The sequence below is a fragment of the Oncorhynchus masou genome, chromosome 25, assembly GCF_036934945.1.
Source record: "Oncorhynchus masou masou isolate Uvic2021 chromosome 25, UVic_Omas_1.1, whole genome shotgun sequence".
In the NCBI taxonomy this organism is placed as follows: domain Eukaryota; kingdom Metazoa; phylum Chordata; class Actinopteri; order Salmoniformes; family Salmonidae; genus Oncorhynchus; species Oncorhynchus masou.
This window is the reverse complement of record NC_088236.1, coordinates 43,571,666-43,643,754: the sequence shown is the minus strand read 5'-3', so window position 1 is coordinate 43,643,754 and position 72,089 is coordinate 43,571,666. Positions and strand designations below refer to the sequence as shown.

The following is a 72,089-nucleotide window of genomic DNA, read 5'->3' as shown; positions in this document are numbered from 1 at the left end:
AACTGCACATTTTACATTTACATTTACATTTAAGTCATTTAGCAGACGCTCTTATCCAGAGCGACTTACAAATTGGTGAATTCACCTTCTGACATCCAGTGGAACAGCCACTTTACAATAGTGCATCTAAATCATTAAGGGGGGTGGTGAGAAGGATTACTTATCCTATCCTAGGTATTCCTTGAAGAGGTGGGGTTTCAGGTGTCTCCGGAAGGTGGTGATTGACTCCGCTGTCCTGGCGTCGTGAGGGAGTTTGTTCCACCATTGGGGGGCCAGAGCAGCGAACAGTTTTGACTGGGCTGAGCGGGAACTGTACTTCCTCAGTGGTAGGGAGGCGAGCAGGCCAGAGGTGGATGAACGCAGTGCCCTTGTTTGGGTGTAGGGCCTGATCAGAGCCTGGAGGTACTGCGGTGCCGTTCCCCTCACAGCTCCGTAGGCAAGCACCATGGTCTTGTAGCGGATGCGAGCTTCAACTGGAAGCCAGTGGAGAGAGCGGAGGAGCGGGGTGACGTGAGAGAACTTGGGAAGGTTGAACACCAGACGGGCTGCGGCGTTCTGGATGAGTTGTAGGGGTTTAATGGCACAGGCAGGGAGCCCAGCCAACAGCGAGTTGCAGTAATCCAGACGGGAGATGACAAGTGCCTGGATTAGGACCTGCGCCGCTTCCTGTGTGAGGCAGGGTCGTACTCTGCGGATGTTGTAGAGCATGAACCTACAGGAACGGGCCACCGCCATGATGTTGGTTGAGAACGACAGGGTGTTGTCCAGGATCACGCCAAGGTTCTTAGCGCTCTGGGAGGAGGACACAATGGAGTTGTCAACCGTGATGGCGAGATCATGGAACGGGCAGTCCTTCCCCGGGAGGAAGAGCAGCTCCGTCTTGCCGAGGTTCAGCTTGAGGTGGTGATCCGTCATCCACACTGATATGTCTGCCAGACATGCAGAGATGCGATTCGCCACCTGGTCATCAGAAGGGGGAAAGGAGAAGATTAATTGTGTGTCGTCTGCATAGCAATGATAGGAGAGACCATGTGAGGTTATGACAGAGCCAAGTGACTTGGTGTATAGCGAGAATAGGAGAGGGCCTAGAACAGAGCCCTGGGGGACACCAGTGGTGAGAGCGCGTGGCGAGGAGACAGATTCTCGCCACGCCACCTGGTAGGAGCGACCTGTCAGGTAGGACGCAATCCAAGCGTGGGCCGCGCCGGAGATGCCCAACTCGGAGAGGGTGGAGAGGAGGATCTGATGGTTCACAGTATCGAAGGCAGCCGATAGGTCTAGAAGGATGAGAGCAGAGGAGAGAGAGTTAGCTTTAGCAGTGCGGAGCGCCTCCGTGATGCAGAGAAGAGCAGTCTCAGTTGAATGACTAGTCTTGAAACCTGACTGATTTGGATCAAGAAGGTCATTCTGAGAGAGATAGCGGGAGAGCTGGCCAAGGACGGCGCGTTCAAGAGTTTTGGAGAGAAAAGAAAGAAGGGATACTGGTCTGTAGTTGTTGACATCGGAGGGATCGAGTGTAGGTTTCTTCAGAAGGGGTGCAACTCTCGCTCTCTTGAAGACGGAAGGGACGTAGCCAGCGGTCAGGGATGAGTTGATGAGCGAGGTGAGGTAAGGGAGAAGGTCCCCGGAAATGGTCTGGAGGAGAGAGGAGGGGATAGGGTCGAGCGGGCAGGTTGTTGGGCGGCCGGCCGTCACAAGAAGCGAGATTTCATCTGGAGAGAGAGGGGAGAAAGAGGTCAGAGCACAGGGTAGGGCAGTGTGAGCAGAACCAGCGGTGTCGTTTGACTTAGCAAACGAGGATCGGATGTCGTCGACCTTCTTTTCAAAATGGTTGACGAAGTCATCTGCAGAGAGGGAGGAGGGGGGAGGGGGAGGAGGATTCAGGAGGGAGGAGAAGGTGGCAAAGAGCTTCCTAGGGTTAGAGGCAGATGCTTGGAATTTAGAGTGGTAGAAAGTGGCTTTAGCAGCAGAGACAGAGGAGGAAAATGTAGAGAGGAGGGAGTGAAAGGATGCCAGGTCCGCAGGGAGGCGAGTTTTCCTCCATTTCCGCTCGGCTGCCCGGAGCTCTGTTCTGTGAGCTCGCAATGAGTCATCGAGCCACGGAGCGGGAGGGGAGGACCGAGCCGGCCTGGAGGATAGGGGACATAGAGAGTCAAAGGATGCAGAAAGGGAAGAGAGGAGGGTTGAGGAGGCAGAGTCAGGAGAAAGGTTGGAGAAGGTATGAGCAGAGGGAAGAGATGAAAGGATGGAAGAGGAAAGAGTAGCGGGGGAGAGAGAGCGAAGGTTGGGACGGCGCGATACCATCCGAGTAGGGGCAGTGTGGGAAGTGTTGGATGAGAGCGAGAGGGAAAAGGATACAAGGTAGTGGTCGGAGACTTGGAGGGGAGTTGCAGTGAGGTTAGTGGAAGAACAGCATCTAGTAAAGATGAGGTCGAGCGTATTGCCTGCCTTGTGAGTAGGGGGGAAGGTGAGAGGGTGAGGTCAAAAGAGGAGAGGAGTGGAAAGAAGGAGGCAGAGAGGAATGAGTCAAAGGTAGACGTGGGGAGGTTAAAGTCGCCCAGGACTGTGAGAGGTGAGCCGTCCTCAGGAAAGGAGCTTATCAAGGCATCAAGCTCATTGATGAACTCTCCGAGGGAACCTGGAGGGCGATAAATGATAAGAATGTTAAGCTTGAAAGGGCTGGTAACTGTGACAGCATGGAATTCAAAGGAGGCGATAGATAGATGGGTAAGGGGAGAGAGAGAGAATGACCACTTGGGAGAGATGAGGATCCCGGTGCCACCACCCCGCTGACCAGAGGCTCTCGGGGTGTGCGAGAACACGTGGGCAGACGAAGAGAGAGCAGTAGGAGTAGCAGTGTTATCTGTGGTGATCCATGTTTCCGTCAGTGCCAGGAAGTCGAGGGACTGGAGGGAGGCATAGGCTGAGATGAACTCTGCCTTGTTGGCCGCAGATCGGCAGTTCCAGAGGCTACCGGAGACCAGGAACTCCACGTGGGTCGTGCGCGCTGGGACCACCAGATTAGGGTGGCCGCGGCCACGCGGTGTGGAGCGTTTGTATGGTCTGTGCAGAGAGGAGAGAACAGGGATAGATAGACACATAGTTAACAGGGTACAGAAGAGGCTACGCTAATGCAAAGGAGATTGGAATGACAAGTGGACTACACGTCTCGAATGTTCAGAAAGTTAAGCTTACGTAGCAAGAATCTTATTGACTAAAATGATTGAAATGAAACAGTACTGCTGGAGTAGGCTAGCTGGTAGTGGCTGCGATGTTGACACTACACTAATCAAGTCGTTCCGTCGAGTGTAATAGTTTCTACAGTGCTGCTATTCGGGGCTAGCTGGCTAGCTAGCAAGGTTGATTGCGTTCCGTTACTTTAAAAGAACGACAATAGCTGGCTGGCTAACCTAGAAAATCGCTCTAGGCTACACAATTGTCTTAGATACAAAGACGGCTATGTAGCTAGCTAGCTACGATCAAACAAAACAAACCGTTGTACTGTAATAGTTACTACAGTGCTGCTATTCGGGGGCTAGCTGGCTAGCTACGTTAGAAGAACGACAATAGCTGGCCAGCTAACCTAGAAAATCGCTCTAGACTACACAATTGTCTTAGATACAAAGACGGCTATGTAGCTGGCTAGCTACGATCAAACAAATCAAACCGTTGTACTGTAATGAAGTGAAATGAAAATGTGATACTACCTGTGGAACGACGCGGAATGTTGACCGGGTAGTTGGAGTTCAATTCGGTAGAGGTTGGCTAGCTGTTGGCTAGCTAGCTAGCAGCATTTCCTACGTTAAGGACGACAAATAGCTGGCTAGCTAACCTCGGTAAATTAAGATAATCACTCTAAGTCTACACACTCTAAACTGCACAATTATCTTGGATACGAAGACAACTATGTAGCTAGCTGACACTACGCTAATCAAGTCGTTCAGTTGAGTGTAATAGTTTCTACAGTGCTAGTGGACAGTGGATGTTAGCTAGCTGCTTAGCTAGCTGCTGGGCAGATACGTTAGGACGACGAAATACGATAATTATGCAATTGTCGTTGATACAAAGACGGCTATGTAGCTGGCTAAGAAGAAATCGCTAAGATTAGACAAATCAAACCGTTGTACTATAACGAAATGTGATGAAAAGTTATAAAAAGTTATACTACCTGCGGACCGAAGTGTAGATGCGGCCGCTCGCTCCAACCGGGGGTTAACACGCTTAAATGTCTTACGTCGGCCACGGAGGAGAGACCACAGTCCTTGATAGTGGGCCGCGTCAGTGGCTCTGTGTTATCCTCAAAGTGGGCGAAGAAGAGTGGTATTTTATTGTACCCAGCACAAGGTGCACCTGTTTAATGATCTTGCTGTTTAATCAGCTTCTTGATATGCCACACCTGTCAGGTGGATGGATTATTTTGGCAAATGAGAAATACTCACTAACAGCGATGTAAACTAAAATGAGAGAAATAAGCTTTTGAAATGAAACGATTCTGGGATCTTTTATTTCAGATCGTGAAATATGGAACCAACACTTTACATGATTCGTTTATATTTTTTTTGAGTATGTATGAGGGAACCACTGGAGGAGCCAGACTCTAGATGGATGCCTACATACTCTTGTCATCAGAAGCATGGATGGCAGAGGGCAGCTCAGGGCTAACCTGTCACATTGACTTACAGCACTGTGTGCAGTTAAAATGTATACACAGACATCTTAATACCAGCCTTTGTCTGTCAGTGGTGGGTTGGCAGGTGTGTTACAAAAACAGTTTCCTTGGCACCAATGAACAGTATGGTATGAATGAGAGGCTTGTGTCCAGCACAGAATGGGGAAAGGATAGGAGGGTGATGCCGGAGGAGGAGGTGAGGGATGGAGATGAATGTGCTGGGAGCTGTTTGGTTATCTGCTGACTGGACCCTTCCAGAATGTTCTTGGGGCACCCCAGATGTTAGGATGAAAGGAGCAGGCGTCATTTGGCTTGGTCCCGGTTCAGCCATGTTCTGAATGGTTCCTTTCAAAGCCCTTTGGACCAGAGGATTCCCAGGACCTCATTCGGCACCACACTTTACTAACAACACAATGTACACATCAAGGGACGATCGGAGCCCCTCTTTGTTGGTTGAATTAATGTCTAATTTATACCGTTATAATTTTTACTTGAGTTGGTGTGTAAATGTGGATTTCTTTGTAGTAGCAGTAATGCTGCAGACAGGCAGGCAGCAACATGGAGTATCCCACTGCGAACCTCTCTCTCAGGGCATCCTCAAGAGCTAGTCCCTCTAGTGAGGCTTCATTTAAGAACAAAGTTTGGGGAAGAGCAGAACTTTCTGAAGTACACTAATGATCCTCAAAATGGGTAGATTTGAGTTATTAGCATTTTCCAACAAGATGGGGGATGACTTTTCAGTTCAAAAAAGTTTATCTTCATCCCTTTAAGTTTTGTATTCCCACTGTGGTTAATCGAGGGGGAATTGCTCAGCTCTCCTTTCCCATCTGCGTAATAAAAAAATTATTAGACACCGCATTGTAGAGTAGGAAAAGGTCTCCCCATAATGGAATCATGCACCCCTGGGGTTGATCAGAACTTGCTGCTCTGAAGTCAGCTGTAGTCCATACAGCTGTGGTCTTCCATCCCCTTTCTGGTATGAAGCAGATGAAGCGGTAATATTGGACTCGCTCCCAGCTAGGCCCAATCACCGTAATGCCATGGCGAGGTGGCCATGGAGAGATTAAAGGAGCAGAAGCGAGGAGGATTGGGGAGAGCAGTGAGCAGGAAATGTGATGAGGGCTGAAGGAAAGACTATGGCTCCCTGACGACTCCGCTTGCACAATCAATCAGTAATGGAAAGGTTTTATAGCATATTGTATGTTATTCAGACCACATGAATGTCAGTGGAAAGTACTGTAATTCAGCAAAGACAAAGAAATAACGTTTGAAGCAACATTGTGTAAATCTTGATCCATTTATGTCTTAAATTGATTCTCTGACCCAAATCCCTTCATATGATCTATTCTGTCAGTTTGTATTATTTCTTTATTCTACAGTATGTTCCAGAGAACAGTCGCTGTTGTTCTCTTCCATGGAAGAACAGCACCATCTGCATGACCGCACAGAGCCGTAGGCCTTCAAGAGAATATCTCTCGACATGCCAAATGGCACCCCACACTTTTGCCTCAGACAGCCATTCGGGAGCCCATTCAAATGCTTCTCTATCCCCCAAAGTGAATCGCTAATGCGTGGGATTGATGGATGTGACAGCAATACACTCTGTCATTTAATCGGCACAAGAGTGGGGCCCTTCACTGATCAAAAACAAACAGTGGAGGTGTCATGGTGTCGTTGGAAGTAGACCAAAGTGCAGCGTGGTGAGCGTACATTTTATTTTATTTAAAATGTTGCCAACAAAACAACAAACGAAAGAAACAACCGTGAAGCTTACAGGGCTAAGTGCCACAAACAAAGTTAACTATCCACACTGAAAGGAGGGAAAAAGGGCTACCAAAGTATGATTCCCAATCAGAGACAACGATAGACAGCGGTCCCTGATTGAGAACCATACCTGGCCAAAACATAGAAATAAAGAAACCTAGAAAACAAAAAATAGAATGCCGACCCCACATCACACCCTGACCTAACCAAATAGAGAAATAAAACGGCTCTCTAAGGTCAGGGCGTGACAGGAGGACGCAGGAGCACACCAACCGTTCCCAAATTCCAAGAAGGACAGACTGGCATCAACAAGGACTCGCTGCCCGAGAGATATTCATGTCTAGCGTCTTTCTTCTTCTCTTGCATTCGGATAGCTCCCTCACATTGCTAACGCTTTGATTTGTAAATCCAAGCTGACTTTATTCACTTTCATAAAGTGGAGGCTTGGAATAGAACATGTGGCCCATCACTCCTAAGGGCCTGGAAATGCCCGGAACCTTCTGGAACAGAACATTTAGAAAACGTTCAAATTCTTCAAAACAGAAGGATCTGTGTTACGGCAGAATGCTAGATAAAAACCGACATGTTTATGGATTACAGTCCATAAAGATGTTCACATAATAGCCTATTTTAAGGAGACAAAAGAGAATGATGACCAGAGAGACTTGTTAACTATCTAGGCAATTGATACAAGCCTGTTATCATGCATAGAATACAGCACATTTTACTGTTGTCCAGTTGGATCAAATGGCTCTTCTCCTTTATGGTCATCAATACTGGGGTTTTCTAATCTTTATCAAATATTAAATTATCTTATCAGCCATGATGATGAAACAGCCATTTAAACATATTATAGGAATGTGCCAAAGCTCAGTCTGAACGAAACCTTTTCATTAAAATCTAAAAGCCCAATAGTGATATCAATTACTATGCTGTAATTGTTACCAAAATAAATGAGATAAAAATACACATAATTCAATGTTCTTGAGTTCTGTAAAATCTTTAAACTGAATTTAAATTATCTTCTAAGTCCAATATACTTTTAAACATAAAGTTCTGTTCTTTAATCTTCCTCCACCATTTAATGGGATTTTCTCATGAGCTTCTTTGTTTGAAAATATGAAACTACATTCTAAGAAGTGAATTACTTTTCAGAGAATGTCTGCAATATGAAATAGGCATTCACGATTAACCATCTAATGTCTCCGACTTTACCTCAACTGTTCCCCATTCACTTGATCTAAATGAAATTGAATACTTTCATGAAGAGAAAGTTGAATGCTTGTCTGTGAAGTCTAGCTGGTTTTTATATAGCAGCTCTTTGAGTATTCCATCACAGTTCCCTTTGCCGATTTCACTTCACCCTTTTGTGTTTTTCACTTTCTCTTGTATATTGAGGTTTTGGTTCCATTGAAGTTCACATCAGAGGTCTACTTGGAGCCACTTTTTGGTATTTTTTTAATTACTGTCATCTGGCCCCTTATAGTTGGGGAAATATCTAAGAGTACAAAAAAATAGGCAATTAGAGAAAGGTCTCACTGTGTTCTCCTTCACTACACTGTGTTTAACCTTTGACCCACTCTAAAGGCATTACTTATACGGAACTGCTTCCAATTCCAGTCTGGTTAATAAAACATTCACATCAGAAGAATCTTGCTTCTTTACAACCGTATCTCTATTTTAGAAACAGAAAAGCTCTCAGTATAGTGATAGAGGTCTTTAGATGTTGTACACATGAAATTGTGTCATTCTGAACTTGATCTGCAACTTTATATACACTACATGGCCAATAGTTCCATTCTAATGAGTTGATTTGGTCATTTCAGCCATGCTCATTGCTGACAGGTGTATAAAATCGACCACACAGCCATGCAATCTCCATAGACATACATTGGCAGTAGAATGGCCTATACTGAAGAGCTCAGTGACTTTCAATGTGTCACCATCATATGATACCACCTTTCCAACAAGTCAGTTTGTAAAATTTCTGCCCTGCTAGAACTGCCCCGGTCAACTGTAAGTGCTGTTATTGTGAAGTGGTAATGTCTACTAGCAACAACGGCTCAGCTGCGAAGTGGTAGGCCACACAAGTGTACAGAACGGGCCCGCCGAGTGATGAAGTGCTTTGCCATAAAAATTGTCTGTCCTCGGTTTCAACACTCACTACCGAGTTCCAAACTGTCTCTGAAAGCAACGTCAGCACAATAATTGTTTGTGGGAAGCTGAATGAAATGGGTTTCCATGGACGAGTAGCCGCACACACTCCTAACATCACCATGTGCAATGCCAAGCGTCGGATGGAGTGGTGTATTTGGGGAACACCCTTTCCTGTTTCTGCATGACAATACCCCATGCACAAAGCAAGGTCCATACAGAAATGGTTTGTCAAGATCGGTGTGGAAGAACTTGAATGGCCAGCACAGAGCCCTGACCTCAACCCCATCGAACACGCCCTGACCTCAACCCCATCCAACATCAGTGCCCAAACTCACTAATGCTCTTGTGGCTGAATGGAAGCAAGTCCCCGTAGGAATGTTCCAACATCTAAGATGGGGAGAAGTCTGTCCATAATAAAGCACTGCTCTGTCTTTTTAACAACACTATCATCAAGGCAGGTCCTACAGGCTCTAGTTTTGTGGCACATGGACTACTGTTCAGTCGTGTGGTCAGGTGTCAGAAAGAGGGAACCTCGGAAAATTACAAATGGCTCAGAACAGGGAAGCACGGCTAGCCCTTAAATGTACACAGAGTGCTAACATGAATAATATTCATGGAAATCTCTCATGGCTAAAAGTAATGGAGATATTGACTTCACCATTATATGTTATGGTAAGAAGTTTTGACATGCTGATTGCACAGGTGTCTGTTTAAAGTACTAGCACACAGCTCGGACACCCATGCATACTCCACAAGACATGCCATCAAAGGTCTCTTCAAAATCCCCAAGTCAAGAACAGACCATGGGAGGTGCACAGTACTACATTGAGCCATGGCTACATGCAATTCTATTCCAAAAACAGATCAAAAATAAACCTTGGAATAGTGGAGACTGTGAAGAGACACAAAGGCACAGACACACATAAACATGACAAGACGCACTCTACTCACATGTGCACATGGATGTTGTGTTGTGGTGATGGAGTGGTGGCCTTGGCAGCAGCTAATGGGGATCCATAATAAATACAAATACAAAACTAGTGGGAAGCTTTCCCAGAAGAGTGGAGGCTGTTATAGGAGCAAAGGCTGGCCCAACTCCATATTCAAATCTACAATGCATTGATTCTCCCCCACTTAACATACTGCTTGACTAGTTGGGCCCAAGTTTTTCTGTACAACAGGCTGTCAAAGTGAAAGCCCAATAGCCATCATCACTGTAACAATCTCAGAAGGCATGAGCTCCTGAGTTGGGAAAATCTTGTGCAATACACCAACACATGTCTTATATTCAAGATCAATGGCATGGCTCCCCCTCCACCCACGGCAGCAGATCCACAAGGTCAGCCAATGAGAGGCAACTTTAGTCAATCTGCTTTCTCTGTGAGAGCTTCCCATGTCTGGAACACACTGCTATCAGACACACACACACACACACACACACACACACACACACACACACACACACACACACACACACACACACACACACACACACACACCTTCACAAAAGAAAACATAAAGACATGGTTAAAGGCCAATCAGGTTTGTGAACATAATCCCTAGGTGTGTATTGCCACTTTCCATGTTATCTGTTGTCTGTAGCTTGTGAGTTGTGGAAAAACTTTGTTACTTTTTTTGCTCTTGCTCTGTTTGCATGCTACGTGTTGCTTGTCCTATGTTGCTCTGCATGTGCTCACTGCTCTTTTGTTTGTCTGTATTGTTATTGTAATTGTTTTTAATAACCTACCCAGGGACTGAGGTTGAAAATTTGCCGGCTGGCTAAAACCTGCACTTTTACTGTAACGTTGATTAATGTGCACTGTCACTGTAAAAATAAAAATAAACTCAAGCTCAATTAATGCCCATGATTTTGGAATGAGATGTTCGAAGAGCAGTTCTCCACATACTTTTGGTCATGTAGTGTACCATTTTGTGTGGCTCGGTCTGTTTCCCCTATGCAGCTATTCCATTCTCTGTGTAACCTACTGCTAGAATGGTTGGAGAGGCATCGCTCGAGTTACAACAAAATGGAATACAACATTGCAGATAAAGTTCAGAATGGCAAAATTGTATGTGTACAACATCTAAATACCTGCATTACTATACTGAGAGGGTTTCCGTTTCTAAAAGGACGTATTTGGGTGTTCTTGGAGCATTTGTTCACGCTTTTTCAGAGTCAACGTACTGCACAACGAGGATTAGTTACTTTTTTGTGATTTAACTTGTTTTTGCAAAACTTACCCCAACCAGCGGTAAGTTCCTCAAAAACAAGTGAAATTGCTAAAAATCTGTCTGGACCCATCTATAACATTTATATCAAAAATTGAAATTTGGGTGCAAAAAAGCTAACTTCTCCTTTCACACACATATACAGTATACAGTACATTTTTGAGCCCTGACCAGAGTGTTATTATCACGTTCAGATACTGAATGTGATTTAGCAACACTGGGGGGAAACTGAACGCTTCTGTACTTAAATCCAGGGGCACAACTTTGGTTTTAAAAGTGGGGGGACATGTATTTTTTTATACAGTTGGATAAACACTCCAAACAGCCTACCCTAACTCTCGGAGGTGTCTGCATTTTGCTAAAGCACACTGTTACCCAATGATAAAACTGGAAGGGGACAAAAATGCAATTTCAGAATGTAGAGGGGACATGTCCCCCAGTCACCAGTGAAAGTTGAGCCCCTGCTTACATCACATTAACACCTATCACATTTTCAGGCTCTATGCAATGTACGTATTTTACAGGCCCAGTGCTGTCAAAACTCTGACTTTTATCATAATGTACAAGAGCTGATGAAACTAACACAAGTATGATCACATTTGATCACTGTTGTTTCCTGATATTTGCTGGTTGAAAATACAATTTACACAGGACCTTCTAATCAGCAGGTTTTACATCGGTGGAATTTTGGCTAGCCTGGCGACATCACCAGGCGATATAAGTTAATAGACCAATGACAAAAGGGAGTTTCAAACCAGCTAGTTTTCAGGTTACATATCCCTTCCATTAGGCCCCTCACTCAGACCACTCCCAGATAGTTTTTGCAACATTCCTGCTTGAGAATGTGTTTTTTAGGCAAAACCCTTTTTGTTTCATTTTGACAATTTTAATGGAAAGATATTACGGGGGAGGGGGGACACAGACAGATTGACCTGAGCTTTTACGTAGCTGAGGGATATAGCTCAGCCTGCCATCATATTGGGTATTATTTAGGAGAGGGGGGGATAGGCTTTCTAAAATATGACTATGCCCTATTGTTCTTACATTATTACATATTACAATGTCACTTGAACAGGAAATTACCGCCGAACTACAGTTTCTAACTGCAGTCAATATCAAGTGGAGTTTCATTGTTCTCCCAATCTAGATAAATGTCTTCAATCCAATACAGAATCAATAACAATGGTTTGTCACTGGGGGCTGTGCCAGGGTTTCTCGTTAATGAGTTCCATTATTTTCTCCTTTCTTCAATCATAATACATCTAATGTGGGCAACAAATCAACAGGCCGGGATCCATACTTGATATAGAGGGATGGGGAGAGAGGAGGAGCTGCAGAATGAAAAGCAGAATGTGCCAGAAGAAGTGCTGACTGTCTACACCTATGCTTTAGACAAGACGTCCGGGACCAGACTGAGCACTGCAGCAGCTCATCTCAGCACAAATAAACAAATGATCAACAAGACATATTCATCTCAGTCAGCAACCACAAAATCACTGCTTTTCACTACATACTCAATATCTCATACATAGACGATAAATGTGAAGTAAATATTCAAAATGTACAGTATGAGAATCCTTCTGCCCCCTGAAGGGCATGACATGTTTCTATATTGTATAGGAGGGAAATGGTTAGGAAATGGATAAAATTAAGTTGTACTGCTTCAACAAAATGCTTGTAGAGAACAGCAAAAGGAAGTAGATTGATAGAGGGAGTTGCTCAGCCACTGTGTTAGACCCCAGTTGCCCCTTCCAAATAATAATTTAGGACACCAAAAATATAAAAATGTTCAACCAATGTTGCCACTGTGCACTATTTTGTTCAATTAACATCATAGGCTAAACTTCGTTACATTTTGGGGCCAGACCAGTACTGCAGGATGGAGCCTTCATGTGTTTTCTTAAGAGTGTTGTAGCAGGTTAGCATGACGGACTGGGCTCCTGTCCTGTCACTCTGGAGTGCAGTGCACTGTGATCAACACTGTTCGTGGTTTTAACTACAACCCTATGCCCTGAACAAGTATAGGCACCAGCGTGCCCATAAGTGGGATGTCAGGATGTATTGCTGGTACACTATAATTTCCTGTAGTGAATAATGCATTTATTGCATAAAACATTTTGGATTAAATAGTCATTTTTACCTGTGAAATTCAACGGCCAAGCCCTACCTAAGTTTCACATACGATTAAGACATGACGTTTTGAATTCTAACATGTTCCATGGCAAGTGAATTGACTTGATAACCTATTTCCAATACATTTGAAATGCATTTATGGACAAAAGAATCCACTCCAATCTAGCTGTTGAGGTGGTTGTGAATGCATTTGTAACGTGTTAAATTGCATAAGTGTACAATCCATCAAATAAGATTCCCAAATCTGAAAAGGAGTCAAGATTTGCTTGATGCATGGCTGCAGTCTGGTTGTGAATTCTGATCCAATTCCAGAATAACAGTGGCAGTTCACCTGTTGGAGAAGCTAATGCATCATCCTTAATCATGATTATACCTCTCCTATGCAACATGTGAGCAGAATCCAACCGTCTAAGTCTAATGGTCTACAGCTGATTGAACAGGAAGCCACCACATTCAAGCAGACACGGTACATGTCTGTGTGGCCAGTCATATCCGAGGGGAGCAGACACAGTGGTTTTAACTCCCAATCACACACAGACATTAATAACCGCCAACCCAGTATCAAAAATGACTTATGGGGTTGTGGGAAAAAAAACATAATTCCCTGAACAGTGTGTGTACAACATAATCCAATTCAGGAGCGTGACAAACCCAAGCAACTTCATTATACCATTAATAAATTAACATTAGACTGGTGGTAATGCACTCAATTTGTCTTTCTGAGTGCAGCAAACGGCACGAAACATGCCGCGTGAACCCAACAGAAAACGTCAGTTATTCCGGCACCTTCTATTCAAAACTGAAATACAATCAGTGTTGTAAACTTGAGCTGCGACAGTGCCTAGACTCAATGGTGCTGAAACAACAACCAGTTCAATATAATATCAATCAATCACAAGGGGCTGGTTCTCACTGAGTAAAACTACTGAGGGAGAGAGAGAGAGAGTCGGAGACAGAAAATCAGAGAAAAAAATAACTGAAGTCCTGCCTTTTTATTTCAGAGATAAAGTGCAGTGGTGAAATGCATAGGCTTGGTATGGGTTTGGGTTCCAGCAAATGTCAGATGTATCTGCTCGTTCCAGACTGTATGGCATAAAAGCAATCACTCTGCCTCCCATCTGAAAGTGCCATGATCATAATTTGTATTGCTGGGATACAGATGTATTCCAAATGCCCTTGCTAATATGGTCTAATATAGTAGTTTCACCACGCCTATTTATATCCGTTCAGAAGATCGCAGGGTCACGGGCAGTTGGCTGGTGGAGGCTGGCGAAGTGATGAGTAATCTGGGGTTTGAGTACCAGAACCCTAGCCCTGGCTGGAGCAGCGAGCGCTCAGCCCTGCACACTCAGACGAATCATTTCTCTAAGTCCCCAATGTTTCTCAGACACACAACTCAGGAGAACGTGAGAGAGAGGGGAAATAGCAATACAGAGTACATTTAAACACGGGAACAGACACGGGGAATGGGAGGGAGGTGAGCAGGAAACTATGAGAGAAGCAGACAGTGTAGATTGAAAGAGTGAGACAGAGAGAGGGAGAGAGAGAGAGACAGAGAGAGAGAGAGAGAGAGAGACCACCAGCACAACCATTCCCCAGTTCAGTGGCTCAGGAAATGTTTCCTCTGCCCAGGCATCGTAAATAGGATTTATGTCATTTAATTAAGCAGTTGTACAATCACCCTTATTTATGGCTGCTGGGCGGGCCACTCCATGCGGGGCTGTGGAGATCCGGGAAGGCCTGGCCCAGTCAACTGAAGGGGTCGTAATTTGTCCTTTTTTTCTCTCTCATTGTTCCCCAGATGTGAGAACATGGTGCCTGTGTACGTACACGCTGTGTTTGGAAGTGTTTGGTACATTAGTCCCGGCATTGATTCTCCAATGGGATTGTCTTGCTTTGTTTGATTACATAGGTAAAACACTTGACAGGCGAGCATTGGCATGATAATTAGAAAATATATCAAAGAAGAGGTTATATAATGTGTCAGCACAGATGGGATAGTTCATATTGTTTTGGGATGGATGAATGTTGTTTATAAACACCTTTTTGCAACTTTGTATCGCGATTGTGAGTTAAGAATGCTTGCCTTCTCAACAACAAGTTGTCGGTGGATCCTTTTGTACGAGCAGTAGAGGAAATGTGTCCCTGTTCAACTTGTATAACAGATATATATAATGAAGGGATGTGGGAGACATTGTGTATGGGTTTTTTCATAATGGTATGTGAACACAAACGGATGATATTTGCAGAGACAAGTGTTTCTGTTCCCTTTGTAATAGTGACCTCTGTTGGACAAACTATGTTCTGCAATATTATGAGGTGGAATAAAAGTAGAAATGAAGTACAGTACATTCGTAATTATATACCTTCTGGTATAACATAAACTTGATATATATATATATATATATTAGTTTAAATTAATGATAAGCCTCTTGTTGGACATTGTTACTAATATGCGTGTGTTGTGTGTCTGTGTTTGTGCGCACATGTGTGTGTGAATTTATGTGTTTGGTTTTAACAGTGGCTCTTTATTTAATAGCTATTCTATACTCTGAATGACCAACACAGCATATGTCAATATGTGTTTTTTACAGACCAGAAGCAGTGTGGCGCATACACTGTCACCATTATGACTCGTCACACTGGAGGACATGTCTCCCATCAATGTGGTCTTTGTGACAGTGGCACACTCAGAAACAACGATGTACTGTTGCCATTGGAGGCTTCGGGTCAGCATTTTATTACTCCCTGGTCACTGCAAATGGTGGGGTTCTATAGAAACTCTATACAAACACAAGGAATGACTGAAATAAATAATGAAACCTCAGCCCTTTTAATTTGTTTAAGCTAAACCCCTCAGATGGAGCAGAATACTTTGGTTCTTGTGACGTGACATATTTGTTCTTTAATATCATACAGTGAAGTCCAAATATCAGAGTGAAATGTTATTTTATAATACTATATATATATATATATATATATATATATATATATATATATATATATATATATATATATATATATATATATATATATATATATATATTTGTACTACCCCTTTCACAAGTCTCCATCCAGGAGAGGGTGCTTTAAACACACTTTTCTTCCATAGAGATGCCTTGGATAGTAGCCTACATATCATAGAAACTCAGCACATAACAGAGATTGTGCTGTTGTAAGAGACATAAGGAAAGACAATAAACTTCATATAATATACAGTATATCTTTCCATTTTCATTAGTATTTGCAGCTATAACATTAGTGTGAACAATGGCACCGGAGAGAATGGTAATAAGTTTTACTGTTTCCTAACCAATTGTGTTATTGTGTGTGTTTTTTTGCATTATTTGTACCTTATTTTGTACATAATGTTTCCTCCGATTTTTTCTTTAATGAGTCGAACGAGAGTGATTTACTCCAGACATCCGACAAAGCCCTCATCCCCGTCATTTGCAAGAGAAAGAGACGTAGATATCGTGGACGAAGGTCGGGGTGCCTTGTAAGGATCCGGCGGTGAGTGGGTAATTTGCCTTCACCATCGGTCCTATTAGCCAATGTACAATCATTGGATAATAAAATAAACAAATGACAAGCTTGTAATCCTACCAACAGGACATTTAAAATCTTTAATATCTTATGTTTCACTGAGTCATGGCTGAATGACGACATGAATAACATACAGCTGGTGGGTTATGCACTGAATCGGCAGGAGAGAACAGTAGTCTCTGGTAAGAGAAGAGATGCAGGACTATGTATATTTGTAAACAACATCTGGTGCACAATATCTAAGGAAGAATCAAGGTTTTGCTCGCCTGAAGTAGAGTATATCATGATAAGCTGTAGAACACACTTTTTCCCAAGTTATCTATATTCTTTGTAGCTGTCTATTTATCACCGTAAACCGATGCTGGCACTAAGAATGACTTTAATGCAGGGAAACTTATATCCGTTTTACCTCATTTACACCAGCATTTTCAATGTGCAACCAGAGGGGAAAAAAACTCCAGACCACCTTTACTCCACACACAGAGACGGATACAAAGCTCTCCCACGCCATCCATTTAGCAAATCTGATAATTCTATCCTTCTGATTCCTGCGTACAATAAACTGAAGCAGGAAGCACCTGTGACTAGGTCAATAAAAATGTGGTCTGATGAAGCAGATGCTAAGCTTCTGGACTGTTTTGCTAGCTGACTGGAATATGTTCTTCCGATGGCATTGATGAGTACACCACATTAGTCACTGGATTCATCAATAAGTGCATTGATGATGTCGTCAGCACAGTGACTATGTACATGCAGTTGAAGTCGGAAGTTTACATACATTTAAACTCAGTTTTTCACAATTCATGAAATAAGAATGCTGTTAAACCCAGTAAAAATTCCCTGTTTTAGGTCAGTTAGGATCACCACTTTACTTTAAGAATGTGAAATGTTAGAATAATAGTAGAGAGATGTAACTGTTTTCGTCGCCGGATGAGGAAGAGTAGTCGGACCAAAGCGCAGTGTGGTAAGTGTTCATGTTTTTTATTGAAATGAACAGTAATACAAAATAACAAGAGAATAAATTAAACCGAAACAGTCCTTTAAGGTGCAAACACTAAACAGAAAATAACTACCCACAAAAACTATGTAGGAAAAAGCTTTGTGATGGCCACTACAATACTTTGACTTTGTTGTCCATAAGCCATTTGCCACAACTTTGGAAGTATACGTGTGCTCATTGTCCATTTGGAAGACCCATTTGTGACCAAGCTTTAACTTCCTGACTGATGTCTTGAGATGTTGCTTCAATATATCCACATCATTTTCCTCCGTCATGATGACATTAATTTTGTGAAGTGTACCAGTCCCTCCTGCAGCAAAGCACCCCCACAACATGATGCTGCCACCCCCGTGCTTCACGGTTGGGATGGTGTTCTTTGGCTTTCAAGCATTCCCCGTTTTCCTCCAAACATAATGATGGTCACTATGGCCAAACAGTTCTATTTTTGTTTCATCAGACCAGAGGACATTTCTCCAAAAATTACAATATTTGTCTCCGTGCAAACCGTAGTCTGGCTTTTTTATGATGGTTTTGGAGCAGTGGCTTCTTCCTTGCTCAGCGGCCTTTCAGATTATGTCGATATAGGAATCGTTTTACTGTGGATACAAATACTTTTGTACCTGTTTCCTACAACATATTCACAAGGTCCTTTGCTGTTGTTCTGGGATTGATTTGCACGTTTTACACCAAAGTATATTCATCTCTAGGAGACAGAACGCATCTCCTTCCTGAGCGGTATGACGGCTGCGTGGTACCATGGTATTTAGACTTGTGTACTATTGTTTGTACAGATGAACGTGGTACCTTCTGGGATTTTGGAAATTGCTCCTAAGGATGAACCAGACTTGTGGAGGTCTACAATTGTTTTCTGAGCTCTTGGCTGATTTTCTCATGATGTCAAGCAAAGAGGCAGTGAGTTTGAAGGTAGGCCTTGAAATACATCCACAGGTACAACTCCAATTTACTCAAATGATGTCAAATAGCCTATCAGAAGCTTCAAAAGCCATGACATCACTTTGTGCAAAAGTATTCATCCCTTGGCATTTTTCCTATTTTGTTGCATTACAACCTGCAATGTAAAGATTTTTATTTGGAATTCATATAATGGACATACACAAAATAGTCCAAATTGGTGAAGTGAAAAAAATTACTTGTTTCAAAAAATGAAAAACTACAGAAAAGCGGTGCGTGCATATGTATTCACCCCCTTTGCTATGAAGCCCCTAAATAAGATCTGGTGCAACGTATTACCTTCAAAAGTTACAGAATTAGTTTTCAAAAAGTCCACCTGTGTTCAATCTAAGTGTCACATGATCTGTCACATGATCTCAGTATATTTACACCTGTTCTGAAAGGCCCCAGAGTCTGCAACGCCACTAAGCAAGGGGCACCATGAATACCAAGGAGTTCTCCAAACAGGTCAGGGACAAAGTTCTGGAGAAGAACAGATCAGGATTGGGTTATAAAATAATATCTTTAACTTTGAACATCCCACAGAGCACCATTAAATCCATTATTAAAAAATGGAAAGAATATGGCTCCACAAACCTGCCAAGAGAGGGCTACCCACCGAAACTCACGGACCAGGCAAGGAGGGCATTAATCAGAGAGGCAACAAAGAGACCAAAGATAACCCTGGAGCTGCAAAGCTCCACAGCGGAGATTGGATTATCTGTCCATAGGACCACTTTAAGCTGTACAGCCCACAGAGCTGGGCATTGCAGAAGAGTGGCCAGAAAAAAGTAATTGCTTAAAGAAAAAGTAAGCAAACACATTTGGTGTTTACCAAAAGACATGCGGTAGACTCCCAAAAATCATATGGAAGAAGGTACTCTGGTCAGATAAAGCTAAAATGTTGGGTTTTGGCCATCAACGAAAATGCTATGTCTGGCGCAATTCCAGGTTGTAAGGCAATCAAAAAGGAAAAATGCCAAGGGGGGTGAATACTATTGCAAGCCACTGAAACTTGGGTCAGAATTCCCTCCTATGTCAATAGTGTGTGTGTGAGCTTGACATAGGGAATATGGTGTGTGTGTGTGTGTGTGTGTGTGTGTGTGTGTGTGTGTGTGTGTGTGTGTGTGTGTGTGTGTGTGTGTGTGTGTGTGTGTGTGTGTGTGTGGTTGACAATTGTGAATATGGTGTGTGTGGCCTGTCTTCTGTGTACAAGGCTGATAAGCGTGTGAGACTGAGTGTAGGTGACAGATGCCCATCTGTGATCGAGTCGACAAGGAGGTGCCCTCAGAGGGGACGGCTGCATGGGCCTTCTGCTCCAAATACGCCGGGCACAATGTGTGTGTGGCTGTGATTGTGTTCTATCTGCAGAAGCCAGTCTGTTGGTCTCTGTGCCTGGAGTGTCCCGTGACTGGTTAATCCAGGATCTCTGGTCCGAAACAATGTCATTTTGACTTCTTCCGTTCTCTTTCTTTCATTCGATTTTCTCTCCAGACATCCCCATGGCCAGGGGTATCCAAGAGCCTCTTTCTAATGGGCCATAATGAATATAATAATTCTGCTATCAGCTGTGGAGCCTTGTGGCCTGTTTAATTTCAAAGCTATGATTCCTATCTAGTCCTATTTAGTGGGTTGAAAAATAAGCACAATGCACATAGCTTCACAAATTAAGCAAACAGCAGGCTATTTTTAGGAGAACAGGGCACGGCCTGTTGCTTGCAAGGGAGAGCTTAATTTTATTGAGATCTAATATGACCCAATAGAGTAGTACAAATCAAATTGTATTTGTATATACCATATATACCTGTTCTGAAAGGCCCCGGAGTCTGCAACACCACTAAGTGAGGGGCACTACCAAGCAAGCGGCACCATGAAGACCAAGGAGCTCTCCAAACAGGTCAGGGACAAAGTTCTGGAGAAGTACAGATCAAGGTTGGGTTATAAAAAAATATCAAAAACTTTTAACATCCCACAGAGCACCATTAAATCCATCATTAAAAAATTGAAAGAATATGGCACCACAACAAACCTGCCAAGAGAGGGCTACACACCAAAACTCACTGACCAGGCAAGGAGGGAATTAATCAGAGAGGAAACAAAGAGACCAAAGATAACCCTGAAGGAGCTGCAAAGTTCCACAGCAGAGATTGGAGTATGTCCATGGGACCACTTTAAGCCGTACACTCCACAGAGCTGGACTTTACGGAAGAGTGGCCAGAAAAAAGCCATTGCTTGAAGTAAAAAATAAGCGAACACATTTGGTGTTCACCAAAAGGCATGTGGGAGACTCCACAAACACATGGAAGGTACTCTGGTTAGATGAGACTATAATTTAGCTTTTTGGCCATCAAGGTAAACACTATGTCTGGTGCAAATCCAACACCTCTCATCACTCCGAGAACACCATCACCACAGTGAAGAATGTGTGAAAATCCCAGTGGCTATACATGCCAAGCTTATAGAGACATACCCCAAGAGATTTGCAGCTGTAATTGCTGCAAAGGTGGCTCTACAAGGTATTGACTTTGGGGGGGTGAATAGTTATAGTACACTCAAGTTCTGTTTTTTTGTCTTATTTCTTGTTTCACAATAAAAAAAATATTTGCATCTTCAGTGGTAGGCATGTTGTGAAAACCAAATGATACAAACCCACAAAGAAATCCATTTTAATTCCAGGTTGTAAGGCAAAAAAATAGGAAAAAATGCCAAGGGGGTGAATACTTTCGCAAGCCACTGTAGCTACTAGCAGCAGACCCTATGTTGTGGATCATCATTCACAGCTATTGTGGACTCTCCGTACTGTAATGTAAACGTTAGTCAGGCTTTACTGACTAGTGTTACTGTTTTAGGTGGAGCTATTCTTTGCTACTTTTCAAACAAATACTACATGACGTTTCTCATATCTTGCAAAATATGCCTTTTGTTTTGTTCGTGAGGAGTAATGGTCGAGAGAAGGTAGGAGACACTATGTTTTGTTTCACTTAGGTTAGACTGCTCCCTATAATGGATCAGTCATCCTCTAGGCTACACTCTACAATTAGGGGGAGGTGGGAGAGGAAGCGTTGTGTGTCTCGTTTAGGGAGACAAGGGAATGGGGTTCAGTGTTTTACTTTTAGGATAAATCTATGTTTGTTTGTTCCAACAGATCTTCACCTATTTTCCGCACACCAAAATATTAATGCGGTCCTTGTGGTTACTAAACATATTTTAGATATGCCTTCATGCTATAGCTTATTCCATGCTTACATCTTTGGTTAAATTACTTCAAATGTAAAACTGAAATTTACTTAGTGGAATCTCCGAGGAGTTTGTAAACTATCCAAGCTTAAAAGGCTTTCGACTCTGTCAATCACCACATCCTCATCGGCAGACTCGACAGCCTTGGTTTCTCAAATGATTGCCTCGCCTGATTCACCAACTACTTCTCTGATAGAGTTCAGTGTGTCAAATCTGAGGGTCTGCTGTCCGGACCTCTGGCAGTCTCTATGGGGGTGCCACAGGGTTCAATTCTTGGACCGACTCTCTTCTCTGTATACACCAATGAGGTCGCTCTTGCTGCTGGTGAGTCTCTTGATCCACCTCTACGCAGACAACACCATTCTGTATACTTCTGGCCCTTCTTTGGACACTGTGTTAACAACCCTCCAGGCAAGCTTCAATGCCATACTACTCTCCTTCCGTGGCCTCCAATTGCTCTTAAATACAAGTAAAACTAAATGCATGCTCTTCAACCGATCGCTACCCGCACCTGCCCGCCTGTCCAACATCACTACTCTGGACGGCTCTGACTTAGAATACGTGGACAACTGCAAATACTTAGGTGTAGACTGTAAACTCTCCTTCCAGACCCATATCAAACATCTCCAATCCAAAGTTAAATCTAGAATTGGCTTCCTATTTCGCAACAAAGCATCCTTCACTCATGCTGCCAAACATACCCTTGTAAAACTGACCATCCTACCAATCCTCGACTTTGGCGATGTCATCTACAAAATAGCCTCCAATACCCTACTCAACAAATTGGATGCAGTCTATCACAGTGCAATCCGTTTTGTCACCAAAGCCCCATATACTACCCACCATTGCGACCTGTACGCTCTCGTTGGCTGGCCCTCGCTTCATACTCATCGCCAAACCCACTGGCTCCATGTCATCGACAAGACCCTGCTCGGTAAAGTCCCCCCTTATCTCAGCTCGCTGGTCACCATAGCATCACCCACCTGTAGCACACGCTCCAGCAGGTATATCTCTCTGGTCACCCCCAAAACCAATTATTTCTTTGGCCGCCTCTCCTTCCAGTTCTCTGCTGCCAATGACTGGAACGAACTACAAAAATCTCTGAAACTGGAAACACTTATCTCCCTCACCAGCTGTCAGAGCAGCTCACAGATTACTGCACCTGTACATAGCCCACCTATAATTTAGCCCAAACAACTACCTCTTTCCCTACTGTATTTATTTTATTTATTTATTTTGCTCCTTTGCACCCCATTATTTTTATTTCTACTTTGCACATTCTTCCACTGCAAATCTACCATTCCAGTGTTTTACTTGCTATATTGTATTTACTTTGCCACCATGGCGTTTTTTTGCCTTTACCTCCCTTATCTCACCTCATTTGCTCACATCGTATTTAGACTTGTTTATACTGTATTATTGACTGTATGTTTGTCTTACTCCATGTGTAACTCTGTGTCGTTGTATGTGTCAAACTGCTTTGCTTTATCTTGGCCAGGTCGCAATTGTAAATGTGAACTTGTTCTCAACTTGCCTACCTGGTTAAATAAAGGTGAAATAAAAAAACAAAAAAATAAAAAAACAGGTTATTACTAGGCTTAAATAACTCCATTCATCTATTACACAATAGATGAATGGAGTTATTTAAGCCTAGTAATAACCTGTTTTTTTTCCCTTTTTTTATCCATTCATCTATTGTGTTCCTACAAGAAACTCACTTGTTGAAGGATGAGCTACCTGTTACATCTATGGGGGCGCTATTTCATTATTGGATAAAAAAACATGCCCGTTTAAAGCGCAATATTTCGTCACAAAAAGATGCGACTATGCATATAATTGACAGCTTTGGAAAGAGGACACTCTGACGTTTCCAAAACTGCAAAGATATTGTCTGTGAGTGCCCCAGAACTGATGCTACAGGCGAAACCAAGATGAAACTTCAACCAGGAAATGAGCAGGATTTTTGAGGCTCTATTTTTCATTGTCTCCTTATATGGCTGTGAATGCGCAAGGAATGAGCCTGCCCGATCTATCGTTTCCCCAAGGTGTCTGCAGCATTGTAACGTATTTGTAGGCATATCATTGGAAGATTGACCATAAGAGACTACATTTGCCAGGTGTCCGCCTGGTGTCCTCCGTCGAAATTGGTGCGTCATCTTCAACTGCACGTCTTTTTCCAAGCGATTCACCAGAGAAAGTAGACTACCACGAACGATATATCAACGAAGAGATATGTGAAAAACACATTGAGGATTGATTCTAAACAGTGTTTGCCGTGTTTCAGTCGATATTATGGAGTTAATTTGGAAAACAGTTCGCCGTTTTGATGACTGAATATTCGTTTTTTTTTGGTACCCAAACGTGATGTACAAAACAAAGCAATTTCTCCTACACAAAGAATCTTTCAGGAAAAACTGAACATTTGCTATTTAACTGAGAGTCTCCTCATTAAAAACATCCAAAGTTCTTCAAAGGTAAATTATTTTATTTAATCCTTTTCTGGTTTTTGTGCAAATGTTGCCCGCTAAATGCTACGCTAAATGCTACGCTAGCTATCAATACTCTTACACAAATGCTTGTTTTGCTATGGTTCAAAAGCATATTTTGAAAATCTGAGATGACAGTGTTGTTAAGAAAAGGCTAAGCTTGAGAGCTAGCACATTCATTTCATTTCATTTGCGATTTTCATAAATAGTTAACGTTACGTTATGCTAATGAGCTTGAGGCTATAACTGGATACAGGTTTTTTTCATAGCCAAACGTGAACAAAATGGAGCGATTTGTCCTACACAAATTATATTTTTTTGAAAAACTGAACATTTGCTATCTAACTGAGAGTCTCCTCATTGAAAACATCTGAAGTTCTTCAAAGGTAAATGATTTTATTTGAATGATTTTCTTGTTTTTGTGAAAATGTTGCTCGCTGAATTCTTATAGCTATGCTTGCTATCAATACTCTTACACAAATGCTTGTTTAGCTATGGTTGAAAAGCATATTTTGAAAATCTGAGATGACAGTGTTGTTAACAAAAGTCTAAGCTTGAGAGCAAATATATTTATTTCATTTCATTTGCGATTTTCATAAATAGTTAACGTTGCGTTATGCTAATGAGCTTGAGGCTATAAATAGGATCCCGGATCTGGGATTGCCACCAAATTGTGCAAGTTCTCCAACTTAAAAAGATGAGGCCTGTAATTTTCATCATAGGTACACTTCAACTATGACAGACAAAATGAGGGAAAAAAAATCCAGAAAATCACATTGTAGGATTTTTTATGAATTTATTTGCAAATTATGGTGGAAAATAAGTATTTGGTCACCTACGAACAAGCAAGATTTCTGGCTCTCACAGACCTGTAACTTCTTCTTTAAGAGGCTCCTCTGTTTGAACTGGTTATCAGTATAAAAGACACCTGTCCACAACCTCAAATAGTCACACTCCAAACTCCACTAGGGCCAAGACCAAAGAGCTGTCAAAGGACACCAGAAACAAAATTGTAGACCTGCAGCAGGCTGGGAAGACTGAATCTGCAATAGGTAAGCAGCTTGGTTTGAAAAAATTAACTGTGGGAGCAATTATTAGGAAATGGAAGATATACAAGACCACTGACAATCTCCCTCGATCTGGGGCTCCACGCAAGATCTCACCCTGTGGAGTCAAAATGATCACAAGAACGGTGAGCAAAAATCCCAGAACCACACGGGGGGGGGTCTAGTGAATGACCTGCAGAGAGCTGGGACCAAAGTAACAAAGCCTACCATCAGTAACTGTCATGCATAGGTGTAATAGGTGGCAGGGAAGTCAGGCGCAGGAGAGTCAAATGGAGTTTAAAATGGAGTCTTTTAATAAAGTTCCAAGAGTATGCTCCATAACAATAAATGTACAAACAAACAAAACATGGGTACGAGGACCCGACGCGCACCTATACAACAATCACACTACACTGACAATAAAACAATCTCTGACAAAGACATGAGGGGAAACAGAGGGTTAAATACACAACAGGTAATGAATGGGATTGAAAACAGGTGTGTGGGAAGAAGACAAAACCAATGGAAAATGAAAAAAGGATCAATGATGGCTAGAAGACCGGTGACGTCGAACGCCGAGCACCGCCCGAACAAGGAGAGGCAACGACTTCGGCAGAAGTCGTGACAGTAACACACTACGCCGCCAGGGACTCAAATCCTGCAGTGCCAGACGTGTCCCCCTGCTTAAGCCAGTACATGTCAAGGCCCGTCTGAAGTTTGCTAGAGAGCATTTGGATGATCCAGAAGAAGATTGGGAGAATATTCCAACAGATAGTATCAATAAACCAATTCCAACAAGGCATGACATAAGGTATGGATACAACATCCTGCTGAAAAGAGGTTCGTATCACACTGTTGTTGAATGGACCAAAAGAGAAACAAATCTATCCTACTGATGAGTCAACAGGGTCAATAGAAGGTAGGCTCTGAGGGTCAGGTCTTGACTCATTCCTGAATAATATAGCAACACCTGAGGGAATGGCATTTAAAACAATTGCAAAATCTTTAGGTTTTACAGGCACCTTGCAAAGTGATAAGAAGTCCCTTTAACTGAGTAAAAGACCCTCTGAATTTACCAGTTGGCTCACAAATAGGATATTATTTCGGAGCCAATATTCTAAAAACAAAATAACTATTTTTATACAATATATCCCGATTATTCCATATATAATATTTGTGTGGAGAAAAATTGTGTTTATAAATGAAGGACCATGACAAGAAAACCTGCCAATGAAAAGCAGAAAGTTTCACTGGAACTTTGTCAATATTATAATTACAAAACAACTTGAAGGCCACCAAAAGTAGAGAAGACATGAGGAATAAAATTCCAGATAGAAGTGGGTCTCCTTAGGAATTGTTTTTTCCAATTGATCTTAAAAGTATTCAAAGTAGTAAAGTCCTGAAAATTCCGTCCACCATTCTCATGTGTTCATCACAACAGTTTTCCTAATGTAATGGGTACGGTTTCTCCAAAGAAAGTTGAAAAGCATCTGGTCTATCTCCTTGCTTATTTTACCGTTAAGATATAAAGATAGAGCGCCATAGGTTTGACTTAGAGATGCCTTCGGCCTTGGTTATTAGGACTCTACCTTTTAAAGATAAGTCCCTCTGTAGCCATTGATTTAGCTTCTTCTGGGTTTTTTTTAATTAGAGGGTTCAAATTTAGTAAGCCTCTAGACTTCTGATCCTTTGTAATGGTTATGCCTAAATATGCAAGTTATTATTTTACTGGAATACCATAATATGAAGGTGTCACACAATCTTTGACGGCTATGAGTTCACATTTATTAATTGTTAACTTCTTGCGTCGAGCAATCCCAGATCCGGGATCCTATTTATAGCCTCAAGCTCATTAGCATAACGCAACGTTAACTATTCATGAAAATCGCAAAATAAATAAATTTGCTCTCATAATATTTGCTCTCAAGCTTAGACATTTGTTAACAACACTGTCATCTCAGATTTTCAAAATATGCTTTTCAACCATAGCTAAACAAGCATTTGTGTAAGAGTATTGATAGCTAGCATAGCTATAAGCCTAGAAATCAGCCAGCAACATTTTCACAAAAACAAGAAAATAATTCAAATAAAATCATTTACCTTTGAAGAACTTCGGATGTTTTCAATGAGGAGACTCTCAGTTAGATAGCAAATGTTCAGTTTTTCAAAAAAATATAATTTGTGTAGGACAAATCGCTCCGTTTTGTTCACGTTTGGCTATGAAAAAAACCTGTATCCAGTTATAGCCTCAAGCTCATTAGCATAACATAACGTTAACTATTTATGAAAATCGCAAATGAAATGAATGTGCTAGCTCTCAAGATTAGCCTTTTCTTAACAACACTGTCATCAAAAGATTTTCAAAATATGCTTTTGAACCATAGCAAAACAAGCATTTGTGTAAGAGTATTGATAGCTAGCGTAGCAATTAGCGTAGCATTTAGCGGGCAACATTTGCACAAAACCAGAAAAGGATTCAAATAAAATCATTTACCTTTGAAGAACTTCGGATGTTTTCAATGAGGAGACTCTCAGTTACATAGCAAATGTTCAGTTTTTCCTGAAAGATTCTTTGTGTAGGAGAAATCGCTCCGTTTTGTACATCACGTTTGGGTACCAAAAAAACAAAACAATTCAGTCATCTAAACGGCAAACTGTTTTCCAAATTAACTCCATAATATCGACTGAAACACGGCAAACGCTGTTTAGAATCAATCCTCAATGTGTTTTTCACATATCTCTTCATTGATATATCGTTCGTGGTAGTCTACTTTCTCCGGTGAATCGCTTGGAAAAAGACGTGCAGTTGAAGATGACGCACCAATTTCGACGGAGGACACCGGGCGGACACCTGGCAAATGTAGTCTCTTATGGTCAATCTTCCAATGATATGCCTACAAATACGTCACAATGCTGCAGACACCTTGGGGAAACGATAGATCGGGCAGGCTCATTCCTTGCGCATTCACAGCCATATAAGGAGACAATGAAAAACAGAGCCTCAAAGATCCTGCTCATTTCCTGGTTGAAGTTTCATCTTGGTTTCGCCTGTGGCATCAGTTCTGGGGCACTCACAGACAATATCTTTGCAGTTTTGGAAACGTCAGAGTGTCCTCTTTCCAAAACTGTCAATTATATGCATAGTCGAGCATCTTTTTGTGACAAAATATTGCGCTTAAAACGGGCACGTTTTTTATCCAATAATGAAATAGCGCCCCCATAGATGTAATAGGTTAAGATATAGACCAGACTCTTTGGAAAAGGATTGTATCACAATGATCGATATGGGAATTTGGTTAACTTCGTTCAGAAAAAGTGTAGTATCATCAGCCAGCTGGCTTATAATAATTTCTTTACCAGCTATGGAAATACCTTGTACAGGACTATTATTTTAAGAATTTGCAAGAAGTTGGGTGATTAATAAAAACAGGTACGGAGAGATAGGACAACCTTGCCTAATTCCTCTCTTTAACTCAAATCTAGGTGAGGTGCCATATTTTAATTTGATAGAGCTGTTACCATTTGCATAGAGAATCTTAATAGCCTTAAAGAAAAAATCCCCAAAGCAAAGTCTCTCAAGGGGGTGGAAGAGAAACTGATGCTCTACTGTGCCAAATGCTTTAGAAAAATAAATAAAAATAATATGAAGCTATCCTCAGTTATTAGGTCTGAGTAGTCAAGTATGTCTAATACTAGTCTGACATTGTTAGAAATATGTATTTTCCTCATAAAGCCAGACTGTGTTTCATCAATGATTGCATCCAGGACTTCTTTAATTATTTTTGCAAGTAGTAAGGCTAATATCTTAGTCATTATTAAGAAGACATATTGGATTCCAGTTATCATTGAGCAGCACTTCTTTTTTAGGCTTAGGTATCAGTGTTATTAACCCCTGACTCATTGTAGGAGGGATAACATTGTTTTTAATACTCTAAAAAAGACTTCAAATAGGAAGGGAGCTACTTGTTCAGAAAATAATTTGTAAAATTCTGATGTAATTCCATCAACACCTAGTGATTTATTGTTCTTTAGATGTTTGATATACTCAATAATCTCTTCAACTTTGATGGGTTCATCACACTGTTTAGATTCTATATCACTGATAGAGTGAACCTTATTCAGTGAGTTAAAACATATCTGTGGATTCATGACAGTACGTAGAGCTATACAATTTTCTGTTAAAATTGCTACAGTATTTAGCGATTAATTTTTGGTCATCTGTAAGTACACCATCAATGTTTAACTTATGGATAGTGTTATTTTTAGAGTGAAATTTCTGAAGTCTAAAGAAATAGGATGAATTCTGTTCTCCCTCCTCAATCCATTTTTTCCTAGATCTAATAAAGGCTCCTTCTGCTTTTAATTTATATATATTATCCAGTTTATTTTGTAACTCAATTAGTTCCATTTTCTCCTCCCCCGAGAGGTCGGCTGGGGACCTCTGAGAATGGGAAGTTATCTTAATGATCACCTTTTCCTCCTCAGCTCTTCTGGTCTTAGCAAGATTACTACCATATTTCCTAAGGTATTTGGACACCTCAAATTTAAAGAGCTCCCAGTTCTTGCAATAAGATTTTTCTTCACAACCCCTTCCCGAAAAGTGTGAGATCAGCTCTTTAACCTCAAATTGTACTATATTATTATTTAATAATGAGCTATTTAGCTTCCAGTAGGATGCTCTACCAAGGTTAGTATCAGGGGGTAAATATAATCAGTTGAATTATCTATAGTAATGTTAAAGTCCCCTCCTATCAATAATAACAAATTGGTAAATTTAGATAACTAATGAAGTATATGTTTCTCTATAGATTCAAGCAACTCATCATTCTCATGTTTGGTGTTGTACCCGTAGAAGTTTACAGTAATGAGCGTTATGTCATTGTATTTTTCATTGTAGTGACACCAGCGGAGCGTTCAGATCCATGGGAAAGCCAAATATCGTTGCCCCACTGTGACCTCCAGAAGTTGGCATCAGCTGAAATTGAGTGAGACTCTTGAAAAAAGCAAAAATCTGTTCGAAATTGTTTAGCAAATAAAAATAAGGCCTTGCGCTTCACGTTGTTTCGTAACCCCCTAGCATTAAGAGAAACTATAGACAAAGACAAAACAACAAAGATTATATAAAAGTATAAACTGTAGTAGGATGAGTCAAAGACATAGGAGCAGTGAACGTAAACGATAAGGAACCGAGAGCTGCACCATTTAAATCACTTTAAAGTGAAAATAGCTTATTCCATAACCTTTGAGCTAGACGTTATCCGGCTTCGAAATTCAACTCAACTGAAAATTATGTTCAAGACCAAACCAAGGGTTCTTGTAGTAAGAGAGACTAAAAACCCTCTTTAGTGTAATCAGGAACTATTCTGAGAAATAAAATAACAAATAATAATTTAAATAAAAGGGTACCTACTATTTTAAGTGCATATGACAACTGATCATAAAATAATTGAATAAAAAATGTTTTACATATAAACGTTCCTAAGACCTTTTTTGGAAATAAGTATTAATAACTAAATAGAACAATAACCGTGTAAAGTCAGAGCAGACCTGTATGCCCTTTAAAACAGTACCTTAGTTACTGTATACATAAAAAATAAATACAGCTTTCAATCTTCTTCGTAAGTTTGTAAACAAAATAGGTCTTCTGGTCATACAAGAACAAACTAATAAATTGAAATACCTGAGTATTCCTGAAAAATAGTCACCTGATGCTTGTTAGGTAAACAACATAAGGAAAATTCGAATACCATGGCTGAAACCATCAACCTTTTCCTTCTAGTGAGATTTTAGGGAGGATATGGATTTCTGAACCGTTGATGAAGCCTCGTCCTCCGACGAAGTAAGCAGCCTTTCCCTCATTCCGTGCTCTCTTGATCGTTGGCCACAACTTGTTCCTTCTTTCTATGTCCTCCGGGCTGAGATGCTCGGCGAAACGCATACCATGGCTCTGAAGGAAGGCGTTCTTCCAAGCAGCTTTCCAGACAGCATCCCTGTAGAATCTGGCAGTGAAGAGGATGATGATACCCCTAGGTCTTGAATCGTTTTGCTGTTGCTTCTTGCCGAGGCGATGCACAACGTCGATGGTATCACCAACTTTGTTCTTCTCTGCAGGCAAAATGTCTTGGCAGATGCGGATAGCCTCTCCTCGCACATCTTCATTCTCCACCTCTGGCAAGCTGTAGAGTCTCAGGTTCCATTTTCTTGTGTATTGTTCCAGATCAGTGAGACGTCTATGGTAGACATTGTTATTCTTTTCCACACTTTTTTCTACTTTTGCCACTCTCGTTTTCACATCCTTGATTTCACCACATGCAAACTCCAGTCTTTTTCAAGCTTCGATAACCATGGATCAACCTGGAGTTGGAGGGGAGTAAGGAGGGGAGCCACGATGTCAGAGTTCATGTTGGGTTTTTTGGAGGGTGGAGGTTTGCACGGAGTAACTGGTAAAGAGGGGAATTCGTCATCTTCAACAGCATTCGAAAGCATGATATTATCCATAGGCCAAGCGTAGTGATGGCAGTTGTCTATAAGAACGTTTCTCTCTTGTTGATTAGCAATAGAACGGCTAACTTCTTCCTTTCTTTTTTGTAACGACTTTGCATGGACATGCCAAAATAAATTATCCAATTATTATTGCAGTCACAGGAAAGGTCTTATATCTTGAACAAATAAAAATAGTAATGACTGTAAACTTTTTTTCACAATCTTTCTGAAGTTTGGTACGGAGCTCGGTAAAAAAGCGTCTGTTCAAGACGCCATCTTGGCACCTCCTCAATTGACGTTCATAACTAGATCTATCATATCAGTCCAACATAATAATGATAATTTGAATATCATATTTTTAAGTTACTGGTTGATACTTAGAAATATTAGTTCAAATTTAGCAGCATATTACCTTAGACCTTTATTTGCACAATTCAATCTTTGTCAACACATATAAATCAATTACTATATTCAAAAATGTAAGTAAAACCAGAAACCTATTATTTTAAGTAAAAATCATTGATTTTCTTTTGCAATATTTACTAAGCCCGTGAGTCATTTTTTTTACATTGTAGACACTTTCCACCTCCAGAGTAGATCATTTCATTAAGGACTTAAATCTATGTAAAAAACCTCTAGGTCAACTTCTGGATATGTATGCTGAATCCTTTCAGGAAGGTTGTTTCCCCCCCTCTCTAAGAAGTGCTTTAATCACTCTTATTCTGAAGTCTGATGAATCCACAACTAAACGTGAAAGTTACAGACCGATTTCTCTTCTGAACTCCGACTCAAAAATGATTGCTTAAGCTTTAGCCAGGAGATTGGATAGAGTGCTCCCATGTTTAACACAAAGACCAAAATGGCTTCGTGAAAAAACGTCATGGTTTTCACAATGTGAGGAGAGTACTAAACATCGTGCACATGTGTGAAGGGTCCCCTGATACTGCCCATACTCTCACTTGATGCAGAGAAGGCATTTGATAGAGATGACTGGTCTTATTTATTTGAATTGCTTATGGAAACAAGAGACAAAGGGCTGTGAGACATAGGTTTGACTCTGGACATGAAAGGTGGGATGTATACGTAGGGTACAGGGCAACAGAAGACGAACAGCAGAGGGGCTAATAATCTTGGAGATGGGAAATGGGCCAACAAACCGGGGGGAGAGTTTGCGGGATTCCACCCGGAAGGGCAGATCCCGGATGGATGAAATAGTTTAACGTTAGATTCATATTCAGTCTGTGGTCTCATAATGGCTTGTTCTATTTTCCCACCTGCAGTGGCAGTATTTCTCACAGCGATGTCTAACCCCTAATTGTTCCTCCAGCTAATACACAACCACCACATCTCATTCACCTGTTGGTTTTATCCATGGGAGCCATTCTGTTGTGGTATAACTTTATCACAATTAAACAGAACACGTATTTTATCTCATTTTTCTGCAATAAATAAAATATCCCTAAAACAGACTGGAGATGACCTTTTTGCTCCAAATTCCCCCAAAGGTTCCTCAATCCAATCTGTGTTAACCTAAAATTATCTTACGTAATTCATGCTTGGATGTACTTATACTTACTTAACTAAACAGATGGATATCTCAAATAAGACATGATCTAAATGCTGTTGTGTGAGCAAAGCAAGAGATGGTTTGTTTATATGAGTGAACGTAATTTAACAAACCATGGTAAAATAGCAATATAAATAATATTATATGCCATTTAGCAGCCACTTTTATCCAAAGAGACTTACAGTCATGCGTGCATACATGTTTATCTTGGGAGGCCCCTGTACTTTATGATATTGATGTATAGAGTTCCCTAGAGGTTTGGATACACCCTCGCATCCTCAGAATGTACTCAGAATGTACTACCGTATTTCTCAATTTCCAACAAAAATCCAATGGCAATAATACTGTGCTGCATTCCTTGAGCAGCAAATCCTTGGAAGACATAACATCCTCGGATAATGAATGTGTGTGTGTGAGGTACTGTAGCCTATACCAGGCAGGAGATAAGAGTTTAGATATGATTTATGTGTCAGGGGGCTACAGGGAATATGCGTCCCCTGGAGGCTACGTGCACGCACATGCATGCATACACACACGCAGTATACGCGGAGTGTACAAAACATTAAGAACACCATCCTAATTTTAAATTGCACATCCCCACCCCGCCCCACCCCTTTTGCCCTCAGAACAAGCTCAATTTATTGGGGAATGGATTACAAAGTGTCGAAAGCATTCCACTGTATATTCTTTATACACGCGGGAAACTGTTGAGCGTGGAAAAACCCAGCAGCGATTCAGTTCTTGACACAAACCGGTGCACCTAGCACCTACAAAAAAACAACAAAGCCACTTAAATCTTTTGTCTTGCTCATTTACCCCCTGAATGGCACACATAAACCATCCATGTCTCAAGGCTTAAAAATACTCCTGTCTCCTACACTGATTGAAGTGGATTTAACAAGTGACATCAATAAGGGATCATAGCTTTCCCCTAGATTCACCTGGTCAGTCCATGTTATGGAAAGAGCAGGTGCTCTTAATGTTTTGTACACTCAGTGTATACAGTATCTACAAGTCAACACATAGCATAGCTCCCAGTAGCCACATATCCATTAGGCATTGGTAGCCAAATGCAGACAGATCAAACATAATAAAGAAAATGAATATCTGGGTATCATAGCTGAGCTGATGATACCCAGATATTGAGTTGGAATACAGCTTCAATGTAAATGAAAGGTTTGCTATGCTTAGTGGAGAAGAATGCATGAACAAAGGGAGGTGTGTTGTACAGTGCATGACCCTCTGGAGATTTTTCAGCGCGCTGTGTTTTAGGGACCACTTCGCTGTAGACGTCTGACTGGTGACATTCTTCACTTGATTCTACATGTAAAATCGATGCACCCTCGCAAATTACATTCAGAGATTCTAAGTACTCCCGGCCAGCAAACACTATTGGTGTGTCTGAGCTCTTAAGGTTTGGGATAGGGTTAACCTTGACGGTTAAGTTGAGGTATTCATATTGAGTGGTTAAGGTAAGGGTTAATGTTTGGGATAAGGTTAATCTTGACGGTTAAGTTGAGGTATTCATATTGAGTGGTTAAGGTAAGGGTTAAGGTTTGGGATAGGGTTAAAAGAGAAAAACAAAAAATTACAAAACAAGTGCCTAGCACTGGGATTAAACCCACGATCCTTAGAACCGAAGCTCACGGTTTAAGCCCATCCTCGACCCAATTGCGAGTCTACTAGATAGTAATAGTTGCTCGTGTTGCCCCTAGTGGATGGTAGGAAATTGCCACAGAAAATAAGTTACTCCTCAGGTCATAATTTCACCATTTCAAATATGCCTAAATACGCCGTAATGTACTAAAGTTTGACCTGTCATTTCTACAAACCTTCACACACACAGATGCCATGTGGTGCAGTATGTCTTTTGACATGTGCTCAGATCAGCTCCAAAGGGACTCCCATTCATTAGTACAGACAGTCATTACTCTACACAGACAGTGACAACATACATAGATTACCCTCATCCGGTATTGTATATCATAAGCCCACATTCTGCCTATACAAGGGGATTTCGTAATGTCTATACATCACAGGTTAACGTTCACTCTACATATTATTGGCTAACCTGTCTATGCATTACAGCATTGAAATCATTATGTGGTCTGTACAGTATATCATGTGTGTATAGCTAGTAGGCCATAAACTTCTCTGTGGCCCTGCAAATTGACAAAGGATGAATCTAACTGTGAGAGAGGAGGACAATGACAGGGACCCTCTCCTTAGAGCGCTATTCACCCAGCCCAACCTGGATTAGTCCCCAACACAGATATCTTGATGCATAACACGTCCATCAAGACCTGTGGGACTAGTTCACAATGTACACTGTAAAAACGTCGTCATCCTCAGCCCAATGTTTGTCTCCTGGGCCATGCTGTTGGGATGGGGAGCAGAGGGAGGGTCAAACACACATGCGCACAAATACACACATGCCGTGGCCCTGGTCTGATTTCTCCCAGGGTTAGTTTAGAGGGGAGAACACATTGGTCTATGAATCTCATTAGGTGTCTTACTGTTGGATCCTACAGGCAGTCATTGATGGACTGCTCCTTCACAGCACCTCTGCCAAACATGATGTCAATAGAATGCTTGGAGGTGATCAACGTCAAAGATCCTAGTGATGACTGGATGTGACACTAATTTCATAATATCAGTTGCAATCCAGTACAGGATCAATGGTCATAATAAGCGATAGGAGAGAATACAACAATATTCATGTGTTACTGTAGTATAGTTGCCCATGAGACAATGGCACCATATAGCCAAGCTGTTTGTTAGTTTATGACATGGTATTAATGTGGCTAAAGTATGCGAGATTATTTTTGTATATGTTTTATTCGTTTCAGCTGCTTTGCATTTTCCAATGTTTGTGTTTATGTGTGTTAATTATACACATGACAGAGATAAAGAATGTGACACCCATGACTGTCTGTGTCTGTTGTGTGGTGAGTGAATGAGTGCATTCATGACTGTGTGCTCACAACACGTGTCTGTTAAGAAAAACATGTTTTCACCTCACATGTGAAAATCAAAATGGCAGTTTCACATGTTTAGAAAATTCCACATGTAAAAATCTCACATTCACAAAAGGAATTTCATTCTCACATGTAAAAAACGAATTACATGTAAAAATCACATTTTCATTTTCATATGAAAGAAAACATATGGAATTGCAAGTTCCCAAGTGAAAAACAATCATGTGAAAATCAAATTTGCAGCTTCAAATGTGAGAAAAATTAACATGTGAAAATCTAACTTTCACATATACAGTATATACTGTAATTGCAAGTTCACATGTTGTGGTGAAATAGTGTTATTCTCACATGTGAAAACGTGGTGTTAACATGTTGCAATAACATTGTTTCAACATATGTAACTGCAAATTCTGTAATACCATTCTGTAAAAAGGTAACTTAGCCTACCTGAGTAAACTAATTCAGGTGTTAAAAATAACTACATTATTTCTTATTTCTGAGCGTTATTGTATCAGGCACATGCCTCTTCTTCCTACGTTGGTCAGTGACCGTTGGAACTGGCCCAGAGAAAAGACCAGAGAAGTTAGCGCTCTGCGTCTCCTTATTTATCCCTTTTAACATGTACAAATTAGCACTGTCAGATGTAATCAGTACATTTTTAAAAATGTTTGTGCCTATTTTTTTTTTCAGCATTCAAATTACACTGAAAACATCCAAAATACATCATCTATACCAGCTAACAACAAAAATGCGATGTTTATCATGAGGTAGTCACCTGGAATGCATTTCAATTAACAGGTGTGCCTTGTTAAAAGTTTGTTCGTGGAATTTAATTCCTTCTTAATACATTTGAGCCAATCAGTTGTGTTGTGGCTCGGTAGGGGTGGTATACAGAAGATAGCCTTATTTGGTAAAAAAACCAAGTACATGTTATGGTAACAGCTCAAATAAGCTTTAAGACAACATTTCAAGAACTTCGACAGTTTCTTCAAGTGCCAATCACAAAAACCATCAAGCGCTATGATGAAACTGTCTCTCATGAGGACTGCCACAGGAAAGGAAGACCCAGAGTTACCTCTGCTGCAGAGGATTAGTTCATTAGAGTTACCAGCCACAGAAATTGCCGCCCAAATAAATGCTTCACAGAGTTCAAGTAACAGACACATCAACATCAAATGTTCAGAGGAGACTGCGTGAATCAGGCCTTCATGGTCAAATTGCTGCAAAGAAACCACTACTAAAGGACAACTATAATAAGAGATTTGCTTGGGCCAAGAAACACGAGCAATGGACATTACACCAGGGGAAGTCTGTCCGTTGGTCTGATGAGCCCAAATGTGAGATTTCTGGTTCCAACTGCCGTGTCTTTGTGAGATGCAGAGTAGGTGAACAGATGATCTCTGCGTGTGTGGTTCCTGTGTGAATCATGGAGGAGGAGGTGTGATGGTGTGGGGGTGCTTTGCTGGTGACACTGTCTGTGATGTATTTAGAATTCAAGGCACACTTAACCAGCATGGCTACCACAGCATTCTGCAGCGATGCGCCATCCTATCATTTGTTTTTTAACATGACAATGACCCAACACACCTCCAGGTTGTGTAAGGGCTATTTAACAAAGAAGGAGAGTGATTTAGTGTTGCATCAGATGACCTGGCCTTCAATCACCCGATCTCAACCCAATTGAGATGGATTGGGATGAGTTGGACCGCAGAGTGATTGGAACTCCTTCAAGACAGTTGGAAAATAATTCCGCATGAAGCTGGTTGAGAGAATACCAAGAGTGTGCAAAGCTGTCATCAAAGCAAAGGGTGGCTACTTTGAAGAATATAAAATATATTTTGTTAATCACTTTTTTGGTTACAACATGATTCCATGTGTTATTTCATAGTTTTGATGTATTCACTATTAATCTACATTATATAGTAAAAATAAAGAAAAACTCTTGAATGAGTAGGTGTGTTCAAAAGTTTGACTGGTACTGTATTATATATATATATATATATATATATATATATATATGTATATGTATATATATATATATATATATATATATATAGTATATATAGTGCCTTGCGAAAGTATTCGGCCCCCTTGAACTTTGCGACCATTTGCCACATTTCAGGCTTCAAACATAAAGATATAAAACTGTATTTTTTTGTGAAGAATCAACAACAAGCGGGACACAATCATGAAGTGGAACGACATTTATTGGATATTTCAAACTTTTTTAACAAATCAAAAACTGAAAAATTGGGCGTGCAAAATTATTCAGCCCCTTTACTTTCAGTGCAGCAAACTCTCTCCAGAAGTTCAGTGAGGATCTCTGAATTATCCAATGTTGACTTAAATGACTAATGATGACAATCCACCTGTGTGTAATCAAGTCTCCGTATAAATGCACCTGCACTGTGATAGTCTCAGAGGTCCGTTAAAAGCGCAGAGAGCATCATGAAGAACAAGGAACACACCAGGCAGGTCCGAGATACTGTTGTGAAGACGTTTAAGGCTGGATTTGGATACAAAAAGATTTCCCAAGCTTTAAACATCCCAAGGAGCACTGTGCAAGCGATAATATTGAAATGGAAGGAGTATCAGACCACTGCAAATCTACCAAGACCTGGCCGTCCCTCTAAACTTTCAGCTCATACAAGGAGAAGACTGATCAGAGATGCAGCCAAGAGGCCCATGATCACTCTGGATGAACTGCAGAGATCTACAGCTGAGGTGGGAGACTATGTCCATAGGACAACAATCAGTCGTATATTGCACAAATCTGGCATTTATGGAAGAGTGGCAAGAAGAAAGACATTTCTTAAAGATATCCATAAAAAGTGTTGTTTAAAGTTTGCCACAAGCCACCTGGGAGACACACCAAACATGTGGAAGAAGGTGCTCTGGTCAGATGAAACCAAAATTGAACTTTTTGGCAACAATGCAAAACGTTATGTTTGGCGTAAAAGCAACACAGCCCATAACCCTGAACACACCATCCCCACTGTCAAACATGGTGGTGGCAGCATCATGGTTTGGGCCTGCTTTTCTTCAGCAGGGACAGGGAAGATGGTTAAAATTGATGGGAAGATGGATGGAGCCAAATACAGGACCATTCTGGAAGAAAACCTGATGGAGTCTGCAAAAGACCTGAAACTGGGACGGAGATTTGTCTTCCAACAAGACAATGATCCAAAACATGAAGCAAAATCTACAATGGAATGGTTCAAAAATAAACATATCCAGGTGTTAGAATGGCCAAGTCAAAGTCCAATCCTGAATCCAATCGAGAATCTGTGGAAAGAACTGAAAACTGCTGTTCACAAATGCTCTCCATCCAACCTCACTGAGCTCGAGCTGTTTTGCAAGGAGGAATGGGAAAAAATTTCAGTCTCTCGATGTGCAAAACTGATAGAGACATACCCCAAGCGACTTACAGCTGTAGTCGCAGCAAAAGGTGGCGCTACAAAGTATTAACTTAAGGGGGCTGAATAATTTTGCACGCCCAATTTTTCAGTTTTTGATTTGTTAAAAAAGTTTGAAATATCCAATAAATGTCGTTCCACTTCATGATTGTGTCCCACTTGTTGTTGATTCTTCACAAAAAAATACAGTTTTATATCTTTATGTTTGAAGCCTGAAATGTGGCAAAAGGTCGCAAAGTTCAAGGGGGCCGAATACTTTTGCAAGGCACTGTATATACACACTATATGAAACATTCAATTGGTTGCAAGAATTTTGAAAAATAATTTAAATTAAAAAAAATCTAAGTTCTGAATCCATCACTGAACTAGATTTTTTTTTAAATATTGTTTGACAGCTTTAGGTGACATTAAAATGTGAAAATGCACATGTGAAATTGTAGAGACTTCAAAATTAGTTTTGGCCTACTTGGTCGAATGGTAAAGACGTTGGCTTCTCCCATGGGAGACCGGGTTTTAATCCCACCAGTTACAAAAGCTCACCAGGAATTTATCATATCACATGTGAAATGTTTGGAAACCACGTCTAAGTAGTGAAAAATGTACATGTGAAACTCCACACATGTCCAAAAACCACATCTGACTCATGAACATTTTATGTGGATTTAGAAAAAAAAGATATATTTTTACATGTGAAATGTAATGTGTTTTTTTTGTAAGAGAGATTGAGATTCGCTCCTGTCCCCCTCCACATGAGTGTGGCACAGAGCTGGGATGGCCAGCATTGAACTTGTCTTTGGGGAATCTCAATTATTTACACTCTACCATCCTGAGGACACGATGTGAGTTGACAGGAGCAATAGGAAGTTCATGAATAAAACACAGGGGCCTAAAAGCAGAAGGGAGGGGGGACAGGAGGTAGCGGTGCACTGTAAAACATTTCCTGTAAAATTGACAGTAACTTCTAGGAGTAGTGGGTTTGGAGTCAAGCGCAGAGGGTTAGGACAATCGTATTTATTCCGGTACAAAACGGTTACGCCAAAAACACTAGCCCCATAAAACTGACCGACCCAAACAGTCCGGAGAAAATAAAATGCACAAACTAACAGAGGAACAAGCCCGCACAAAAGCAGGCTGGCATAACCGTCTTAAATAGCCCTAACCAAAACCCAAACAAGGAACAGGTGTAATCAATAAGACAAAACTAACAGAAAAGGAAAAGGGGATCAGTGGCAGCTAGTAGACCGGTGACGACGACCGCCGAGCGCCGCCCGAACAGGTGGAGGAGTCGTGACACTTACTGTCAGCAATAGGCCAGTAAATTACTGTAATTTATTTTACAGTACAGCTACTTTAATCCATTTTACAATAATCCATTTTACGGTTCTTAAATGCCAAAACCAATAATGCAGTTCAGGAAATAGAGTTAAGAAAATGTTTGCTGAATAAAGTAAAGTAATTGTTTCAATAAAAATTTAAATAATAAAATAAAATAACGAGGCTATATACAGGGGGCACTGGTACAGAGTCAAGGGGTACAGGTTAGTTGAGGTAATTTGTACATTTAGGTAGGGGTAAAGTGACTTTGCACAGATAATAAACAGCGAGTAACAGCATTGTAAAAACAAAGGTGTGGGCGGGGGGGGGGGGGCAATGTAAATAGTCTGGGTGGCAATTTGATTAACTGGTCAGCAGTCCTATGGCTTTGGGGTAGAAGCTGGTACCGCTTGCCGTGCGGTAGCAGAGAGAGCAGTCTATGACTTGGGTGACTGGAATCTTTGAAAAATGTTTGGGCCTTCCTCTGCCACCGCCTAGTATATAGGTCCTGGATGGCAGAAAGCTTGTCCCAGTGATGTACTGGGCCGTACGCACTACCCTCTGTAGCGCCTTACGATCAGATGGCGAGCAGTTGCCATACCAGGCGATGATGCAACCAGTAAGGATTCTCTCAATGGTGCAGCTGTATAACTTTTTGAGGATCAAGGTACCCATACAAGGTCTTTTCTGCCCTCTTCACAGCTGTCTTTGTGTTTTTTGGACCATGAAAGCTGATGCAGACACCAACCAAGGAACTTGAAACTCTTGACCCGCTCCACTATAGCCCCTTTGATGTTAATGGGGGCCCTCCTTTTCCTGTAGTCCACGATCAGCTCCTGTGTCTTGCTCACATTGAGGAAGAGGTTGATGTCCTGGCGCCACACTGCCAGGTCTCTGACCACCTCCCTACAGGCTGTTGTTGGTGATCAGGCCTACCACTGTTGTGTCTTCAGCAAACTTAATGATGGTGTTGGAGTCGTGCTTGGGTGAATAGGGAATACAGGAGGGGACTAAGCAAGCACCTCTGAGGGGCCCCTGTGTTTAGGATCAGCATGGCAGATGTGTTGTTGCCTAACCTTAAAACCTGGGGGCGCCCATCAGGAAGTCCAGGATCCAGTTATGGGTTAGTCCCAGGGTCCTTAGCTTAGTGATGATCTTTGTGGGCATTATGGTGTTCAACGCTGAGCTGTAGTCAATGAACAGCATTCTCAAATAGGTGTTCCTTTCATCCAGGTGGAAAGGGCAGTGTGGAGTGTGATTGAGATTGCGTCATCTGTGGATCTGTTGGGGCAGTAAGCGAATTGGAGTGGGTCTAGGGTTTCTGGGATGATGGCGTTGATGTGAGGCATTACTATCCTTTCAAAGCATTCATGGCTACCGACATGAGTGATACGGGCCGGTATCATTTTGGCAGGTTGCCTTTGCCTTCTTGGACACTGGGACTATGGTGGTCTGCTTGAAACATAGGTATTACAGTCAGGGAGAGGTTGAAAATGTCAGGGAGAGGTTGAAAATGTCAGTGAAGACACTTGCCAGTTGGTCCGCACAAGCTCTAGGTACACGTCCTGGTAATCCGTCTGGCCCTGCGGCCTTGTGAATGTTGACTTGTTTAAAGGTTTTGTTCACATCGGCTACGGAGAGCTTGATCACACAGTCGTCTGGAACAGCTGGTGCTCTCATGCATGCTTCATTGTTGCTTGCCTCGAAGCGAGCATAAAAGGCACATGTCACTGGTCAGCTCGCGGCTGGTTTCCCTTTGATGTCCGTAATAGTTTGCAAGCCCTGTCACATACGTTGAGCATTAGAGCCGGTGTACTAGGATTCAATCTTAGTCCCGTATTGACTCTTTGAATGTTTGATCGTTCATCTGAGGGCATAGCAGGATTTCTTACAAGCGTGCTGATTAGTGTCCCTCTCCTTGAAAGTGGCAGCTCTAGCCTTTAGCTTGGTGCAGGTGTTGCCTGTAATCCATGGCTTCTGGTTGGGATATGTATGCACGATCACTGTGGGGACGACATCAATGTACTTTTTGATGAAGCTGGTGACTGAGGTAGAATTCTCCTCAATGCCATTGGATGAATCCCAGAACATATTCCTGTCTGTGCTAGCAAAGCAGTCCTGTAGCATAGCATCTGCATCATCTGACCACTTCTGTATTGAGCGAGTCACTGGTATTTCCTGCTTTAGTTTTTGATTGTAAGCAGGAATCAGGAGGACATGTGTATGTACCTACATGTTTAATATCCATAATTTATATGATTATTTATTTGAATTGCACACCCTCCAGTTTAACCCTGGAGGTACAGAGATATCCGCACCATGGATTTACAGAGCCCGTACTGCAGCATTCTATGTCAGCTGAATGAACCCTGATGAGTCTTTGACATGCGACATGCACAAGGCAAGCAGGTACCAACACCGCAAATCCATTAGGGAAGTTAAAAGACAATAAAGACTCAAGATTGAATTGATGTTTGACAACTCGTAACTCATATGGCAAGGACTACAGACTATCACAGACTGGAAAGGCAAATCCAGCTGTGTGGTGCCCACCGAAGCCTCCCTCCCAGACAAGCTTAACACATTCTATGCTCGCTTCGAAGCAGACAATACCTAGGCATCCAGGAAGACTCTTGCTGCTCCGGACAACCAGGTTTTTCTTCTCCCGAGGCTGACGTAAGGAAAACTACCAAGACTGAATACTCACAAAGCCGCTGGCCCAGATGTAATTTCTGGCCGCGTCCTCAGGTTGTGTGCTGACCAGTTAGCGTGCATCTTCTCTGACATCATCAACCAGTCCCCGTCACAGGCTGTAGTTATCGTCCCAGTGTCCAAGAAAACAAGATGACATGCCCAAATGACTATTACCCCATCACACTCACCTTTGTCATCATGAAGTGCTTTGTGAGTCTGGTCATGGCTCATATCAAGGCCAGCATGTCAGGCACCCTGGACCCACTCAATTTTCCTACCACTCCAACAGATCCACGGAAGATGCCATTTCCATCGCTATTCACATGGCCGTAATACATCTGGACAAGAGGAACACCTGTAAGGGTGTTTAACTGGTGGCAGGGAAGTCAGACGCAGGAGAGAAATAACTGTGTTTCCAACGGCGCAGTTTATTTACAAAAACCCAAATGGGTAACATAACCCGACGCGCACCAGTACAGACGTAGACATACACTTAACAATAAACAATCACCGACAAGGACATGAGGGGAAACAGAGGGTTAACCTCTCTGGCATATGTGGGACGGTAGCGTCCCACCTCGCCAACAGCCAGTGAAAGTGCAGGGCGCCAAATTCAAAACAACAAAATTCTCATAATCAAAATTCCTCAAGCATACAAGTATTTTACAAAATTTTAAAGATAAAATTCTCGTTAATCCAGACACAGTGTCTGATTTCAAAATTGCTTTACAGCGAAAGCACCACAAACAATTATGTTCGGTCACCACCAACTCCACCAAAAGGCACAAATAGAGATTAAATTAATCACTAACCTTTGATGATCTTCATCAGATGACACTCATAGGACTTCATGTTATACAATACATGTGTGTTTTGTTCGATAAAGTGCATATTTATATCAAATAATCAAATTTTACATTGCCGCGTTACGTTCAGTAGTTCTAAAACATGCGGTGATTGTGCAGAGAGCCACATCAATTCACAGAAATACTCATCATAAATGTTGATGAAAATAAGTGTTATACATGGAATTAGAGATGTACTTCTCCTTAACTCAACCGCTGTGTCATGTTTTATTTTAAATGTAAGGAAAAAGCAAACCATGCAATAATCCGAGTACGGCGTTCAGACAACAAAGCAGCCAAAAAGATATCCACCATACTGTGTAGTCAACATTAGTCAGAAATAGCATTATAAATATTCATTTACCTTTGATGATCTTTATCAGAATGCACTCCCAGGTATCCCAGTTCCACAATAAATGTTTGATTTGTTCGATAAAGTTCATCATTTATGTCCAAATAGCTTCTTTTGTTAGCGCGTTTGGTAAACTAGTCCAAACGTGAGTTCAGTTCCAGCCGAACGTTGGACAAAAAGTTCAAAAAGTTATATTACAGCCCGAAGAAACTTGTCAAACTAAGTATAAAAACAATCTTTAGGATGTTTTTATCATAAATGTTCAATAATGTTCCAACCGGAGAATTCCTCTGTCTGTAGAAAAGCAATGGAACAAGAGCTAACATCTTTCATGACCCGCCTCAGAGCCTGTGGCACTCTGCCAGACACCTGATTCAATCCCCTCTCATTCGCTCCCCACTTAACATTAGAAGCCTGAAACAACGTTCTAAAGACTGTTGACTTCTAGTGGAAGCCTTGGGAACATGACCCCATTTACACTGTATATTGGAATGGCAAAGAGTTGAAAAACTACAAACCTCAGATTTCCCACTTCCTGGTTGGATTTTCTCAGTTTTTCGCCTGCCATATGAGTTATGTTATACTCACAGACATCATTCAAACAGTTGTAGAAACTTCAGAGTGTTTTCTATCCAATACTACTAATGACATGCATATATTAGCATCTGGGACAGAGTAGCAGGCAGTTTACTCTGGGAACCTTATTCAACCAAGCTACTCAATACTGCCCCCCTGTCACCAAGAAGTTAAATAATCAACATGTAATTGATGGGATTGGAACCAGGTGTGATGGAAGACAAGACAAAACCAATGGAAAATGAAAAATGGATCAGCGATGGCTAGAAGGTCGGTGACATCGAACACTGCACGAACATGGAGAGGGAACAACTTCAGCGGAAGTTGTGACTACACCTATGTTAGAATGCTATTCATTGACTACAGTTCAGCATTCAACAATATTGTCCTTCTAAACCCAGAGCCCTGGATCTGGACACCACCCTATGCAACTGGATCTTGGACATCATGATTGACAGACCACAGGCTGTGATGATTGGCAACAACAACTCTTGCACACTGACTCTCAACACAAGGTATCACTGGGGTGTGTCCTCAGCTCTCTGCTGTACAGTCTGTTCAACCACAACTGTGTTTCTTTGCACAACACCAACTCTTAATATTGGAATATAAATTGTACCATCCTGTATTATACTTAAGTTAAATAATGTCATCTATTCTACTGAGCCATTTACTTTGTGTAACTATTTCTTGTTGTTGTTGCTGTCAAGGCTTAGGAGAAGACCCAAATGCAGACAGTTTTGAAGTAACAAAAGTTTTTTACAAATACAGGGGGGCAGGCAAACAACAGGTCAAGGGCAGGCAGAGGTCAGTAGTCCAGAGCAGAGTCCGAAAGACACAGAACGGCAGGCAGGCTTAGGGTCAGGGAAGGCAGAGGTCAGTAATCCAGGGTGGTGTGAGAAGGTACAGAATGACTGGCAGGCTCGGGGTCAGGGCAGGCAGAACGGAGTATGGGCCAAAATGCTGGTAGGCTTCACGAAACAAAACGATCTGGCAACAGACAAACAGAGAACACCAGTATAAATACACTGGGGATAATGAGGAAGAATGGCGCCACCTGGAGGGGGTTGGAGACAAGCACAAAGGTGAAACAGATCAGAGTGTGACTGTACCCCCACTGTACCTCAAGGGGCGCCACCCGGCGTCATACCTGGACGCATACCTGGTTGACCGGGGTGCCGGCGTTGGAACTCAGCGATGAGGCCTGGGTCCAGGATGTCCCTAGCGGGGACCCAGCACCTCTCCCCCAGGCCGTAACCCTCCCAGTCAACGAGGTACTGGAATCCCCTGCCCTGCGGTTGAACCTTCAGGAGGCGCCTCACCATGTACGCCGGTTGGCCGTCGATAAGACGGGGAATAGGGGTGGGCCTAGAAACAGGAGACAAAGGGCAGTGAGACATAGGTTTAAGCGGAACCCCTCAACAACATTCCGCTGAAAAGGCAGCGCACGAAATTCAAAAATATTTTTGGGAAATATGTAACTTTCACACTACCCATCCTGGGTCCGGGGACCGCAATCATTATCTGACATTAATTAGCATTAAGCAACGGACATAAATATTAAGAGAATATATTCAGATTCATGAAATCACAAGTGAAATATATTGAAACACAGCGTAGCCTTTTGTTAATCACCCTGTCATCTCAGATTTTGAAAATATGCTTTACAGACAAAGCAAGACAAGCGTTTGTGTAACTTTATCGATAGCCTAGCATAGCATTTTGCCTAGCTAGCAGCAGGCAACCTGGTCACGAAAATCAGAAAAGCAATCAAATGAAATCGTTTACCTTTGATGAGCTTCGGATGTTTTCACTCACGACAGTCCCAGTTAGATAGCAACTGTTCCTTTTTTCCAAAAAGATTATTTTTGTAGGTGAAATAGCTCCATTTGTTCTTCACATTTGGCTGAGAAATCGACCGGAAATTGCGGTCACGAAAACGGCGAAAAATATTCCAAAGCTCCATAATATCGACAGAAACATAGCAAACGTTTTTTATAATCAATCCTCAAGGTGTTTTTCAAATATCTATTTGATAATATATCCACCGGGACAATTGGCTTTTCAATAGGACCGAGAGGAGAAATGGCTAACTCTGTATTTTACGCAAGAATCACTCTGAGAGCCATAAGGTGACCACTTACGCAATATAGTGCTTACACTCATTCTTCAACATAAATGCGTAAAACTATGTCAAAATGCTGTAGACACCTTGGGGAATACGTAGAAAAAGGAATCTGGTTGATAGCCCGTTTACTGCTCAATAGGGACGCATCGGAATGGAGAGCTTTCAAAACATGAGTCACTTCCGGATTGGATTTTTCTCAGGCTTTCGCCTGCAATATCAGTTCTGTTATACTCACAGACAATATTTTTTCAGTTTTTGGAAACTTTAGAGTGTTTTCTATCTTAAGCTGTCAATTATATGCATATTCTAGCATCTTGTCCTGACAAAATAGCCCGTTTACATTGGGAACGTTATTTTTCCAAAAATGAAAATACTGCCCCCTAGTTACAAGAAGTTTTAACAAGTCCAATACAGCAAATTAAAGATAAACATCTTGTTAATCTACCCATCGTGTACGATTTAAAAAATGCTTTACAGCTAAAGCACAACATATGATTATGTTAGGTCATAGCCAAGTCGAAAAAACACACAGCCATTTTTCCAGCTAATGATATGAGTCACAAAAAGCAGAAATATAAATAAAATGAATCACTAACCTTTGATGACCTTCATCAGACGACACTCATAGGACATCATGTTACACAATACATGTATGTTTTGTTCGATAATGTGCATATTTATATCCAAAGATCTCAGTTTACATTGGCGCCTTAGGAGCAGAAATGTTTTGATTACAAAACATACGGTGATTTTGCAGAAATACTCATAATAAACTTTACAGAAAAAGCATAATCTGAGAACGCCGCTCAGAACCCAAAACAGCCAGAGGAAAATCCGCCATTTTGGAAACAACAAAGTTAGAAACAACGCCATAAATATTCACTTATCTTTGATGATCTTCATCAGAAGGCACTCGCAGGAATCCCAGTTCGACAATAAATGACTGATTTGTTCCATAAAGTTCCATCATTTATGTTCAAATAGACACTTGTTGTTAGCGTGTTCAGCCCAGTAATCCATCTTTATGAGGCGCAGGCACTTCATCCAGACAAAAACTCGAAAAGTTCCGTTACAGTCCTTTAGAAACATATCAAACGATGTATGGAATCAATCTTTAGGATGTTTTTAACATAAAACATCAATAATGTTCCAACCGGAGAATTCGTTTGTCTTCAGAAAAGCACTGGAACGAGAAGTAACACTGTCGGGGGTGCACATCATGAGACCAAGGCTCTCTGCCAGACCACTGACTCAAAGAGGTCTCATGAGCCCCTCTTTTATAGTAGAATCCTCAAACTAGTTTCTAAAGACGGGTGACATCCAGTGGAAGCCGTAGGAAGTGCAACTTTATCCATATCTCAATGTGTATTCGGTAGGCCAAGGTTTGAAAAACTACAAACCTCAGATGTCCCACTTCCTGGTTGGATATTCTCAGGTTTTCGCCTGCCATATGAGTTCTGTTACACTCACAGACATCATTCAAACAGTTTTAGAAACTTCAGAGTGTTTTCTATCCAATACTAATAATAATATGCATATATTAGCATATGGTACAGAGTAGGAGGCAGTTCACTCTGAGCACGCTATTCATCCAAAGGTGAAAATGCTGCCCCCTATCCCAAAAAAGTTCATCCTAGACACATGAAAAGTAGGATGTATACAGAGGGTACGGGGGCAACAGAAGACAAACAGCAGAGGGGCTTGGAGATGGGGAAAGGGCCAAAAAACAGGGGGGAAGTTTGCTGGACTCCATCCAGAGGGGCATGCCTCGAGTGGACAGCCATACCCTCTGCCCGAGACGGTACCGGGGAGCCGGGGTTCGGTGACGGTCCGCTTGTCGTCGATACCTGCAGGTGGTCTTGAGAAGAGCTGACCGGGTACTCTACCAGGTACAGCAACAGCGGGGTCGAGGGTATACCGACCTCATACTCTTTCTCCTGGAAGATTAGTAGCTGATAACCCAAGGAACACTCAAAAGGCGAGAGCCCAGCGGCAGAGCAGGGGAGGTTGTTGCGGGCGTATTCATCCCACACAAGTTGCTGGCTCCAGGTGGTGTGGTTGGCGGAGACAAAGCAGCGAAGAGTCGTCTCCAGGTCTTGATTTGCTCAATCTGACTGGCCATTGGACTGAGGGTGGAACACAGAGGAAAGGCTGACCGACGACCCAATGAGCGTGCAGAATGCCTTCCAGAACTGGGACGAGACGTGTCCACGGAGAGTCCGTGGATCCGGAAGACATGCTGCACCATGAGCTGGGCCATCTCTTTGTCAGAGGGTAGCTTGGGGAGTAGAATGAAGTGGACAGCTTTGGAAATCCAGTCCACTACCGTATGCTGATGTTGACATCAGATGGGGGAAGACCCGTGATGAAGCCCAGGGATATGTGAGACCAGGAACGGTGAGGGACAGGCAGTGGTTGAAGGAGACCATCTGGAGCATGCCGAGGAGTCTTGTTCTGCACACAGACCGTTCAGGCGACAAGGAACGTGGAGACGTCCGGGACCATGGTCGGCCACCAAAGAATTGCCGCACAAAAGTCTGGGACCGAAAGGAACCTGTGTGGCAGGCAAGCCTGGAGGAGTTGGCCCACTCCAGGACAGGGGAGCGGACAGCATCAGGAATAAACATCCGGTTATCTGTGCCCCTCCCCCGGGGTTCGGCTGTGAACACTGCGCCTCATGGACTCGCTTCCCTATTGCCCAGCTGTGTGTGGTCGCCAGGCACAAGGTGGGAAGGATGGTCTCGGGGTCCTAGGGTTTTGCCACATGGCTCAAGCTGCATGATAGCGCATCCGGCTTGATATACTTGGATCCCGGCCGGTAGGAGAGGGAGAAGTTAAACTGGGTGAAAAGCAGGGCCCGCCTAGCATGCTCGGAATTGAGATGCTTGTCGGTGCGGAGATATTCCAAGTTCTTGTGATCTGTCCACACAATAAACTGATGTTCCGCCCCCTCTAACCAGTGTCTCCACTCCTCCCATGCCATCTTCACAGCGAGAAGCTCACAATTTCCCACATTGTAAATCCTCTCTGTGGCATTGAGGCGATGGGAGAAAAAGGTGCAGGGATGTAACTTGAGGTCCAGGGCAGAACGCTGGGACAGGACAGCCCCCACTCCAACATCTGAAGCATCGTCCTCCACCTCAAACTGATGGGACGGGTCAGGGTGAACCAATATGGGGGCTGTGGTGAAACAGTGCTTGATGTCCCGGAACGTCTGGTCAGCAGCTGGGGACCATGTGAACGGAACCTTGGGAAAGGTGAGAGCAGACATTGTGGAAGCCAGATTGCCATAGCCCCGGATAAGGCGACGATAAAAGTTGGCAAATCACAGGAAACGTTGCACTTGCACTCTGGACGTAGGCTGGGGACAATCCAACGCTGCTCTCACCCTCCCGGGATTGATCTGTACATTCACTGCAACAATGATGTAAGCAAGGAAGGGGATGGTGGAGCAATGGAATTCGCATTTCTCCGCTTTCACAAAAAGCTAGAGGACCTGTCGGATGTGGAGCACGTAACCTTGGGCTGAGTGGGAGAAAATTAGGATGTCGTCAACCAGTTCAACATGTCGCGGAGAACGTCATTGCCCAGGGCCTGGAATACTGCTGGGGCGTTGGTGAGGCCAAATGGCATGACCAGATATTCACAGTAACCACTGAACGCACCAGGTGGTAGGGGTTCCGCAGGTCCAACTTGGAGAAAACGGTGGCCCGCTGGAGCGGTTCGAAGGGTAGCGGTTCTTCATCGTGATGTCATTGAGGCCCAGGTAGTCAAGAAGGACAGATATACCCTGCAGCTACGGAGTCATCGTTGTAGGTCTCCATAGCCTTTGTCTCCTGACCCGACAGATAATACAGTCTTCCCTGGGGTGGTGTGGTGCCTGGGAGAAAGTCGATCCTACAGTCATATGGTCGGTGCGGAGGAAGTGAAGTGACCCGTGCCTTACTGAAAACCTTCCGGAGGTCCTGATACTCCGTGGGACTGGCAGGGCAACTTTCGAGCCCACCGGAAGACTTCCCGTGGCAGGCTGCACTGACTTCAGGCAAGTGGCAGAACGGGCTACAGTCCATGATGGCACCAGCAGTCCAGTCAATAAAGGGATTGTGTCGCTGGAGCCAAGAGAATCCCAATACCACGGGAACCTGAGGAGACTTAGCCTCGTTGTGGTTCCCTGACACTCGTAGGTTGATGGGAGTAGTATTTGTGGGTGACCCGGCCTATAGAGCGCCAATCCAATGCTCTAACGTCCATGGGAATGGAGAGGGACAGAGTGGGGATGCCCAGCTCGGACGCCAGTGTAGCGTCCATAAAACTCTCATCGGCCCCAGAGTCAATGAGTACCCAGAGAGATTTCAACTGGTTCCCCCACAGCAGGATGGCATGGAAATGGGTGAGTCAGGGGAGAGGAAAAGTTATCCGTATGACGCACCAGAGTACTCGCCCCTACTGGTGAGCCTGGTCTTTTAGTGTACAGGAGGACACAAAATGACCAGTAGTCCCGCAATACAGGCAACTCTTCGTGTGAAGCCAGTGTAGACATTTGGCTGGGCACAGCCTAGCTCTGCCTATTTGCATCGGTTGAGGAAGAGGTGATTTGGCAGACTTCGGAGACTCTTGAGGGAACTCAAGTAGCCTCGGGGCCTCTCGGCAATGGCGACGTCGGGGACTTCCAGGATACCTCAGAGGCAAGGTGGAATCGATGTAATAAAACTTCAAACTTACAATTGAAACTTGAAATTGACATAACGTATGTCTGAAAGACAAATGCTTTTTCTCTTTTTCTGTATGAATGAATCAAAACGTGTTTCTGATATTTGTGCATAGTAAATTATTTTTGCAGGAAGTGCTTTTCATAATGACCCCTCTCATTAGACCCCAGAATGCTGCTGTTCATCTCCCATGGTAACTCCAGACGGGAATAGGGACTGCCCTGACTGACTATGCCAGGGCGATATTGTCTGATAATGCCATCAACCTCAAATACGTGAACTGAGCCACATGAAGCATTTTCATAGAGAAATCTTTCTTGTTCTCACTCTGTGCGTTTGTGCGTGCGTGTTTTTGGGATATTTTGATCCAGTGTGAGGAATCAAATTGGGTCATAATACGATACATAGATGGGAAGCCATGCACACTACTTAACTTGGAAGGTTTGCGGATCAAAATCATACTTGTCTACCTTGAAATAGTAAAATCAGTGGCTAACTGTCGATAGAACTTGTATCTCACTAGTTCAGTGGCTTATTGCTGTATTGCATTAGATGGCTATGGGTTGGTATCAGATGTCACACTATTTGTGCTTGAGTGCTCTGACTTCCCACAAGTGTCCATCTGGACAAGAGTGTTTTCAAAAAGGTTTGGTTATAAGCCATGCAGCTATGCTCAAGATCAGATTAAATACACACAAGCACACAGACAGACAGACAGACAGACAGACAGACAGACAGACAGACAGACAGACAGACAGACAGACAGACAGACACTGTCATTCACATATAAACTCCCTCAAATCTAAAAACTTAGCACACCCTTTTCCACTTGGGCCATCATAACCTTAAAACAACCAATCCTATTACAGCACGAAAACAAAAGAAGGAAACATGAAAGCCTTAAATGTTCATGCAAACAGATAACTGACTGATTTAACGATCCTTCCCAATTAAAAGTTATTAACCACACTCACACATGTAATTTGCTGTGACAATGCTCTGTTTGGCGTTACGACTCTCAAAACGGAATGCAAATGAGTTGGTGTGATGCGTGTGTGCGTGGCTGGCTGGCAGTGGGGATACATTTGATTGCCACACATTTTTCGGTTTCTGTCCTTCCACTATGCAGCCCTCAAAAGGCATTCACATACTGTCTTAGCCTGTGTGAAACAGAAAGGGAAAAAGATGCTCTGAAAATAAGGATAAACAAGCATGAGATTCAGAAAACTGTCTGTGTCACGCCCTGACCTTAGAGATCCTTTTAATTCTCTATTTGGTTAGGTCAGGGTGTGACTAGGGTGGGCATTCTAGTTTTTCGTTTCTAGGTTGTCCTAGTATGGTTCCCAATCAGAGACAGCTGTTATTCGTTGTCTCTGATTGGGGATCATATTTAGGCAGCATTTTATCTACCTGTTGTGTGTGGGATCTTGTTTTTGTATTGTAGCCTTTTTGCACTACAATGCTACACGTTCGTTTTGTTACTCTGTATTGTTTTGGTTGCTGGTTCACATTAACTTCTTCGATATAGGGGGCGCTCTTTTAATTTTTTGATAAAAAAATATTCCCTTTTTAAACAAGATATTCTGTCACGAAAAGATGCTCGACTATGCATATAATTGGCAGCTTTGGAATGAAAACACTCTGACGTTTCCAAAACTGCAAAGATATTATCTGAGTGCCACAGAACTGATGCTACAGGCAAAACCAAGATGAAATTTCAAACAGGAAATGGCCCAGATTCTGAAGGCGCTGTGTTCCAATGTCTCCTTATATTGCTGTGAATGCGCCAGGAATGAGCCTACACTTTCTGTCGTTTCCCCAAGGTGTCTGCAGCATTGTGACGCATTTGTAGGCATATCATTGGAAGATTGACCATAAGAGACTACATTTACCAAGGTGCCCGCTTAGTGTCCTCCGTCGAAATTATTGCGTAATCTCCAGCTGCGTGCATTTTTCCATTTTCTTCAGAGGAGAAACACAACTGCCACGAATGATTTATCATCAAATAGATATGTGAAAAACACATTGAGGATTGATTCTAAACAACGTTTGCCATGTTTCTGTCGATATTATGGAGTTAATTTGGAACAAAGTTCGGCGTTGTAATGACTGAATTTTCGTTATTTTTTTCTTAGCCAAACGTGATGAACAAAACGGAGCGATTGCTCCTACACAAATAATCTTTTTGGAAAAACTGAACATTTGCTATCTAACTGAGAGTCTCCTCATTGAAAACATCCGAAGTTCTTCAAAGGTAAATGATTTTATTTAAATGCTTTTCTTGTTTTTGTGAAAATGTTGCCTGCTGAATGCTAGGCTAATGCTATGCTAGCTATCAATACCTCTTACACAAATGCTTGTGTAGCGATGGTTGAAAAGCATATTTTGAAAATCTGAGATGACAGTGTTGTTAACAAAAGGCTAAGCTTGTGAGTGAATATATTTCTTTCATTTCATTTGCGATTTTCATGAATAGTTAACGTTGCGTTATGCTAATGAGCTTGAGGCTATGATTACGCTCCCGGATACGGGATTGCTCGACGCTAGAGGTAAATAAACATGATGAACGTCTTCCACGCTGCACCTTGGTCCAATCCTTCCAGCAACGATCGTTACAGTCTGTCTGTTGTCATTGATGGTCTGAGGTGTTAATTGCTGTGTTTCTATTTGTATTGTATATAGTCTATGGTGCTTTGACAAAGAAAAAAAAGACATCAAATGTTGCCATAAACAGCCAGGCAGTCCAACAGTAGCAATTTTTACACTGATTATGACCTTAAGGATGCATAATAAATGCAGTGCTTTTTTTAAGGGAAACCAAATTCTTCAACACAATAATTGATTCTGCATCTACATGAAAATATTGTAGTATACATTCTGTGTGATTACAGCTATACAACAGGCCTTAATCTGCATAGTTTGGCTTTGTCTGACTGTAAAACAGCGGCAGCTAATGTCTCAAAATTCAGATACACCCACACACACACCATATCCATCTGTTTCTATTGGTCTCTTCCTCTCTCCCTCTTTCTGTTTCTCCCAGTATTTGGAAAGTTTCCTTTGTCGACCCACACACTGAAGCAGATGCGTGATGTGGACATCAGCCCAGTTCCTCCAATCAGTCATCCCTCTCATAGAGGTGACTGAGGGAGCCATGTGCCTCCCCCTCTACCCGGTCCCACCACACTGCTGCCTATACGTGCCATCGAGTGGCAGCTGCAATCCTCCCCCCAACCCCCTTCCCAAAAAAAGAGAAACAGCCATCCAGTCTGCCCAGTGAAAGTGGGTCTACTTTAGAGGGAGATTCATTCTGCTCAAACTCACTGAGGCTTACAATGTCAATGTCAGTAAGAGACTAAATGGCTGAACAGAGATTTGCTGTGGTCATCAGATAGATAGCTAAACCTCCTTATGAAACTAGAAAGCACAGTTTGTTGAGAGGCACAGTATTAGTGTATATGCAGTGTTGTGTATTAATCAATCTTATTTATTTATAAAGCCTTTATTACATCAGCAGTTGTCACAAAGTGCTTAATACAGAAACCCAGCCTTAAACACCAAAGAGCAAGCAATGCAGATGTAGAAGCACATAGGCTAGGAAAAACTACCTACAATGGAAGGAACCTAGGAAGAAAGCAAAGAAGAGGCAGTGGTTATAGAGGGTGCAACAGGTCAGCACCTCAGGAGTAAACAGTCAGTTGGCTTGTCATAGCCGAACATTCAGATGTCGAGACAGAGAGAGAGAGAATGCCTAAGATCACACAGGACACTAAATAAGACAGGAGAATTATACCAGACCTGACAGTGACTCTAGCCCCCCGGCACATATTGCAGCATAGATACTGGTGACTGAGTCGGGGGGGGGGGGGGGTTGGGAGACACAAAGTCACCCCCGGACAGGGCCAACCAGGCAGGATATAAAACCCAACCAATTTGCCCTGAGACAAGGATGAGTATAGCCCACGAAGATCTACCCCACCGCATGAGCCGGAGGGGTGCACAACCGGACCTGGCATGACATAATGCACCCCTCCTAGTTATGGCATGGAGAGTGCAAGCAAGCCAGTGACTCAGCCCCCGTAAAAGGGCCAGAGGCAGAGAATCCCAGTGGAGAAAGGAGAGCCGGCCAGTTAGAGACAGCAAGGGTGGTTCGTCACTCCAGTGCATTGCCATTCACCTTCACACCCCTGGGCCAGACTACATTCAGTCATAGGACCTACTGAAGAGATGAGTTGAGAACGAGCCTGTGTCTCCCACATGGATCGGAAGACCATTCCATAAAAAATGTAGTTCAATAGGAGAAAGCCCTGCCTCCTGCTGTTTGCTTAGAAATTCTAGGAACAATAAGGAGGCCTGTGTCTTATGACCGTAGTGTACGTATAGATACACTATACACTATATATACACTATATATAGTACACTATATATACAAAAGTATGTGGACTCCCCTTCAGATTACTGGATTCAGCTATTTCAGCCACACCTGTTGCTGACAGGTTATAAAATCGAGCACACAGGCATGCAATCTCCATAGACAAACATTGGCAGTAGAATGTCCTTAAGAGTTCAGTGACTGTCAACGTGGTACGGTCGTAGGATGCCACCTTTCCAACAAATCAGTTTGTCAAATTTATGCTTGCTATAGCTGCCCCGACTGACGAATCTAGGTTTGGCGGATGCCAGGAGAATGCTGCCAATGCATAGTGCCAACTGTAAAGTTTGGTGGAGGAAGAATAATGGTCTGGGGCTGTTTTTCATGTTTCGGGCTAGACCCCTTAGTTCCAGTGAAGGGAAATCTTAATGCTACAGCATACAATGACATTCTAGACGATCCAACTTTGTGTCAACAGTTTGGGGAAGGACCTTTCCTGTTTCAGCATGACAATGTCCCAGTGCACAAAGCGAGGGCCATACAGAAATGGTTTGTTGATGTAGGTGTGGAAGAACTTGACTGGCCTGCACAGAGCCTGACCTTAACCCCATTGGGATGACCTCTGGGATGAATTGGAACGCAGACTGTGAGCCAGGCTTAATTGCCCAACATTATTGTCCAACCTCACTAATGCTCTTGTGACTGAATTGAGGCAAGTCCCTGCAGCAATGTTCCAATCTAGTGGAAAGCCTTCGCAGAAGAGTGGAGGCTATTATGTCAGCAAAGGGGGGACCAACTCCATTATAATGCCCATGATTTTGGAATGAGATGTTCGACAAGCAGGTGCCCACATAATTTTGGTAATGTAGTGTATGTACGGTAGTACCAAATCGGAAAGATAAATAGGAGCAAGTCCATGTAATGCTTTGTAGGATAACAGTAAAACCTTGAAATCAGCCCTAGCCTTAACAGGAAGCCAGTAAGGTTGAGTATGGCAGTGGAGTAATATGATAAAGTGTGTTAGTTCTGGTCAATATTCTAGCAGCTGTAATTAGCACTATCTGAAGTATATTTAGTGACTTATCCGTGTAGCTGGAGAGTAGAGCATTGCAGTAATCTAATCTTGAAGTGACAAAGTATAGATGAGCTTTCAGCATTATTTTGGGACAAAAACTTTCAGATTTTTGCAATGTTACGACGGTGGAAAAAAGCTGTTCTTGAAATATTTTTTATATCTTCATCAAAAGAGAGATCGGGGTCTAGAGTAATGACGAGGTCCTTCACAGTTTTATTTGAGACGATTGTACAACCATCGAGATTCATCCAACAGCAGACCTCTTTGTTTCTTGGGACCTTTTTTGTTGTTGTCCGAGTTTAAAAGTATAATACTTGCAGCCATCCACTTCCTTATGTCTGAAACACAGGCAACGGGGGTTGGCAATTTGGGGGCTTCACCATGTTTCATCGAAATGTACAGCTGTGTGTCGTCTGCATAGCAGTGAAAGTTGACATTGTGTTTTTCCATATGACATCACCAAGAGGTAGCATATATAATGAGAATAATAGTGGTCCTAGAACAGAACATTGAAGAACACCAAAACGTAACATTGATTTGTCAGAGGACAAACCATCCACAAAGACAAACTAATATCTTTCTGACAGATAAGATCTAAACCAGGCAAGAACTGGTTCGCAAAGACGAATTAGGGTTTCCAATCTCTCCAAAAGAATGTGGTGATCAATGGTGTTGAAAACGGCACTATGGTCTAGGAGCATGAGAACAGACGTGGAGCCTTGGTCTAACTGTAACGCTCGTCTGTAGTGGAAGAAGAGGAGGACCAATGCGCAGAGTGGTAAGTGTTCATAGCTTTTAATGACGTACTAGAACACTGAACAAAACAATAAATAACAAACGAACAGTCCCGTAAGGTGAATGACAAAAACACTAAACAGGAAATAATCACCCACAACTCAAAGGTGAAACCAGGCTACCTAAATGTTGTTCTCAATCAGGGACAACGATTGACAGCTGCCTCTGATTGAGAACCATACCGGGCCAAAAACCGAAATCCCAAATCATAGAAAAGGGAACATAGACAACCCACCCAACTCACGCCCTGACCATACTAAAACAAAGACAAAACAAAGGAACAGAACGTGACAGTACCCCCTCCCCCCTAAAGGTGCGGACTCCGGCCGCAAAACCTGAACCTATAGGGTTCCACCATAGTTTGTCCGCTTCTTCACCTGCCTCCGTGGCCTCTTTAGAGCGGCAACCCTCGCCGCCGACCTCGGACTGGGGACCCTAGCCCCGGGTCCCGAATGGAAGGGAGATTCCGGCAGCACCGGACGAACGGGAGACTCCAGCACGGGAGACTCCGACAGGATTTAAAAAAAACTTGAGTGTCTCCATTGAGCTGAGGTCCTGGCTTTGCTGTGCAGTCTCAGGACAACTGTGCACATGCACGCACACACACAACCTCCGATGATCCACTTATAATGCACCACGGAAGAATCCCCATCTGCTTCCCCGTCCTCTCAGGGGATTGTGGGAGGTGTGGATCAGCAGCCTGTGCCATACGTTCTCCGGCCCATTTGTATCTGTACGATACAACTGGAGAGCAGGGCCTCTGTGAGAGAGCAGCAGGAGGCTTCCACAGACCCAATTAGGACAGTGGGAAACAGGCAAGGAAAGTTGGCACACTCACACACTAATACACAGTTATAAATTCCAAAACTTATATTCAACCGTATACATTTACAGGCACATACAGAGCCTTCAGAAAGTTTTCCTACCCCTTGACCTCATTCACATTCTGTTGTGTTATAGCCTGAATTAAAAATGTATTCAATATATTTGTTTTCTCACCCATCGACAAACAACAAAAAGTTAAAAAAAGGTTTTTAGACATTTTTGCAAATTCATTGAAAAGGAAACACAGAAATATCTAATTGACATAAGTATTCATACATGTCAGAATCACCTTTGATGTTGATTAAAGCTGTTAGTCTTTCTGGATATGTTTCTAAGAGCCTTGCACACCTGGATTGTACAAATCAAATCAAATGTATTTATATTGGCCTTCTTACATCAGCTGATATCTCAAAGTGCTGTACAGAAACCCAGCATAAAACCCCAAACAGCAAGCAATGCAGGTGTAGAAGCACAGTGGCTTGGAAAAACTCCCTCTGCCAGAGGCAGAGAATCCCAGTGGAGAAAGGAGAGCCGGCCAGTTAGAGACAGCAAGGGTGGTTCGTCACTCCAGTGCATTGCCATTCACCTTCACACCACTGGGCCAGACTACATTCAGTCATAGGACCTACTGAAGAGATGAGTTGAGAACGAGCCTGTGTATCCCACATGGATCAGAAGACCATTCCATAAAAATGGAGCTCTATATGAGAAAGCCCTGCCTCCAGCTGTCTGCTTAGAAATTCTAGGGACAATTAGGAGGCCTGCGTCTTGTGACCGTAGCGTACGTGTAGGTATATACGGCAGGACCAAATCAGAAAGATAGGTAGGAGCAAACCCATGTAATGCATTGTAGGTTAGCAGTAAAACCTTGAAATCAGCCCTTGGCTTAACAGGAAGCCAGTGTAGGGAGGTTAGCACTGGAGTATTATGATCAACATTTTTGATTCTATTCAGGATTCTAGCAGCTGTATTTAGCACTAACTGAAGTTTATTTAGTGCTTTATCCGGGTAGCCGGAAAGTAAAGCTTTGCAGTAGTCTAACCTCGAAGTAACAAAAGCATGGATTCATTTTTCTGCATCATTTTTGGACAGAAAGTTTCTGATTTTTGCAATGTTACGTAGATGGAAAAAAGCTGTCCTTGAAACAGTCTTGATATGTTCGTCAAGAGAGATATTAGGGTCCAGAGTAATGCCGAGGTCCTTCACAGTTTTATTTGAGACAACTGTACAACCATCAAGATTAATTGTCAGATTCAACAGAAGATCTCTTTGTTTCTTGGGACCTAAAACAAGCATCTCTGTTTTGTCCGAGCTTAAAAGTAGAAAGATTGCAGCCATCCACTTCCTTATGTCTGAAACACAGGCTTCTAGCGAGGGCAATTTTGGGCCTTCACCTTGTTTCATTGAAATGTACAGCTGTGTGTCATCCGCATAGCAGTGAAAATTAACATTATGTTTTCGAATGACATCCCCAAGAGGTAAAATATATAGTGAAAACAATAGTGGTCCTAAAACGGAACCTTGAGGAACATTGGAATTTACAGTTGATTTGTCAGAGGACCAACCATTCACAGAGACAAACTGAAATCTTTCCAACAGATAACATCTAAACCAGGCTAGAACGTGTCCGTGAAGACCAATTTGGGTTTCCAATCTCTCTAAAAGAATGTGGTGATTGATGGTATCAAAAGCAGCACTAAGGTCTAGGAGCACGAGGACAGATGCAGAGCCCCGGTCTGACGCCATTAAAAAGTAATTTACCACCTTCACAAGTGCAGTCTCAGTGCTATGACGGGGTCTAAAACCAGACTGAAGCATTTTGTATACACTGTTTGTCTTCAGGAAGGCAGTGAGTTGCTGTGCAACAGCTTTTTCAAAATGTTTTGAGAGGAATGGAAGATTTGACATTGGCCGATAGTTTTTTATATATTTTCTGGGTCAAGGTTTGGCTTTTTCAAGAGAGGCTTTATTACTGCCACTTTTAGTGAGTTTGGTACACATCCGGTGGATAGAGAACCATTTATTATGTTTAACATAGGAGGGCCAAGCACAGGAAGCAGCTCTTTCAGTAGTTTAGTTGGGATAGGGTCCAGTATGCAGCTTGAAGGTTTAGAGGCCATGATTATTTTCATCATTGTGTCAAGAGATTTAGTACTAAAACACTTGAGTGTCTCTCTTGATCCTAGGTCCTGGCAGAGTTGTGCAGACTCAGGACAACTGAGCTTTGAAGGAATATCCAGATTTAAAGAGGAGTCCGTAATTTGCTTTCTAATGATCATGATCTTTTCCTCAAAGAAGTTCATGAATTTATTACTGCTGAAGTGAAAGCCATCCTCACTTGGGGAATGCTGCTTTTTAGTTAGCTTTACGACAGTATCAAAAATAAATTTTGGATTGTTCTTATTTTCCTCAATTAAGTTGGAAAAATAAGATGATCGAGCTCTTCGATACTGCACGGTACTGTCTTTCCAAGCAAGTTGGAAAGACTTCCAGTTTGGTGTTGCGCCATTTCCCTCCCAATTTTCTGGAAGCTTGCTTCAGAGCTCGGGTATTTTCTGTATACCAGGGAGCTAGTTTCTTATGACAAATGTTTTTAGTTATTAGGGGAGCAACTGCAACCTGGGTATTGCGCAAGGTTAAATTGAGTTCCTCAGTTAGGTGGTTAACTGATATCCTCTGACATCCTTGAGTAGGCAGACGGAGTCTGGAAGGGCATCAAGGAATCTTTGTGTTGTCTGAGAATTTATAGCACGACTTTTGATGCTCCTTGGTTGGGGTCTGAGCAGATTATTTGTTGCGATTGCAAACGTAATAAAATGGTGGTCCGATAGTCCAGGATTATGAGGAAAAACATTAAGATCCACAACATTTATTCCATGGGACAAAACTAGGTCCAGAGTATGACTGTGACAGTGAGTAGGTCCAGAGACATGTTGGACAAAACCCAATGAGTCCATGATGGCTCCGAAAGCCTTTTGGAGTGGGTCTGTGGACTTTTCCATGTGATTATTAAAATCACCCAAAATTAGAATATTATCTGCTATGACTACAAGGTCCGATAGGAATTCAGGGAACTCAGTGAGGAATGCTGTATATGGCCCAGTAGGCCTGTAAACAGCAGCTACAAAAAGGGAATGAGTAGGCTGCATAGATTTCATGACACAAAGCTCATAAGACGAAAACGTCATTTTCTTTTTGTAAATTGAAATTTGCCATCGTAAATTTTAGCAACACCTCCGCCTTTGCGGGATGCACAGGGGATATGGTCACTAGTGTAACACAGTAAATTCATCAGGTTTAAGCCATGTTTTTGTCAGGCCAATCACATCAAGATTATGATTATGATCAGTGATTAGTTCATTGACTATAACTGCCTTTGAAGTGAGGGATCTAACAGTAAGTAGCCCTATTTTGATCATTTATCACGATCTCTTTCAAAAATGGCAGGAATGGAGGTCTTAATCCTAGTGAGATTACTAAAGCGAACACGTCATGTTTAGTTATGCCCAACCTAGGTCGAAGAACAGACATGGTCTCAATGGGGATAGCTAAGCTGACTACACTGACTGTGCTAGTGGCAGACTCCACTAAGCTGGTAGGCTGGCTAACAGTACAATATTTGCACATTTTTCTTGGAAAGTTCTTAAAGTTCTGTCAAATTGGTTGCTGATCAATGCTGGACAGCAATTTTCAAGTCTTGCAATAGATCTTCAAGCCAATTTACTGTAACTAGGCCACTCATGAGCATTACATTTTCTTCTTGATAACCAACTCCAGTGCATATATAGCCTTGTGCTTTAGGTTATTGTCCTGCTGAAAAGTGAACTTGTCTCCCAGTGCCTGTTGTCAAACAGACTGAACCATGTTTCCATCTAGGATTTTTCCTGTGCTTAGCTCTATTCCGTTTATTTTTATCTTTAAAAAATCTTGCCGATTACAAGCATACACATAGCCTGATGCAGCAACCACCATTATTGAAAATATGAAGAGTGGTACTCAGTGAAATGTTGTGTTGGATTTGCCCCAAACAACACTTTGTAATCAGGACAAAGTTAATTTCTTTTCTACATTCTTTGCAGTTTTACTTTAGTATCTTATTGCAAACAGGATGCATTTTTTGGTACGCGGGGCAGCAGGTAGCCTAGTTGTTAGAGTGTTGGCCTAGTAACTGGAAGGTTGCAAGATCGAATCCCCGAGCTGACAAGGTAAACATCTGTTGTTTTGCCCCTGAACAAGGCAGTTAAAGCACTGTTCCTAGGCAATCATTGAAAATAAGTATTTGTTCTTAGCTAACTTGCCTAGTAAAATAAAGAACACAGATGAGGTAGTCATTCAAACATCATGTAAAACACTATTATTCCACACAGAGTGAGTATACTCTCATTATGTGACTTGTTAAGCACATGTCTACTCCTTGCCTTTTTTAGGCCTGCCAATACAAGGGGTTGAATACTTATTAGACATTTCAGCTTTTCATAAAAAAAAAAAATGAATTAGTAAAGAAAATTCTAAAAACATATTTCCACATTATGGGGTATTGTGTGTAGGTCATTGACACAACATCTAAATGTAATCCATTTTATATTCAGGCTGTAACACAACAAATATCAAAGGGTGTGAATACTTTCTGAAGGCACTTGTCACATACACTTTATTTTTCTTTCTCACACACATATACACACACACCCCAGGCAGGCACTCAGTGACTTGTCACCCTGTACAGACACACACACACTCACAGGTTTTTCTGCTGACATGTGTGAGGGACAGAGGGAACTGTTTACACTCCTGGTGAGAAAAGCGAGGCCCATCTCAGGTGAAGGTGTTCATGGAGAGAGTACAGCAGTGGGAGTGTATGCTGAGATGGCATTTCTCTATGACCCAAAAGAAGATGTTTTCTTCTTGACGTAGATGTAGACCAGGGTCGAACTTTGGAAACATAAGCCGTTAGGGTGTGTGTGTACTTGTGTATATGATCACAAAAATCGGTTACGTTACCAATTAAAATGTTGGAATCACTTGTGTGTACTTGTGCGTATGCAAGTGTGTGTGCATTTGTGTGTAGTTGTCCGTCGGTGTGTACTTTTGGATGTGAGAGTGAGTTTGGGAACACACCTTTCTGTCCTTGCACAATCTTCTTCAGCACACTCTAAGAAACTAATTTATCGGAGTTTGTTACTGGAGGACTAGCCTACTTAATGTTTCATAGCACTACTTCATTCTAAAATCGAAAGTGCAGATAGCATACATTTTTAATAAGCAGGTGGTTAACATTGGACATGTCACATTTTTTTTAGGTCCCAGGATAGTAATGTTGAAGAACCAAGATGTTACCTCCCAAACGACCATTAGTCATGCCAACCCTCATGTGTCACTCAGTCTCAGTCTCTCTTCCCCCATTCATTTGGGGAAGTAAAGGCAATTTGGACAAGTGCACTGGTCCAGAGGCTTGGAGACAAAGTGTCAATGTGTGTACAGAAGATTCCCCTTCAGATGTTCCCCACTTACCTAGGCACTTAAAACAGACATGAGGGGTTCAGAGACATATCACATTGTGCCTGGTGAATGAGGAAGCTGAGGGGAGGAAGTTAGAATGTTGCTATTCTAGACTGCCATGCACAATCTGGATGAACCAAGGGATGTTATGTCTGATAGTAGCTCCCATTAAGACCATTCATGGAAAACAACAAAGAATGATGCTTCGAAGTATGACTTTGACTGAGAGGTCTGCTGAATGACGCCTTATGATAATTCAGTGTTGAATATGAATGAGAACATCTCTGCACTCAGTCAGGCTCCCGCTATTCTCAAATCAGTGCCTGGTATTCTCATCCGACAAACCGGTTACTATGAAACATAGCAGAATGGTGACTTTGCCCTCTTGCTCTCCTTCATACACCCTTTCTCCCTCTGGCTGTCTGTCAGAATACCCCCTGCTCTCCAGTGGCTCCTCCTAACTCCTTCCAGGTTTTAACTACTGCTTTCCTCCACCAATAGGCGAGGCCGAGGGGGGAGTTCTCCACTTATCAGCAGGAATTGGCAGTGCTTAATTTTAGCCGCATCCTGCCGGAACAGGATCCGGGCTTATGGTTTGCACAATATATTGGAATCTATGTATGAGACCAACTTGCGTGGCTGACGCTGTGTGAGAAGCGCGGCAGTTTCTCTCACAGAACTAGAATGAGATTGACGTTTTATGATCTCTCTCTTCTCTGATAGACATGGGCCTGCAACTCTCATCTATCCAGCGTTGCACTTCATAATTTATTTCCTTATAGAATCATAGCTGCGCAAAGGGTTTCAGAGGAGCTTCAGCACCGCTGATAAAAAAAAATGTTCCTAAGTTATAGAATGAAAAAAATAGTCTTCAGAGGATCAATATCTTGTTTTTTTAAATAGCCTAGCTGTGGATGTAGCCCAATAACCAGACTTAGTCTACAGTTGGGAACGTGCAGCAAATCTGTCAGTAAACAAACAGCATGCAGACAACATGCCTTTCACAATATTTCAAATATAATAGCAGGAAAACACAGGTTGGAAAGCAAATGGCTCCTCCTGAAAAGAGAAGACTCTAATCTGTCTGCTTTAGACTACCAAAATATTTGATACATTTCCAAATATTATTAAAAAGTTAAACAAGAGAGAGATATAGGCTTTTGGGAAGAGCATCACCTGGGCCATCACTAAGAAGTGAGCTGCGCATCATTGTGTGAGTCAGTGAAACTGGAAAACATTTTTAGGACTATAATTTTCTCCTCATATTGGATGGAACCTACAGTATGTTTCCAAACACCTAGGCCTAGGCTATTGGTGGATTCAAGACAAGGTTTTAATTTTATCTCAGTTTGTCAGTGTCAAAGTAGTCTGCCATTATGATTATTTGTGCGGTATTAAAAAAGATTCTGCCGAAGTCTCCAGTTGTGTAAATTCACCTAGAATTGCATGAAATGCGTTTCTAAAAGGCCACATTTGTCCCAGACCCAAGGCTACTAAAAATGATCCCCATGTGTGCCTCTACTCTACTGCTCTATGCCACTACGTAAAAGCAATGATATGCATGCAATGATGTTTTTACTCATGCGTTCCGGTACCTCAGAGCTCCCCAGTTCAACCCCCCCCCCCCTCCCCCTCCACTCACTTTTTGTTCCGGCACCTCCCGATTTACAAATTAAGCACTGGGTATTGGTCCTCTTCCACCCAGTCTGCCTTCCAGGTAAAAGCGACTAGCCATATCCTGACGGAAATCTAATTACTTTCAGCCTGGGAGGCCCCGGCGGGATACAGCTACACAGGCAGAGGGACAGGTGATGACCCTGCTCCCCCAGATTACACCATCAAACCAGGCCAAACTACACTGGTCTCACCATGCTTGCTGGAGCGTTAGCCAAAGTGCTAGCCACAAGGGGCTCTGTCTTCCAATCAAGCAACATTCTTGATGTGTATGTGGATGTCTGTGTATTTATGTAAAAGGATTGACTGTAACAGGGTTGACTATTTATTCTTAATTAAATCATACATAAATCCCCTTGTGACAGGAGGAATGGAAGCTTGTTATGTGCAACAGGGAGTGGCAATTGAATGCAAGCTTCACAAAAAAACAAATGAAATTGTTTAAACATTTCTAGCTTATCTATAGGTAACAGGGTTGATGTGCTATGCTCGATCAGCTCAGTTTTCCACCACAAAAATAACAGAAAATTGGCACAAAAAAAGAAGAACCAGCTGAACTGCTTTTACGCAACGATTTGACTATTAGATGTTCAATGTTTCTTTTGAATTTTTTTTTCTCAAAATGAATAGTTTCACCATATTAAAAGGAGAGTAACAAGTTGACCTTTAAAGGAGGGACAGATGTAAATAAATCACTAATCACATTAAATACATACTAATCTTCAGAAATGACTTTGTCAAAGCAACAAAATTACTAGGGTGAAACTGAGTGTTGCGATTAAGTAGGTTCAAATCTTCCTAGAAGTCAAAATGCTGAATTTTGACACTTTAGCAAGCCTTTATTCATGTAGTCTATATTAAAGGGCCCTTCATTTAATATAACAGGGTTTTAAATTTCTACTTAAAATATCCAAATGCGCTCTTTTCGTGGAACGGCCCAGCGGTCTTTCGGAGGAGTGGGGTAGAAGAAGGGGGGGGGGTGAAGTGGATGGTAGTCACATAAGATCAACAAACGAGTGTGAGTCAGCAGGGGCTAGCCCAGGCCACCACGTGGAAACATAGATAGGGAGAGACAGGAGATGTCACCCAGTACTTACTTACTTTCTCTCTCTCTCTATCTCTTCCTCTCCCTCTCTCTATGGCTCTCCTTAAATCCCAGTCTTGTGCCCTGAAAATATGTGAAATCACTCCAGTTGTGGAATGTACAGTGGTGCTGTCATCAAGAATGAGATGTTGATATCCCTCCATGCCCTGGGAAAGAGAGAATTGAGAGAGAGCGTAGAAGGACTGAAATATATAGAGAAAGGAAAGTCTAAAGGATGCAGAGAATAAGAGATTAGAGAGAGAGAGGGATACAGAGGAAGGGAGGAGAGAGAGAGTGAGAACCCATACTTTAATGATGACAGCTTCTCCATACTAGAGGGGAAGATCAACCATTTCCAGGCCCAGAGACATTTACTAGTCTGTGGCGACCTAAATGCCAGACCTGGACAAGAACCTGACACTCTCAGTATACAAGGGGACAAACACCTACCTGGAGGTGACAGCATCCCCTCCCAAATATGCCCCCCTAGACACAAATATGACAAAACAGCTCTGTCGCACGCTAGGTCTGTACAAAGTCAATGGCACGCTTCAAGGAGACTCTTATAGTAGGTACACCTATAGCTCATCTCTTGGCAGTAGTACTGTAGAATACTTTGTCACTGACCTCAACCCAGAGTCTCTCAGAACATTCACAGACAGCCCACTGACACCCCTATGAGATCACAGCAAAATCACAGTCTACTTGAACAGAGCAATACTCAATCATGAGGTATCAAAGACAAAGGAACTGCATCATATTTAGAAATGATATAGATGGAAGCAAAGTAGAGTAGAAACCTACCCAAAAAACAATGAGGCAACAAAAAATTCAAACCCTTTTAGACAGCTTCCTGGACAAAATGTTTCTCTGTAGTAATGAAGGTGTAAACTTGGCAGTAGAAAAAAACCTAATCAGTAACCTAACTTAAGCAGACAACATAACAAAATTAACAACAATGACAAATGTTTTGAGGAAGAATGCAAAAACCTAAGAAAGAAATTGAGAAACCTATACAACCAAAAACATAGAGACCCAGAAAACCTGAGCCTACGCCTTCACTATGGTGAATCACTAAAACAATAAAGAAATACACCACAGAAAACAAAGGAACAGCACGTTAGAAATCCGATCAACGTAATTAAAGAATCCATAGAATCTAACCACTTCTGGGAAAATTGGAACACACTAAACAAATAACAACATGAAGAGTTATCTATCTAAAATGGAGATGTAAGAATAAACCACTTCTCCAATCTTTTTGGCTCAACAACAAAGAACAAACAGCAAAAACATACACATTATCAAATACAAATCAGAGGACGACCGATTAATCGGAATGGCCGATTAATTAGGGCTGATTTCAAGTTTTCATAACAATCGGAAATCGGTAATTTTGGACGCTGATTTTGCCCCCCCAATTTTTTTTACAACTTTATTTAACGAGGCAAATCAGTTAAGAACACATTTTTATTCTCAATGAAGGCCTAGGAACGGTGGGTTAGCTGCCTTGTTCAGTTCAGAACGACAGATATTTACCTTGTCAGCTCAGGGATTCAATCTTGCAACCTAACGGTTAACTAGTCCAACGCTCTAACCACCTGCCTCAAGAGGAGCCTGCCTGTTACGTGGATGCAGTAAGAAGCCAAGGTAAGTTGCTAGCTAGGATTAAACTTATCTTATAAAAAACAATCATTCAATCATAATCACTAGTTATAACTATACATGTTTGATGATATTACTAGTTTATCTAGCGTGTCCTGTGTTGCATATAATCGATACGTTGCGCATTCGCGAAAAAGGACTGTCGTTGCTCCAACGTGTACCTAACCATAAACATCAATGCGTTTCTTAAAATCAATACACAGAAGTATATATTTTTAAACCTGCATATTTAGCTAAAAGAATGGTTAGCAGGCAATATTAACCAGGTGAAATTGTGTCACTTCTCTTGCATTCATTGCACGCAGTCAGGGTACATGCAACAGTTTGGGCCGCCTGGCTCATTGCGAACTAATTTGCCAGAATATTACGTAATTATGACATAACATTGAAGGTTGTGCAATGTAACAGCAATATTTAGACTTAGGGATGCCATCCCTTAGATAAAATACGGAACGGTTCTGTATTTCACTGAAATAATAAACGTTTTGTTTTCGAAATGATAGTTTCCAGATTGGACCATATTAATGACCTAAGGCTCATATTTCTGTGTGTTATTATGTTATAATTAAGTATATGATTTGATAGAGCATTCTGACTGAGTGATGGTAGGCACCAGCAGGCTTGTAAGCATTCATTCAAACAGCACTATGGTGCGTTTCGCAAGCAGCTCTTCGCAATGCTTCAACATTGCGCTGTTTATGACTTCAAGCCTATCAACTCCTGAGATTAGGCTGGTGTAACCAATGTGAAATGGCTAGCTAGTTAGCGGGGTGCGCGCTAATAGCATTTCAAACGTAACACTGCTTCGAGGGTGGCTGTTGTCAATGTGTTCCTGGTTCGAGCCCAGGTAGTGGCGAGGAGAGAGATGGAAGCTATACTGTTACACTGGCAATACTGAAGTGCCTATAAGAACATCCAATAGTCAAATGTTAATGAAATGCAAATTGTATAGAGAGAAATAGTCCTATAATTCCTATAATAACTACAACCTAAAACTTCTTACATGGGAATATTGAAGACTCATGTTAAAAGGAACCACCAGCTTTCATATGTTCTCATGTTCTGAGCAAAGAACTTAAACGTTAGCTTTCTTACATGGCACATATTGCACTTTTACTTTGTGCAATATGTTACTTTGTTTTTGCATTATTTAAACCAAATTGAACATGTTTCATTATTTAATTGAGGCTAAATTGATTTTATTGATGTATTATATTAAGTTAAAATAAGTGTTCATTCAGTATTGTTGTAATTGTCATTATTTCAAATAAATAAAAAAGGTTGTCCGATTAATTGGTATCGGCTATTTTTGGTCCTCCAATAATCGGTATCGGTATCGGCAATCTTGATTATTGTCCAGTCGTGTGGTCCAGTGCTGCAAGGAAATACCTAGTTAAGCTGCAAACCTTTTGCTCTTCATTGTAATCAGAGGGCTGATATAAAAACTATGCATGCAAGTCTCTCTTTGCTAAGAGTTGAGGAGAGACTGACTGTGTCTCTTATTCTTTTGATAAGAAACAATGTGTTGGAAATCCCAAATTGTTTTCAGAGTCAACTTACACACAGCTCTGACACACACACACTTACCCCACCAGACATGCCACTAGGGGTCTTTTCACAGTCCCCAAATCCAGAACAAATTCAAGAAAGCATACAATATTATATAGAGCCCTTATTCCATGGAACTTTCTTCCATCTCATGTTGCTCAAACATCAATGTCTATTGATGTTCTGTATTATGTCATGTTTCATGTTTTGTGTTGTCCCCAGGAAGAGTAGCTGCTGCTTTTCCAACAGCTAATGGGAACCTAATAAAATACCTATGTCTCCCTGTCATGGCTTTTGCGCCATCAGTACAGACACCAACACATCTTGACCACCAAAGTCCATTTGATGTCACAAAACCTGTCCAGTACTTTAAAAATATCCTCTCCTGTTGTCCTGGTTTCCAGTGGTTTGCAGAAGAGGATGTCTTCCTATACCACTTCTAGCCCCTTCTTATTAATAGTATCTGTTGCTTTTATACATGTCTTACAACTCGAAAGTTGTCTTAATTCTCGCTCTAAAAAGCTCTAAAAAACATTATTACTTAACATATTGTAAAGAATAAACAGAGAGTAATACTGACCCAAATTTAAGGAAAGCTTGGACTATATACAGACTCAGTGAGCATAGCCTTGCTATTGAGAGAGGCCGCCGTAGAAGGACCTGGCTCTCGAGAGAAGACAAGTTAAGTGCACACTACCCACAAATAAGGTGGAAACTGAACTGAGAGAGAGAATTGTAAATACAACCTACATTTATGTATATTTATTTTCCCTTTATTACTTTAAGTATTTGCACATCATTACAACACTGTACATAGACATAGCATGACACTTGAAATGTCTATTCTTCTGGAACTTTTGTGTATGTGTGTCATGTTTAATGTTAATTTGTTACTGTTAATTTCACTTTTGTTTATTATCTATTTCACTTGCTTTGGCAATGTAAACATGTTTCCTATGCCAATAAACCCCTTAAATTGAAATGAAAGAGAGAGGACGAGAGAGCAAGCGAGGGAGTGAGAGTGCAAGCGAGAGAGCGAGAGAGAGAAAGAGAGAAATATATATATATGCTTAATGCTGTATGTGTCCGAAGCTCTCAGACAAAGCAGCAGCATTGTGGTGGGGAGGTAATGGCAGACATACACCCGAGGGCACAGCAGGAGGAGGTGGGAGTAGCACCACAGGAGGCTGCCTCCCACCTCTGAAGCCTGTTGCTCCGGGGTAGAAGTTGCAGATCAAGGAACGGCTTACCTGCCCAAATCCTATTCTTAACCAT

General features: G+C 42.1%; 1 long non-coding RNA gene across 3 annotated transcripts; it reads right to left on the bottom strand.

The window, feature by feature from the left end:
• Window positions 1-44,078: 44,078 nt before the first annotated feature.
• LOC135513579 (uncharacterized) lies at window positions 44,079-67,825 on the bottom strand. Of its 3 annotated transcripts, none has more exons than XR_010451563.1 (3): window positions 67,615-67,825; window positions 46,594-46,811; window positions 44,079-46,433 (listed from the first exon to the last, which is right to left on the bottom strand). It is a non-coding gene; the product is annotated as an uncharacterized LOC135513579 (long non-coding RNA). The 3 variants fall into 3 exon arrangements; XR_010451562.1 differs by having other exon boundaries at window positions 67,619-67,825; XR_010451564.1 differs by having other exon boundaries at window positions 46,606-46,811; window positions 67,619-67,825.
• Window positions 67,826-72,089: the final 4,264 nt, after the last annotated feature.